Raw genomic sequence first — 70556 nt, 5'->3', positions numbered from 1 at the left:
CACAATACGTGACAACCATTTAATTTCTGAGTTTCCGTGGCTCAATGGTTAGCGCGTTCGGCTGTTAACCAATAGGTTGGTGGTTCGAACCCACCCGGGAGCGGTGTTGTAAGGTCTCTGATGTGACGTAAAAAGTCAAAGTTTTTCCACAATACCTGACGACCATATCATTTTTGGACTTCCGTGTGGCAATGGATAGCGCGCTCAGCTGTTATTCAAAAGGTTGGTGGTTCGAGCCCATCTGGGAGCGGTGTTGTGAGGTATCAGTTGTAACATAAAAAGTCAGAGTTTTTCCACAATACCTGACGAACATTTAATTTTTGGGCTTCCGTGGCGCAATGGTTTGCGCGTTCAGCTGTTAACCGAAAGGTTCGTGGTTCGAGCCCACCCGGGATAGGTGTTGTGGGGTCTCAGATCTACCGTGAAAAGTCATAACTTTTCCACAATACCTAACAACTATTTAATTTCTGAGCTTCCGTGGCTCAATGGTTGGCGCGTTCAGCTGTTAACCGAAAGGTTGGTGGTTCGAGCCCACACGGGAGAGATGTTGTGGGGTCTCAGATGTAGCGTGAAAACTCATAACTTTTCCACAATACCTGAAAAACATTTAATTTCTGAGTTTCCGTGGCTCAATGGTTAGCGCGTTCGGCTGTTAACCAATAGGTTGGTGTTTCGAACCCACCCGGGAGCGGTGTTGTGAGGTCTCTGATGTGACGTAAAAAGTCAAAGTTTTTCCAAAATACCTGACGACCATATCATTTTTGGGCTTCCGTGTGGCAATGGTTAGCGCGCTCAGCTGTTATTCAAAAGGTTGATGGTTCGAGCTCACCTGGGAGCGGTGTTGTGAGGTATCAGTTGTAACGTAAAAAGTCAGAGTTTTTCCACAATACCTGACGAACATTTAATATTTGGGCTTCCGTGGCGCAATGGTTAGCGCGTTCAGCTGTTAACCAAAAGGTTCGTGGTTCGAGCCCACCCGGGATAGGTGTTGTAGGGTCTCAGATGTACCGTGAAAAGTCATAACTTTTCCACAATACCTGACAACCATTTAATTTCTGAGCTTCCGTGGCTTAATGGTTAGCGCGTTCGGCTCTTAACCAACAGGTTGGTGGTTCGAGCCCACCCGGGAGAGGTGTTGTGGGGTCTCAGATGTAGCGTGAAAAGTCATAACATTTCCACAATACCTGACAACCATTTAATTTCTGAGCTTCCGTGGCTCAATGGTTAGCGCGTTCGGCTGTTAACCAATAGGTTGGTGGTTCGAGCCCACCCGGGAGAGGTGTTGTGGGGTCTCAGATGTAGCGTAAAAAGTCAAAACTTTTCCACAATACGTGACAACCATTTAATTTCTGAGTTTCCGTGGCTCAATGGTTAGCGCGTTCGGCTGTTAACTAATAGGTTGGTGGTTCGAACCCACCCGGGAGCGGTGTTGTGAGGTCTATGATGTGACGTAAAAAGTCAAAGTTTTTCCACAATACCTGACGACCATATCATTTTTGGACTTCCGTCTGGCAATGGTTAGCGCGCTCAGCTGTTATTCAAAAGGTTGGTGGTTCGAGCCCACCTGGGAGCGGTGTTGTGAGGTATCAGTTGTAACGTAAAAAGTCAGAGTCTTTCCACAATACCTGACGAACATTTAATTTTTGGGCTTCCGTGGCTCAATGGTTAGCGCGTTCGGCTTTTAACCAACAGGTTGGTGGTTCGAGCCCACCCGGGAGAGGTGTTGTGGGGTCTCAGATGTAGCGTGAAAAGTCATAACATTTCCACAATACCTGACAACCATTTAATTTCTGAGCTTCCGTGGCTCAATGGTTAGCGCATTCGGCTGTTAACCAATAGGTTGGTGGTTCGAGCCCACCCGGGAGAGGTGTTGTGGGGTCTCAGATGTAGCGTAAAAAGTCAAAACTTTTCCACAATACATGACAACCATTTAATTTCTGAGTTTCCGTGGCTCAATGGTTAGCGCGTTCGGCTGTTAACTAATAGGTTGGTGGTTCGAACCCACCCGGGAGCGGTGTTGTAAGGTCTCTGATGTGACGTAAAAAGTCAAAGTTTTTCCACAATACCTGACGACCATATCATTTTTGGACTTCCGTGTGGCAATGGATAGCGCGCTCAGCTGTTATTCAAAAGGTTGGTGGTTCGAACCCATCTGGGAGCGGTGTTGTGAGGTATCAGTTGTAACGTAAAAAGTCAGAGTTTTTCCACAATACCTGACGAACATTTAATTTTTGGGCTTCCGTGGCGCAATGGTTTGCGCGTTCAGCTGTTAACCGAAAGGTTCGTGGTTCGAGCCCACCCGGGATAGGTGTTGTGGGGTCTCAGATCTACCGTGAAAAGTCATAACTTTTCCACAATACCTAACAACTATTTAATTTCTGAGCTTCCGTGGCTCAATGGTTGGCGCGTTCAGCTGTTAACCGAAAGGTTGGTGGTTCGAGCCCACACGGGAGAGATGTTGTGGGGTCTCAGATGTAGCGTGAAAACTCATAACTTTTCCACAATACCTGAAAAACACATAATTTCTGAGTTTCCGTGGCTCAATGGTTAGCGCGTTCGGCTGTTAACCAATAGGTTGGTGTTTCGAACCCACCCGGGAGCGGTGTTGTGAGGTCTCTGATGTGACGTAAAAAGTCAAAGTTTTTCCAAAATACCTGACGACCATATCATTTTTGGGCTTCCGTGTGGCAATGGTTAGCGCGCTCAGCTGTTATTTAAAAGGTTGATGGTTCGAGCTCACCTGGGAGCGGTGTTGTGAGGTATCAGTTGTAACGTAAAAAGTCAGAGTTTTTCCACAATACCTGACGAACATTTAATTTTTGGGCTTCCGTGGCGCAATGGTTAGCGCGTTCAGCTGTTAACCAAAAGGTTCGTGGTTCGAGTCCACCCGGGATAGGTGTTGTAGGGTCTCAGATGTACCGTGAAAAGTCATAACTTTTCCACAATACCTGACAACCATTTAATTTCTGAGCTTCCGTGGCTCAATGGTTAGCGCGTTCGGCTCTTAACCAACAGGTTGGTGGTTCGAGCCCACCCGGGAGAGGTGTTGTGGGGTCTCAGATGTAGCGTGAAAATTCATAACATTTCCACAATACCTGACAACCATTTAATTTCTGAGCTTCCGTGGCTCAATGGTTAGCGCGTTCGGCTGTTAACCAATAGGTTGGTGGTTCGAGCCCACCCGGGAGAGGTGTTGTGGGGTGTCAGATGAAGCGTAAAAAGTCAAAACTTTCCCACAATACGTGACAACCATTTAATTTCTGAGTTTCCGTGGCTCAATGGTTAGCGCGATCGGCTGTTAACTAATAGGTTGGTGGTTCGAACCCACCCGGGAGCGGTGTTGTGAGGTCTCTGATGTGACGTAAAAAGTCAAAGTTTTTCCACAATACCTGACGACCATATCATTTTTGGACTTCCGTGTGGCAATGGTTAGCGCGCTCAGCTGTTATTCAAAAGGTTGGTGGTTCGAGCCCACCTGGGAGCGGTGTTGTGAGGTATCAGTTGTAACGTAAAAAGTCAGAGTCTTTCCACAATACCTGACGAACATTTAATTTTTGGGCTTCCGTGGCTCAATGGTTAGCGCGTTCGGCTGTTAACCAACAGGTTGGTGGTTCGAGACCACCCGGGAGAGGTGTTGTGGGGTCTCAGATGTAGCGTGAAAAGTCATAACATTTCAACAATACCTGACAACCATTTAATTTCTGAGCTTCCGTGGCTCAATGGTTAGCGCGTTCGGCTGTTAACCAATAGGTTGGTGGTTCGAGCCCACCCGGGAGAGGTGTTGTGGGGTCTCAGATGTTGCGTAAAAAGTCAAAACTTTTCCACAATACGTGACAACCATTTAATTTCTGAGTTTCCGTGGCTCAATGGTTAGCGCGTTCGGCTGTTAACCAATAGGTTGGTGGTTCGAACCCACCCGGGAGCGGTGTTGTAAGGTCTCTGATGTGACGTAAAAAGTCAAAGTTTTTCCACAATACCTGACGACCATATCATTTTTGGACTTCCGTGTGGCAATGGATAGCGCGCTCAGCTGTTATTCAAAAGGTTGGTGGTTCGAGCCCATCTGGGAGCGGTGTTGTGAGGTATCAGTTGTAACGTAAAAAGTCAGAGTTTTTCCACAATACCTGACGAACATTTAATTTTTGGGCTTCCGTGGCGCAATGGTTAGCGCGTTCGTCTGTTAACCAATTGGTTGGTGGTTCGAGCCCACTCGGGAGAGGTGTTGTGGGGTCTCAGATGTAGCGTGAAAAGTCATAGCTTTTCCACAATACCTGACAAATATTTAATTTCTGAGCTTCCGTGGCTCAATGGTAGGCGCGTTCGGCTGTTAACCAATAGGTTGGTGGTTCGAGCCCACCCGGGAGAGGTGTTGTGGGGTCTCAGATGTAGCGTGAAAAGTCATAACTTTTCCACAATACCTGAAAAACATTTCATTTCCGAGTTTCCGTGGCTCAATGGTTAGCGCGTTCGGCTGTAATCCAACAGGTTGGTGGTTCGAGCCCACCCGGGAGCGGTGTTTTGGGATCTCAAATGTAACGTAAAAAGGCAAAGTTTTTCCACAATACCTGTCGACCATTTAATTTTTGGGCTTCCTTGGCGCAATGGTTAGCTCGTTCGGCTGTTAACCGAAAGGTTGGTGGTACGAGCCCATCCGGGAGCGGTGTTGTGAGGTCTCTGATGTAACGTAAAAAGTCAGAGTTTTTCCACAATACCTGACGAACATTTAATTTTTGGGCTTCCGTGGCGCAATGGTTAGCGCGTTCAGCTGTTAACCGAAAGGTTGTTGGTTAGAGCCCACCCGGGATTGGTGTTGTAGGGTCTCAGATGTAGCGTGAAATGTCATCACTTTTCCACAATACCTGAAAAACCTTTAATTTCTGAGTTTCCGTGGCTCAATGGTTACCGCGTTCGGCTGTTAACCAATAGATTGGTGGTTCGATCATACCCGGGAGCGGTGTTGTGAGGTCTCTGATGTGACGTAAAAAGTCAGAGTTTTTCCACAATACCTGACGAACATTTAATTTTTGGGCTTCCGTGGCGCAATGGTTAGCGCGTTCAGCTGTAAACCGAAAGGTTGGTGGTTCGAACCCACCCGGGAGCGGTGTTGTGAGGTCTCTGATGTGGCGTGAAAAGTCAAAGTTTTTCCACAATACCTGACGACCATATCATTTTTGGGCATCCGTGTGGCAATGGTTAGCGCGCTCAGCTGTTATTCAAAAGGTTGGTGGTTCGAGCCCACCTGGGAGCGGTGTTGTTAGGTATCAGTTGTAACGTAAAAAGTCAGAGTTTTTCCACAATACCTGACGAACATTTAATTTTTGGGCTTCCGTGGCGCAATGGTTAGCTTGTTCAGCTGTTAACCGAAAGGTTCGTGGTTCGAGCCCACCCGGGATAGGTGTTGTGGGGTCTCAGATCTACCGTGAAAAGTCATAACTTTTCCACAATACCTGACAACCATTTAATTTCTGAGCTTCAGTGGCTCAATGGTTGGCGCGTTCGGCTGTTGGCCAATAGGTTGGTGGTTCGAGCCCACCCGGGAGAGGTGTTGTGGGGTCTCAGATGTAGCGTGAAAAGTCATAACTTTTCCACAATACCTGAAAAACATTTAATTTCTGAGTTTCCGTGGCTCAATGGTTAGCGCGTTCGTCTGTTAACCAATAGGTTGGTGGTTCGAGCCCGCCCGGGAGAGGTGTTGTGGGGTCTCAGATGTAGCGTGAAAAGTCATAACTTTTCCACAATACCTAACAACTATTTAATTTCTGAGCTTCCGTGGCTCAATGGTTGGCGCGTTCGGCTGTTGACCAATAGGTTGGTGGTTCGAGCCCACCCGGGAGAGGTGTTGTGGGGTCTCAGATGTAGCGTAGAAAGTCAAAACTTTTCCACAATACGTGACAACCATTTAATTTCTGAGCTTCCGTGGCGCACTGGTTAGCGCGTTCAGCTGTTAACCGAAAGGTTGGTGTTTCGAGTCCACCCTGGAGAGATGTTGTGCGGTCTCAGATGTAGCGTGAAAAGTCATCACTTTTCCACAATACCTAACAACTATTTAATTTCTGAGCTTCCGTGGCTCAATGGTTGGCGCGTTCGGCTGTTGACCAATAGGTTGGTGGTTCGAGCCCACCCGGGAGAGGTGTTGTGGGGTCTCAGATGTAGCGTAGAAAGTCAAAACTTTTCCACAATACGTAACAACCATTTAATTTCTGAGCTTCCTTGGCGCACTGGTTAGCGCGTTCAGCTGTTAACCGAAAGGTTGGTGTTTCGAGCCCACCCGGGAGAGATGTTGTGGGGTCTCAGATGTAGCGTGAAAAGTCATAACTTTTCCACAATACCTGAAAAACATTTCATTTCCGAGTTTCCGTGGCTCAATGGTTAGCGCGTTCGGCTGTAATCCAACAGGTTGGTGGTCCGAGCCCACCCGGGAGCGGTGTTTTGGGATCTCTGATGTGGCGTGAAAAGTCAAAGTTTTTCCACAATACCTGACGACCATATCATTTTTGGGCTTCCGTGTGGCAATGGTTAGCGCGCTCAGCTGTTATTCAAAAGGTTGGTGGTTCGAGCCCACCTGGGAGCGGTGTTGTGAGGTATCAGTTGTAACGTAAAAAGTCAGAGTTTTTCCACAATACCTGACGAACATTCAATTTTTGGGCTTCCGTGGCGCAATGGTTTGCGCGTTCAGCTGTTAACCGAAAGGTTCGTGGTTCGAGCCCACCCGGGATAGGTGTTGTGGGGTCTCAGATCTACCGTGAAAAGTCATAACTTTTACACAATACCTGACAACCATTTAATTTCTGAGCTTCAGTGGCTCAATGGTTGGCGCGTTCGGCTGTTGGTCAATAGGTTGGTGGTTCGAGCCCACCCGGGAGAGGTGTTGTGGGGTCTCAGATGTAGCGTGAAAAGTCATAACTTTTCCACAATACCTGAAAAAACATTTTATTTCTGAGTTTCCGTGGCTCAATGGTTAGCGCGTTCGTCTGTTAAATAAATAGGTTGGTGGTTCGAGCCCACCCGGGAGAGGTGTTGTAGGTTCTCAGATGTAGCGTGAAAAGTCATAACTTTTCCACAATACCTGAAAAAACATTTTATTTCTGAGTTTCCGTGGCTCAATGGTTAGCGCGTTCGTCTGTTAACCAATAGGTTGGTGGTTCGAGCCCACCCGGGAGAGGTGTTGTAGGTTCTCAGATGTAGCGTGAAAAGTCATAACTTTTCCACAATACCTGAAAAAACATTTTATTTCTGAGTTTCCGTGGCTCAATGGTTAGCGCGTTCGTCTGTTAACCAATTGGTTGGTGGTTCGAGCCCACTCGGGAGAGGTGTTGTGGGGTCTCAGATGTAGCGTGAAAAGTCATAACTTTTCCACAATACCTGAAAAACATTTCATTTCCGAGTTTCCGTGGCTCAATGGTTAGCGCGTTCGGCTGTTAACCAATAGGTTGGTGGTTCGAGCCCACCCGGGAGCGGTGTTTTGGGATCTCAAATGTAACGTAAAAAGGCAAAGTTTTTCCACAATACCTGTCGACCATTTAATTTTTGGGCTTCCGTGGCGCAATGGTTAGCTCGTTCGGCTGTTAACCGAAAGGTTGGTGGTACGAGCCCATCCGGGAGCGGTGTTGTGAGGTCTCTGATGTAACGTAAAAAGTCAGAGTTTTTCCACAATACCTGACAAACATTTAATTTTTGGGCTTCCGTGGCGCAATGGTTAGCGCGTTCAGCTGTTAACCAAAAGGTTCGTGGTTCGAGCCCACCCGGGATAGGTGTTGTAGGGTCTCAGATGTACCGTGAAAAGTCATAACTTTTCCACAATACCTGACAACCATTTAATTTCTGAGCTTCCGTGGCTCAATGGTTAGCGCGTTCGGCTCTTAACCAACAGGTTGGTGGTTCGAGCCCACCCGGGAGAGGTGTTGTGGGGTCTCAGATGTAGCGTGAAAAGTCATAACATTTCCACAATACCTGACAACCATTTAATTTCTGAGCTTCCGTGGCTCAATGGTTAGCGCGTTCGGCTGTTAACCAATAGGTTGGTGGTTCGAGCACACCCGGGAGAGGTGTTGTGGGGTCTCAGATGTAGCGTAAAAAGTCAAAACCTTTCCACAATACGTGACAACCATTTAATTTCTGAGTTTCCGTGGCTCAATGGTTAGCGCGTTCGTCTGTTAACCAATAGGTTGGTGGTTCGAGCCCACCCGGGAGAGGTGTTGTAGGTTCTCAGATGTAGCGTGAAAAGTCATAACTTTTCCACAATACCTGAAAAAACATTTTATTTCTGAGTTTCCGTGGCTCAATGGTTAGCGCGTTCGTCTGTTAACCAATTGGTTGGTGGTTCGAGCCCACTCGGGAGAGGTGTTGTGGGGTCTCAGATGTAGCGTGAAAAGTCATAGCTTTTCCACAATACCTGACAAATATTTAATTTCTGAGCTTCCGTGGCTCAATGGTAGGCGCGTTCGGCTGTTAACCAATAGGTTGGTGGTTCGAGCCCACCCGGGAGAGGTGTTGTGGGGTCTCAGATGTAGCGTGAAAAGTCATAACTTTTCCACAATACCTGAAAAACATTTCATTTCCGAGTTTCCGTGGCTCAATGGTTAGCGCGTTCGGCTGTAATCCAACAGGTTGGTGGTTCGAGCCCACCCGGGAGCGGTGTTTTGGGATCTCAAATGTAACGTAAAAAGGCAAAGTTTTTCCACAATACCTGTCGACCATTTAATTTTTGGGCTTCCGTGGCGCAATGGTTAGCTCGTTCGGCTGTTAAACGAAAGGTTGGTGGTACGAGCCCATCCGGGAGCGGTGTTGTGAGGTCTCTGATGTGGCGTGAAAAGTCAAAGTTTTTCCACAATACCTGACGACCATATCATTTTTGGGCATCCGTGTGGCAATGGTTAGCGCGCTCAGCTGTTATTCAAAAGGTTGGTGGTTCGAGCCCACCTGGGAGCGGTGTTGTTAGGTATCAGTTGTAACGTAAAAAGTCAGAGTTTTTCCACAATACCTGACGAACATTTAATTTTTGGGCTTCCGTGGCGCAATGGTTTGCGCGTTCAGCTGTTAACCGAAAGGTTCGTGGTTCGAGCCCACCCGGGATAGGTGTTGTGGGGTCTCAGATCTACCGTGAAAAGTCATAACTTTTCCACAATACCTGACAACCATTTAATTTCTGAGCTTCAGTGGCTCAATGGTTGGCGCGTTCGGCTGTTGGCCAATAGGTTGGTGGTTCGAGCCCACCCGGGAGAGGTGTTGTGGGGTCTCAGATGTAGCGTGAAAAGTCATAACTTTTCCACAATACCTGAAAAACATTTAATTTCTGAGTTTCCGTGGCTCAATGGTTAGCGCGTTCGTCTGTTAACCAATAGGTTGGTGGTTCGAGCCCGCCCGGGAGAGGTGTTGTGGGGTCTCAGATGTAGCGTGAAAAGTCATAACTTTTCCACAATACCTAACAACTATTTAATTTCTGAGCTTCCGTGGCTCAATGGTTGGCGCGTTCGGCTGTTGACCAATAGGTTGGTGGTTCGAGCCCACCCGGGAGAGGTGTTGTGGGGTCTCAGATGTAGCGTAGAAAGTCAAAACTTTTCCACAATACGTGACAACCATTTAATTTCTGAGCTTCCGTGGCGCACTGGTTAGCGCGTTCAGCTGTTAACCGAAAGTTTGGTGTTTCGAGCCCACCCTGGAGAGATGTTGTGCGGTCTCAGATGTAGCGTGAAAAGTCATCACTTTTCCACAATACCTAACAACTATTTAATTTCTGAGCTTCCGTGGCTCAATGGTTGGCGCGTTCGGCTGTTGACCAATAGGTTGGTGGTTCGAGCCCACCCGGGAGAGGTGTTGTGGGGTCTCAGATGTAGCGTAGAAAGTCAAAACTTTTCCACAATACGTGACAACCATTTAATTTCTGAGCTTCCTTGGCGCACTGGTTAGCGCGTTCAGTTGTTAACCGAAAGGTTGGTGTTTCGAGCCCACCCGGGAGAGATGTTGTGGGGTCTCAGATGTAGCGTGAAAAGTCATAACTTTTCCACAATACCTGAAAAACATTTCATTTCCGAGTTTCCGTGGCTCAATGGTTAGCGCGTTCGGCTGTAATCCAACAGGTTGGTGGTCCGAGCCCACCCGGGAGCGGTGTTTTGGGATCTCTGATGTGGCGTGAAAAGTCAAAGTTTTTCCACAATACCTGACGACCATATCATTTTTGGGCTTCCGTGTGGCAATGGTTAGCGCGCTCAGCTGTTATTCAAAAGGTTGGTGGTTCGAGCTAACCTGGGATAGGTGTTGTGGGGTATCAGTTGTAACGTAAAAAGTCAGAGTTTTTCCACAATACCTGACGAACATTCAATTTTTGGGCTTCCGTGGCGCAATGGTTTGCGCGTTCAGCTGTTAACCGAAAGGTTCGTGGTTCGAGCCCACCCGGGATAGGTGTTGTGGGGTCTCAGATCTACCGTGAAAAGTCATAACTTTTACACAATACCTGACAACCATTTAATTTCTGAGCTTCAGTGGCTCAATGGTTGGCGCGTTCGGCTGTTGGTCAATAGGTTGGTGGTTCGAGCCCACCCGGGAGAGGTGTTGTGGGGTCTCAGATGTAGCGTGAAAAGTCATAACTTTTCCACAATACCTGAAAAAACATTTTATTTCTGAGTTTCCGTGGCTCAATGGTTAGCGCGTTCGTCTGTTAACCAATAGGTTGGTGGTTCGAGCCCACCCGGGAGAGGTGTTGTAGGTTCTCAGATGTAGCGTGAAAAGTCATAACTTTTCCACAATACCTGAAAAAACATTTTATTTCTGAGTTTCCGTGGCTCAATGGTTAGCGCGTTCGTCTGTTAACCAATAGGTTGGTGGTTCGAGCCCACCCGGGAGAGGTGTTGTAGGTTCTCAGATGTAGCGTGAAAAGTCATAACTTTTCCACAATACCTGAAAAAACATTTTATTTCTGAGTTTCCGTGGCTCAATGGTTAGCGCGTTCGTCTGTTAACCAATTGGTTGGTGGTTCGAGCCCACTCGGGAGAGGTGTTGTGGGGTCTCAGATGTAGCGTGAAAAGTCATAACTTTTCCACAATACCTGAAAAACATTTCATTTCCGAGTTTCCGTGGCTCAATGGTTAGCGCGTTCGGCTGTTAACCAATAGGTTGGTGGTTCGAGCCCACCCGGGAGCGGTGTTTTGGGATCTCAAATGTAACGTAAAAAGGCAAAGTTTTTCCACAATACCTGTCGACCATTTAATTTTTGGGCTTCCGTGGCGCAATGGTTAGCTCGTTCGGCTGTTAACCGAAAGGTTGGTGGTACGAGCCCATCCGGGAGCGGTGTTGTGAGGTCTCTGATGTAACGTAAAAAGTCAGAGTTTTTCCACAATACCTGACGAACATTTAATTTTTGGGCTTCCGTGGCGCAATGGTTAGCGCGTTCAGCTGTTAACCGAAAGGTTGTTGGTTAGAGCCCACCCGGGATTGGTGTTGTAGGGTCTCAGATGTAGCGTGAAATGTCATCACGTTTCCACAATACCTGAAAAACCTTTAATTTCTGAGTTTCCGTGGCTCAATGGTTAGCGCGTTCGGCTGTTAACCAATAGATTGGTGGTTCGAGCATACCCGGGAGCGGTGTTGTGAGGTCTCTGATGTGACGTAAAAAGTCAGAGTTTTTCCACAATACCTGACGAACATTTAATTTTTGGGCTTCCGTGGCGCAATGGTTAGCGCGTTCAGCTGTAAACCGAAAGGTTGGTGGTTCGAACCCACCCGGGAGCGGTGTTGTGAGGTCTCTGATGTGGCGTGAAAAGTCAAAGTTTTTCCACAATACCTGTCGACCATTTAATTTTTGGGCTTCCGTGGCGCAATGGTTAGCTCGTTCGGCTGTTAACCGAAAGGTTGGTGGTACGAGCCCATCCGGGAGAGGTGTTGTGGGGTCTCAGATGTAGCGTGAAAAGTCATAACATTTCCACAATACCTGACAACCATTTAATTTCTGAGCTTCCGTGGCTCAATGGTTAGCGCGTTCGGCTGTTAACCAATAGGTTGGTGGTTCGAGCACACCCGGGAGAGGTGTTGTGGGGTCTCAGATGTAGCGTAAAAAGTCAAAACCTTTCCACAATACGTGACAACCATTTAATTTCTGAGTTTCCGTGGCTCAATGGTTAGCGCGTTCGTCTGTTAACCAATAGGTTGGTGGTTCGAGCCCACCCGGGAGAGGTGTTGTAGGTTCTCAGATGTAGCGTGAAAAGTCATAACTTTTCCACAATACCTGAAAAAACATTTTATTTCTGAGTTTCCGTGGCTCAATGGTTAGCGCGTTCGTCTGTTAACCAATTGGTTGGTGGTTCGAGCCCACTCGGGAGAGGTGTTGTGGGGTCTCACATGTAGCGTGAAAAGTCATAGCTTTTCCACAATACCTGACAAATATTTAATTTCTGAGCTTCCGTGGCTCAATGGTAGGCGCGTTCGGCTGTTAACCAATAGGTTGGTGGTTCGAGCCCACCCGGGAGAGGTGTTGTGGGGTCTCAGATGTAGCGTGAAAAGTCATAACTTTTCCACAATACCTGAAAAACATTTCATTTCCGAGTTTCCGTGGCTCAATGGTTAGCGCGTTCGGCTGTAATCCAACAGGTTGGTGGTTCGAGCCCACCCGGGAGCGGTGTTTTGGGATCTCAAATGTAACGTAAAAAGGCAAAGTTTTTCCACAATACCTGTCGACCATTTAATTTTTGGGCTTCCGTGGCGCAATGGTTAGCTCGTTCGGCTGTTAAACGAAAGGTTGGTGGTACGAGCCCATCCGGGAGCGGTGTTGTGAGGTCTCTGATGTGGCGTGAAAAGTCAAAGTTTTTCCACAATACCTGACGACCATATCATTTTTGGGCATCCGTGTGGCAATGGTTAGCGCGCTCAGCTGTTATTCAAAAGGTTGGTGGTTCGAGCCCACCTGGGAGCGGTGTTGTTAGGTATCAGTTGTAACGTAAAAAGTCAGAGTTTTTCCACAATACCTGACGAACATTTAATTTTTGGGCTTCCGTGGCGCAATGGTTTGCGCGTTCAGCTGTTAACCGAAAGGTTCGTGGTTCGAGCCCACCCGGGATAGGTGTTGTGGGGTCTCAGATCTACCGTGAAAAGTCATAACTTTTCCACAATACCTGACAACCATTTAATTTCTGAGCTTCAGTGGCTCAATGGTTGGCGCGTTCGGCTGTTGGCCAATAGGTTGGTGGTTCGAGCCCACCCGGGAGAGGTGTTGTGGGGTCTCAGATGTAGCGTGAAAAGTCATAACTTTTCCACAATACCTGAAAAACATTTAATTTCTGAGTTTCCGTGGCTCAATGGTTAGCGCGTTCGTCTGTTAACCAATAGGTTGGTGGTTCGAGCCCGCCCGGGAGAGGTGTTGTGGGGTCTCAGATGTAGCGTGAAAAGTCATAACTTTTCCACAATACCTAACAACTATTTAATTTCTGAGCTTCCGTGGCTCAATGGTTGGCGCGTTCGGCTGTTGACCAATAGGTTGGTGGTTCGAGCCCACCCGGGAGAGGTGTTGTGGGGTCTCAGATGTAGCGTAGAAAGTCAAAACTTTTCCACAATACGTGACAACCATTTAATTTCTGAGCTTCCGTGGCGCACTGGTTAGCGCGTTCAGCTGTTAACCGAAAGTTTGGTGTTTCGAGCCCACCCTGGAGAGATGTTGTGCGGTCTCAGATGTAGCGTGAAAAGTCATCACTTTTCCACAATACCTAACAACTATTTAATTTCTGAGCTTCCGTGGCTCAATGGTTGGCGCGTTCGGCTGTTGACCAATAGGTTGGTGGTTCGAGCCCACCCGGGAGAGGTGTTGTGGGGTCTCAGATGTAGCGTAGAAAGTCAAAACTTTTCCACAATACGTGACAACCATTTAATTTCTGAGCTTCCTTGGCGCACTGGTTAGCGCGTTCAGTTGTTAACCGAAAGGTTGGTGTTTCGAGCCCACCCGGGAGAGATGTTGTGGGGTCTCAGATGTAGCGTGAAAAGTCATAACTTTTCCACAATACCTGAAAAACATTTCATTTCCGAGTTTCCGTGGCTCAATGGTTAGCGCGTTCGGCTGTAATCCAACAGGTTGGTGGTCCGAGCCCACCCGGGAGCGGTGTTTTGGGATCTCTGATGTGGCGTGAAAAGTCAAAGTTTTTCCACAATACCTGACGACCATATCATTTTTGGGCTTCCGTGTGGCAATGGTTAGCGCGTTCGGCTGTTAACCGAAAGGTTGGTGGTACGAGCCCATCCGGGAGAGGTGTTGTGGGGTCTCAGATGTAGCGTGAAAAGTCATAACATTTCCACAATACCTGACAACCATTTAATTTCTGAGCTTCCGTGGCTCAATGGTTAGCGCGTTCGGCTGTTAACCAATAGGTTGGTGGTTCGAGCACACCCGGGAGAGGTGTTGTGGGGTCTCAGATGTAGCGTAAAAAGTCAAAACCTTTCCACAATACGTGACAACCATTTAATTTCTGAGTTTCCGTGGCTCAATGGTTAGCGCGTTCGTCTGTTAACCAATAGGTTGGTGGTTCGAGCCCACCCGGGAGAGGTGTTGTAGGTTCTCAGATGTAGCGTGAAAAGTCATAACTTTTCCACAATACCTGAAAAAACATTTTATTTCTGAGTTTCCGTGGCTCAATGGTTAGCGCGTTCGTCTGTTAACCAATTGGTTGGTGGTTCGAGCCCACTCGGGAGAGGTGTTGTGGGGTCTCAGATGTAGCGTGAAAAGTCATAGCTTTTCCACAATACCTGACAAATATTTAATTTCTGAGCTTCCGTGGCTCAATGGTAGGCGCGTTCGGCTGTTAACCAATAGGTTGGTGGTTCGAGCCCACCCGGGAGAGGTGTTGTGGGGTCTCAGATGTAGCGTGAAAAGTCATAACTTTTCCACAATACCTGAAAAACATTTCATTTCCGAGTTTCCGTGGCTCAATGGTTAGCGCGTTCGGCTGTAATCCAACAGGTTGGTGGTTCGAGCCCACCCGGGAGCGGTGTTTTGGGATCTCAAATGTAACGTAAAAAGGCAAAGTTTTTCCACAATACCTGTCGACCATTTAATTTTTGGGCTTCCGTGGCGCAATGGTTAGCTCGTTCGGCTGTTAAACGAAAGGTTGGTGGTACGAGCCCATCCGGGAGCGGTGTTGTGAGGTCTCTGATGTGGCGTGAAAAGTCAAAGTTTTTCCACAATACCTGACGACCATATCATTTTTGGGCATCCGTGTGGCAATGGTTAGCGCGCTCAGCTGTTATTCAAAAGGTTGGTGGTTCGAGCCCACCTGGGAGCGGTGTTGTTAGGTATCAGTTGTAACGTAAAAAGTCAGAGTTTTTCCACAATACCTGACGAACATTTAATTTTTGGGCTTCCGTGGCGCAATGGTTTGCGCGTTCAGCTGTTAACCGAAAGGTTCGTGGTTCGAGCCCACCCGGGATAGGTGTTGTGGGGTCTCAGATCTACCGTGAAAAGTCATAACTTTTCCACAATACCTGACAACCATTTAATTTCTGAGCTTCAGTGGCTCAATGGTTGGCGCGTTCGGCTGTTGGCCAATAGGTTGGTGGTTCGAGCCCACCCGGGAGAGGTGTTGTGGGGTCTCAGATGTAGCGTGAAAAGTCATAACTTTTCCACAATACCTGAAAAACATTTAATTTCTGAGTTTCCGTGGCTCAATGGTTAGCGCGTTCGTCTGTTAACCAATAGGTTGGTGGTTCGAGCCCGCCCGGGAGAGGTGTTGTGGGGTCTCAGATGTAGCGTGAAAAGTCATAACTTTTCCACAATACCTAACAACTATTTAATTTCTGAGCTTCCGTGGCTCAATGGTTGGCGCGTTCGGCTGTTGACCAATAGGTTGGTGGTTCGAGCCCACCCGGGAGAGGTGTTGTGGGGTCTCAGATGTAGCGTAGAAAGTCAAAACTTTTCCACAATACGTGACAACCATTTAATTTCTGAGCTTCCGTGGCGCACTGGTTAGCGCGTTCAGCTGTTAACCGAAAGTTTGGTGTTTCGAGCCCACCCTGGAGAGATGTTGTGCGGTCTCAGATGTAGCGTGAAAAGTCATCACTTTTCCACAATACCTAACAACTATTTAATTTCTGAGCTTCCGTGGCTCAATGGTTGGCGCGTTCGGCTGTTGACCAATAGGTTGGTGGTTCGAGCCCACCCGGGAGAGGTGTTGTGGGGTCTCAGATGTAGCGTAGAAAGTCAAAACTTTTCCACAATACGTGACAACCATTTAATTTCTGAGCTTCCTTGGCGCACTGGTTAGCGCGTTCAGTTGTTAACCGAAAGGTTGGTGTTTCGAGCCCACCCGGGAGAGATGTTGTGGGGTCTCAGATGTAGCGTGAAAAGTCATAACTTTTCCACAATACCTGAAAAACATTTCATTTCCGAGTTTCCGTGGCTCAATGGTTAGCGCGTTCGGCTGTAATCCAACAGGTTGGTGGTCCGAGCCCACCCGGGAGCGGTGTTTTGGGATCTCTGATGTGGCGTGAAAAGTCAAAGTTTTTCCACAATACCTGACGACCATATCATTTTTGGGCTTCCGTGTGGCAATGGTTAGCGCGCTCAGCTGTTATTCAAAAGGTTGGTGGTTCGAGCCCACCTGGGATAGGTGTTGTGGGGTATCAGTTGTAACGTAAAAAGTCAGAGTTTTTCCACAATACCTGACGAACATTCAATTTTTGGGCTTCCGTGGCGCAATGGTTTGCGCGTTCAGCTGTTAACCGAAAGGTTCGTGGTTCGAGCCCACCCGGGATAGGTGTTGTGGGGTCTCAGATCTACCGTGAAAAGTCATAACTTTTCCACAATACCTGACAACCATTTAATTTCTGAGCTTCAGTGGCTCAATGGTTGGCGCGTTCGGCTGTTGGCCAATAGGTTGGTGGTTCGAGCCCACCCGGGAGAGGTGTTGTGGGGTCTCAGATGTAGCGTGAAAAGTCATAACTTTTCCACAATACCTGAAAAACATTTAATTTCTGAGTTTCCGTGGCTCAATGGTTAGCGCGTTCGTCTGTTAACCAATAGGTTGGTGGTTCGAGCCCGCCCGGGAGAGGTGTTGTGGGGTCTCAGATGTAGCGTGAAAAGTCATAACTTTTCCACAATACCTAACAACTATTTAATTTCTGAGCTTCCGTGGCTCAATGGTTGGCGCGTTCGGCTGTTGACCAATAGGTTGGTGGTTCGAGCCCACCCGGGAGAGGTGTTGTGGGGTCTCAGATGTAGCGTAGAAAGTCAAAACTTTTCCACAATACGTGACAACCATTTAATTTCTGAGCTTCCGTGGCGCACTGGTTAGCGCGTTCAGCTGTTAACCGAAAGTTTGGTGTTTCGAGCCCACCCTGGAGAGATGTTGTGCGGTCTCAGATGTAGCGTGAAAAGTCATCACTTTTCCACAATACCTAACAACTATTTAATTTCTGAGCTTCCGTGGCTCAATGGTTGGCGCGTTCGGCTGTTGACCAATAGGTTGGTGGTTCGAGCCCACCCGGGAGAGGTGTTGTGGGGTCTCAGATGTAGCGTAGAAAGTCAAAACTTTTCCACAATACGTGACAACCATTTAATTTCTGAGCTTCCTTGGCGCACTGGTTAGCGCGTTCAGTTGTTAACCGAAAGGTTGGTGTTTCGAGCCCACCCGGGAGAGATGTTGTGGGGTCTCAGATGTAGCGTGAAAAGTCATAACTTTTCCACAATACCTGAAAAACATTTCATTTCCGAGTTTCCGTGGCTCAATGGTTAGCGCGTTCGGCTGTAATCCAACAGGTTGGTGGTCCGAGCCCACCCGGGAGCGGTGTTTTGGGATCTCTGATGTGGCGTGAAAAGTCAAAGTTTTTCCACAATACCTGACGACCATATCATTTTTGGGCTTCCGTGTGGCAATGGTTAGCGCGCTCAGCTGTTATTCAAAAGGTTGGTGGTTCGAGCCCACCTGGGATAGGTGTTGTGGGGTATCAGTTGTAACGTAAAAAGTCAGAGTTTTTCCACAATACCTGACGAACATTCAATTTTTGGGCTTCCGTGGCGCAATGGTTTGCGCGTTCAGCTGTTAACCGAAAGGTTCGTGGTTCGAGCCCACCCGGGATAGGTGTTGTGGGGTCTCAGATCTACCGTGAAAAGTCATAACTTTTACACAATACCTGACAACCATTTAATTTCTGAGCTTCAGTGGCTCAATGGTTGGCGCGTTCGGCTGTTGGTCAATAGGTTGGTGGTTCGAGCCCACCCGGGAGAGGTGTTGTGGGGTCTCAGATGTAGCGTGAAAAGTCATAACTTTTCCACAATACCTGAAAAAACATTTTATTTCTGAGTTTCCGTGGCTCAATGGTTAGCGCGTTCGTCTGTTAACCAATAGGTTGGTGGTTCGAGCCCACCCGGGAGAGGTGTTGTAGGTTCTCAGATGTAGCGTGAAAAGTCATAACTTTTCCACAATACCTGAAAAAACATTTTATTTCTGAGTTTCCGTGGCTCAATGGTTAGCGCGTTCGTCTGTTAACCAATAGGTTGGTGGTTCGAGCCCACCCGGGAGAGGTGTTGTAGGTTCTCAGATGTAGCGTGAAAAGTCATAACTTTTCCACAATACCTGAAAAAACATTTTATTTCTGAGTTTCCGTGGCTCAATGGTTAGCGCGTTCGTCTGTTAACCAATTGGTTGGTGGTTCGAGCCCACTCGGGAGAGGTGTTGTGGGGTCTCAGATGTAGCGTGAAAAGTCATAACTTTTCCACAATACCTGAAAAACATTTCATTTCCGAGTTTCCGTGGCTCAATGGTTAGCGCGTTCGGCTGTTAACCAATAGGTTGGTGGTTCGAGCCCACCCGGGAGCGGTGTTTTGGGATCTCAAATGTAACGTAAAAAGGCAAAGTTTTTCCACAATACCTGTCGACCATTTAATTTTTGGGCTTCCGTGGCGCAATGGTTAGCTCGTTCGGCTGTTAACCGAAAGGTTGGTGGTACGAGCCCATCCGGGAGCGGTGTTGTGAGGTCTCTGATGTAACGTAAAAAGTCAGAGTTTTTCCACAATACCTGACGAACATTTAATTTTTGGGCTTCCGTGGCGCAATGGTTAGCGCGTTCAGCTGTTAACCGAAAGGTTGTTGGTTAGAGCCCACCCGGGATTGGTGTTGTAGGGTCTCAGATGTAGCGTGAAATGTCATCACGTTTCCACAATACCTGAAAAACCTTTAATTTCTGAGTTTCCGTGGCTCAATGGTTAGCGCGTTCGGCTGTTAACCAATAGATTGGTGGTTCGAGCATACCCGGGAGCGGTGTTGTGAGGTCTCTGATGTGACGTAAAAAGTCAGAGTTTTTCCACAATACCTGACGAACATTTAATTTTTGGGCTTCCGTGGCGCAATGGTTAGCGCGTTCAGCTGTAAACCGAAAGGTTGGTGGTTCGAACCCACCCGGGAGCGGTGTTGTGAGGTCTCTGATGTGGCGTGAAAAGTCAAAGTTTTTCCACAATACCTGACAACCATTTAATTTCTGAGCTTCCGTGGCTCAATGGTTAGCGCGTTCGGCTGTTAACCAATAGGTTGGTGGTTCGAGCACACCCGGGAGAGGTGTTGTGGGGTCTCAGATGTAGCGTAAAAAGTCAAAACCTTTCCACAATACGTGACAACCATTTAATTTCTGAGTTTCCGTGGCTCAATGGTTAGCGCGTTCGTCTGTTAACCAATAGGTTGGTGGTTCGAGCCCACCCGGGAGAGGTGTTGTAGGTTCTCAGATGTAGCGTGAAAAGTCATAACTTTTCCACAATACCTGAAAAAACATTTTATTTCTGAGTTTCCGTGGCTCAATGGTTAGCGCGTTCGTCTGTTAACCAATTGGTTGGTGGTTCGAGCCCACTCGGGAGAGGTGTTGTGGGGTCTCAGATGTAGCGTGAAAAGTCATAGCTTTTCCACAATACCTGACAAATATTTAATTTCTGAGCTTCCGTGGCTCAATGGTAGGCGCGTTCGGCTGTTAACCAATAGGTTGGTGGTTCGAGCCCACCCGGGAGAGGTGTTGTGGGGTCTCAGATGTAGCGTGAAAAGTCATAACTTTTCCACAATACCTGAAAAACATTTCATTTCCGAGTTTCCGTGGCTCAATGGTTAGCGCGTTCGGCTGTAATCCAACAGGTTGGTGGTTCGAGCCCACCCGGGAGCGGTGTTTTGGGATCTCAAATGTAACGTAAAAAGGCAAAGTTTTTCCACAATACCTGTCGACCATTTAATTTTTGGGCTTCCGTGGCGCAATGGTTAGCTCGTTCGGCTGTTAAACGAAAGGTTGGTGGTACGAGCCCATCCGGGAGCGGTGTTGTGAGGTCTCTGATGTGGCGTGAAAAGTCAAAGTTTTTCCACAATACCTGACGACCATATCATTTTTGGGCATCCGTGTGGCAATGGTTAGCGCGCTCAGCTGTTATTCAAAAGGTTGGTGGTTCGAGCCCACCTGGGAGCGGTGTTGTTAGGTATCAGTTGTAACGTAAAAAGTCAGAGTTTTTCCACAATACCTGACGAACATTTAATTTTTGGGCTTCCGTGGCGCAATGGTTTGCGCGTTCAGCTGTTAACCGAAAGGTTCGTGGTTCGAGCCCACCCGGGATAGGTGTTGTGGGGTCTCAGATCTACCGTGAAAAGTCATAACTTTTCCACAATACCTGACAACCATTTAATTTCTGAGCTTCAGTGGCTCAATGGTTGGCGCGTTCGGCTGTTGGCCAATAGGTTGGTGGTTCGAGCCCACCCGGGAGAGGTGTTGTGGGGTCTCAGATGTAGCGTGAAAAGTCATAACTTTTCCACAATACCTGAAAAACATTTAATTTCTGAGTTTCCGTGGCTCAATGGTTAGCGCGTTCGTCTGTTAACCAATAGGTTGGTGGTTCGAGCCCGCCCGGGAGAGGTGTTGTGGGGTCTCAGATGTAGCGTGAAAAGTCATAACTTTTCCACAATACCTAACAACTATTTAATTTCTGAGCTTCCGTGGCTCAATGGTTGGCGCGTTCGGCTGTTGACCAATAGGTTGGTGGTTCGAGCCCACCCGGGAGAGGTGTTGTGGGGTCTCAGATGTAGCGTAGAAAGTCAAAACTTTTCCACAATACGTGACAACCATTTAATTTCTGAGCTTCCGTGGCGCACTGGTTAGCGCGTTCAGCTGTTAACCGAAAGTTTGGTGTTTCGAGCCCACCCTGGAGAGATGTTGTGCGGTCTCAGATGTAGCGTGAAAAGTCATCACTTTTCCACAATACCTAACAACTATTTAATTTCTGAGCTTCCGTGGCTCAATGGTTGGCGCGTTCGGCTGTTGACCAATAGGTTGGTGGTTCGAGCCCACCCGGGAGAGGTGTTGTGGGGTCTCAGATGTAGCGTAGAAAGTCAAAACTTTTCCACAATACGTGACAACCATTTAATTTCTGAGCTTCCTTGGCGCACTGGTTAGCGCGTTCAGTTGTTAACCGAAAGGTTGGTGTTTCGAGCCCACCCGGGAGAGATGTTGTGGGGTCTCAGATGTAGCGTGAAAAGTCATAACTTTTCCACAATACCTGAAAAACATTTCATTTCCGAGTTTCCGTGGCTCAATGGTTAGCGCGTTCGGCTGTAATCCAACAGGTTGGTGGTCCGAGCCCACCCGGGAGCGGTGTTTTGGGATCTCTGATGTGGCGTGAAAAGTCAAAGTTTTTCCACAATACCTGACGACCATATCATTTTTGGGCTTCCGTGTGGCAATGGTTAGCGCGCTCAGCTGTTATTCAAAAGGTTGGTGGTTCGAGCCCACCTGGGATAGGTGTTGTGGGGTATCAGTTGTAACGTAAAAAGTCAGAGTTTTTCCACAATACCTGACGAACATTCAATTTTTGGGCTTCCGTGGCGCAATGGTTTGCGCGTTCAGCTGTTAACCGAAAGGTTCGTGGTTCGAGCCCACCCGGGATAGGTGTTGTGGGGTCTCAGATCTACCGTGAAAAGTCATAACTTTTACACAATACCTGACAACCATTTAATTTCTGAGCTTCAGTGGCTCAATGGTTGGCGCGTTCGGCTGTTGGTCAATAGGTTGGTGGTTCGAGCCCACCCGGGAGAGGTGTTGTGGGGTCTCAGATGTAGCGTGAAAAGTCATAACTTTTCCACAATACCTGAAAAAACATTTTATTTCTGAGTTTCCGTGGCTCAATGGTTAGCGCGTTCGTCTGTTAACCAATAGGTTGGTGGTTCGAGCCCACCCGGGAGAGGTGTTGTAGGTTCTCAGATGTAGCGTGAAAAGTCATAACTTTTCCACAATACCTGAAAAAACATTTTATTTCTGAGTTTCCGTGGCTCAATGGTTAGCGCGTTCGTCTGTTAACCAATAGGTTGGTGGTTCGAGCCCACCCGGGAGAGGTGTTGTAGGTTCTCAGATGTAGCGTGAAAAGTCATAACTTTTCCACAATACCTGAAAAAACATTTTATTTCTGAGTTTCCGTGGCTCAATGGTTAGCGCGTTCGTCTGTTAACCAATTGGTTGGTGGTTCGAGCCCACTCGGGAGAGGTGTTGTGGGGTCTCAGATGTAGCGTGAAAAGTCATAACTTTTCCACAATACCTGAAAAACATTTCATTTCCGAGTTTCCGTGGCTCAATGGTTAGCGCGTTCGGCTGTTAACCAATAGGTTGGTGGTTCGAGCCCACCCGGGAGCGGTGTTTTGGGATCTCAAATGTAACGTAAAAAGGCAAAGTTTTTCCACAATACCTGTCGACCATTTAATTTTTGGGCTTCCGTGGCGCAATGGTTAGCTCGTTCGGCTGTTAACCGAAAGGTTGGTGGTACGAGCCCATCCGGGAGCGGTGTTGTGAGGTCTCTGATGTAACGTAAAAAGTCAGAGTTTTTCCACAATACCTGACGAACATTTAATTTTTGGGCTTCCGTGGTGCAATGGTTAGCGCGTTCAGCTGTTAACCGAAAGGTTGTTGGTTAGAGCCCACCCGGGATAGGTGTTGTAGGGTCTCAGATGTACCGTGAAAAGTCATAACTTTTCCACAATACCTGACAACCATTTAATTTCTGAGCTTCCGTGGCTCAATGGTTAGCGCGTTCGGCTCTTAACCAACAGGTTGGTGGTTCGAGCCCACCCGGGAGAGGTGTTGTGGGGTCTCAGATGTAGCGTGAAAAGTCATAGAATTTCCACAATACCTGACAACCATTTAATTTCTGAGCTTCCGTGGCTCAATGGTTAGCGCGTTCGGCTGTTAACCAATAGGTTTGTGGTTCGAGCCCAACCGGGAGAGGTGTTGTGGGGTCTCAGATGTAGCGTAAAAAGTCAAAACTTTTCCACAATACGTGACAACTATTTAATTTCTGAGTTTCCGTGGCTCAATGGTTAGCGCGTTCGGCTGTTAACCAATAGGTTGGTGGTTCGAACCCACTTGGGAGCGGTGTTGTGAGGTCTCTGATGTGACGTAAAAAGTCAAAGTTTTTCCACAATACCTGACGACCATTTAATTTTTGGGCTTCCGTGGCACAATGGTTTGCGCGTTCAGCTGTTAACCGAAAGGTTCGTGGTTCGAGCCCACCCGGGATAGGTGTTGTGGGGTCTCAGATCTACCGTGAAAAGTCATAACTTTTCCATAATACCTAACAACTATTTAATTTCTAAGCTTCCGTGGCTCAATGGTTGGCGCGTTCAGCTGTTAACCGAAAGGTTGGTGGTTCGAGCCCACACGGGAGAGATGTTGTGGGGTCTCAGATGTAGCGTGAAAAGTCATAACGTTTCCACAATACCTGAAAAACATTTAATTTCTGAGTTTCCGTGGCTCAATGGTTAGCGCGTTCGGCTGTTAACCAATAGGTTGGTGGTTCGAACCCACCCGGGAGCGGTGTTGTGAGGTCTCTGATGTGACGTAAAAAGTCAAAGTTTTTCCAAAATACCTGACGACCATATCATTTCTGAGCTTCCGTGGCGCAATGGTTAGCGCGTTCGTCTGTTAACCAATAGGTTGGTGGTTCGAGCCCAGCCGGGAGAGGTGTTGTGGGGTCTCAGATGTAGCGTGAAAAGTCATAACTTTTCCACAATACCTAACAACTATTTAATTTCTGAGCTTCCGTGGCTCAATGGTTGGCGCGTTCGGCTGTTGACCAATAGGTTGGTGGTTCGAGCCCACCCGGGAGAGGTGTTGTGGGGTCTCAGATGTAGCGTAGAAAGTCAAAACGTTTCCACAATACGTGACAACCATTTAATTTCTGAGCTTCCTTGGCGCACTGGTTAGCGCGTTCAGCTGTTAACCGAAAGGTTGGTGTTTCGAGCCCACCCGGGAGAGATGTTGTGGGGTCTCAGATGTAGCGTGAAAAGTCATAACTTTTCCACAATACCTGAAAAACATTTCATTTCCGAGTTTCCGTGGCTCAATGGTTAGCGCGTTCGGCTGTAATCCAACAGGTTGGTGGTTCGAGCCCACCCGGGAGCGGTGTTTTGGGATCTCAAATGTAACGTAAAAAGGCAAAGTTTTTCCACAATACCTGTCGACCATTTAATTTTTGGGCTTCCGTGGCGCAATGGTTAGCTCGTTCGGCTGTTAACCGAAAGGTTGGTGGTACGAGCCCATCCGGGAGCGGTGTTGTGAGGTCTCTGATGTAACGTAAAAAGTCAGAGTTTTTCCACAATACCTGACGAACATTTAATTTTTGGGCTTCCGTGGTGCAATGGTTAGCGCGTTCAGCTGTTAACCGAAAGGTTGTTGGTTAGAGCCCACCCGGGATAGGTGTTGTAGGGTCTCAGATGTACCGTGAAAAGTCATAACTTTTCCACAATACCTGACAACCATTTAATTTCTGAGCTTCCGTGGCTCAATGGTTAGCGCGTTCGGCTGTTAACCAATAGGTTGGTGGTTCGAGCCCACCCGGGAGAGGTGTTGTGGGGTCTCAGATGTAGCGTAAAAATTCAAAACTTTTCCACAATACGTGACAACCATTTAATTTCTGAGTTTCCGTGGCTCAATGGTTAGCGCGTTCGGCTGTTAACCAATAGGTTGGTGGTTCGAACCCACCCGGGAGCGGTGTTGTAAGGTCTCTGATGTGACGTAAAAAGTCAAAGTTTTTCCACAATACCTGACGACCATATCATTTTTGGACTTCCGTGTGGCAATGGTTAGCGCGCTCAGCTGTTATTCAAAAGGTTGGTGGTTCGAGCCCATCTGGGAGCGGTGTTGTGAGGTATCAGTTGTAACGTAAAAAGTCAGAGTTTTTCCACAATACCTGACGAACATTTAATTTTTGGGCTTCCGTGGCGCAATGGTTTGCGGGTTCAGCTGTTAACCGAAAGGTTCGTGGTTCGAGCCCACCCGGGATAGGTGTTGTGGGGTCTCAGATCTACCGTGAAAAGTCATAACTTTTCCACAATACCTAACAACTATTTAATTTCTGAGCTTCCGTGGCTCAATGGTTGGCGCGTTCAGCTGTTAACCGAAAGGTTGGTGGTTCGAGCCCACACGGGAGAGATGTTGTGGGGTCTCAGATGTAGCGTGAAAAGTCATAACTTTTCCACAATACCTGAAAAACATTTAATTTCTGAGTTTCCGTGGCTCAATGGTTAGCGCGTTCGGCTGTTAACCAATAGGTTGGTGGTTCGAACCCACCCGGGAGCGGTGTTGTGAGGTCTCTGATGTGACGTAAAAAGTCAAAGTTTTTCCAAAATACCTGACGACCATATCATTTTTGGGCTTCCGTGTGGCAATGGTTAGCGCGCTCAGCTGTTATTCAAAAGGTTGGTGGTTCGAGCCCACCTGGGAGCGGTGTTGTGAGGTATCAGTTGTAACGTAAAAAGTCAGAGTCTTTCCACAATACCTGACGAACTTTTAATTTTTGGGCTTCCGTGGCTCAATGGTTAGCGCGTTCGGCTGTTAACCAATAGGTTGGTGGTTCGAGCCCACCCGGGAGAGGTGTTGTGGGGTCTCAGATGTAGCGTAAAAAGTCAAAACTTTTCCACAATACGTGACAACCATTTGATTTCTGAGTTTCCGTGGCTCAATGGTTAGCGCGTTCGGCTGTTAACCAATAGGTTGGTGGTTCGAACCCACCCGGGAGCGGTGTTGTGAGGTCTCTGATGTGACGTAAAAAGTCGAAGTTTTTCCACAATACCTGACGACCATATCATTTTTGGACTTCCGTGTGGCCATGGTTAGCGCGCTCAGCTGTTATTCAAAAGGTTGGTGGTTCGAGCCCATCTGGGAGCGGTGTTGTGAGGTATCAGTTGTAACGTAAAAAGTCAGAGTTTTTCCACAATACCTGACGAACATTTAAATTTTGGGCTTCCGTGGCGCAATGGTTTGCGCGTTCAGCTGTTAACCGAAAGGTTCGTGGTTCGAGCCCACCCGGGATAGGTGTTGTGGGGTCTCAGATCTACCGTGAAAAGTCATAACTTTTCCACAATACCTAACAACTATTTAATTTCTGAGCTTCCGTGGCTCAATGGTTGGCGCGTTCAGCTGTTAACCGAAAGGTTGGTGGTTCGAGCCCACACGGCAGAGATGTTGTGGGGTCTCAGATGTAGCGTGAAAAGTCATAACTTTTCCACAATACCTGAAAAACATTAAATTTCTGAGTTTCCGTGGCTCAATGGTTAGCGCGTTCGGCTGTTAACCAATAGGTTGGTGGTTCGAACCCACCCGGGAGCGGTGTTGTGAGGTCTCTGATGTGACGTAAAAAGTCAAAGTTTTTCCACAATACCTGACGACCATATCATTTTTGGACTTCCGTGTGGCAATGGTTAGCGCGCTCAGCTGTTATTCAAAAGGTTGGTGGTTCGAGCCCACCTGGGAGCGGTGTTGTGAGGTATCAGTTGTAACGTAAAAAGTCAGAGTTTTTCCACAATACCTGACGAACATTTAATTTTTGGGCTTCCGTGGCGCAATGGTTAGCGCGTTCAGCTGTTAACCAAAAGGTTCGTGGTTCGAGCCCACCCGGGATAGGTTTTGTAGGGTCTCAGATCTACCGTGAAAAGTCATAACTTTTCCACAATACCTGACAACCACTTAATTTCTGAGCTTCCGTGGCGCAATGGTTAGCGCGTTCGTCTGTTAACCAATAGGTTGGTGGTTCGAGCCCACCCGGGAGAGGTGTTGTGGGGTCTCAGATGTAGCGTGAAAAGTCATAACTTTTCCACAATACCTGAAAAACATTTAATTTCTGAGCTTCCGTGGCTCAATGGTTGGCGCGTTCGGCTGTTGACCAATAGGTTGGTGGTTCGAGCCCACCCGGGAGAGGTGTTGTGGGGTCTCAGATGTAGCGTAGAAAGTCAAAACATTTCCACAATACGTGACAACCATTTAATTTCTGAGCTTCCGTGGCGCACTGGTTAGCGCGTTCAGCTGTTAACCGAAAGGTTGGTGTTTCGAGCCCACCCGGGAGAGATGTTGTGGGGTCTCAGATGTAGCGTGAAAAGTCATCACTTTTCCACAATACCTGAAAAACCTTTAATTTCTGAGTTTCCGTGGCTCAATGGTTAGCGCGTTCGGCTGTTAACCAATAGATTGGTGGTTCGAGCATACCCGAGAGCGGTGTTGTGAGGTCTCTGATGTGACGTAAAAAGTCAGAGTTTTTCCACAATACCTGTCGACCATTTAATTTTTGGGCTTCCGTGGCGCAATGGTTAGCTCGTTCGGCTGTTAACCGAAAGGTTGGTGGTACGAGCCCATCCGGGAGCGGTGTTGTGAGGTCTCTGATGTAACGTAAAAAGTCAGAGTTTTTCCACAATACCTGACGAACATTTAATTTTTGGGCTTCCGTGGCGCAATGGTTAGCGCGTTCAGCTGTTAACCGAAAGGTTGTTGGTTAGAGCCCACCCGGGATTGGTGTTGTAGGGTCTCAGATGTAGCGTGAAATGTCATCACTTTTCCACAATACCTGAAAAACCTTTAATTTCTGAATTTCCGTGGCTCAATGGTTAGCGCGTTCGGCTGTTAACCAATAGATTGGTGGTTCGATCATACCCGGGAGCGGTGTTGTGAGGTCTCTGATGTGACGTAAAAAGTCAGAGTTTTTCCACAATACCTGACGAACATTTAATTTTTGGGCTTCCGTGGCGCAATGGTTAGCGCGTTAAGCTGTAAACCGAAAGGTTGGTGGTTCGAACCCACCCGGGAGCGGTGTTGTGAGGTCTCTGATGTGGCGTGAAAAGTCAAAGTTTTTCCACAATACCTGACGACCATATCATTTTTGGGCATCCGTGTGGCAATGGTTAGCGCGCTCAGCTGTTATTCAAAAGGTTGGTGGTTCGAGCCCACCTGGGAGCGGTGTTGTTAGGTATCAGTTGTAACGTAAAAAGTCAGAGTTTTTCCACAATACCTGACGAACATTTAATTTTTGGGCTTCCGTGGCGCAATGGTTTGCGCGTTCAGCTGTTAACCGAAAGGTTCGTGGTTCGAGCCCACCCGGGATAGGTGTTGTGGGGTCTCAGATCTACCGTGAAAAGTCATAACTTTTCCACAATACCTGACAACCATTTAATTTCTGAGCTTCAGTGGCTCAATGGTTGGCGCGTTCGGCTGCTGGCCAATAGGTTGGTGGTTCGAACCCACCCGGGAGAGGTGTTGTGGGGTCTCAGATGTAGCGTGAAAAGTCATAACTTTTCCAAAATACCTGAAAAACATTTAATTTCTGAGTTTCCGTGGCTCAATGGTTAGCGCGTTCGTCTGTTAACCAATAGGTTGGTGGTTCGAGCCCGCCCGGGAGAGGTGTTGTGGGGTCTCAGATGTAGCGTGAAAAGTCATAACTTTTCCACAATACCTAACAACTATTTAATTTCTGAGCTTCCGTGGCTCAATGGTTGGCGCGTTCGGCTGTTGACCAATAGGTTGGTGGTTCAAGCCCACCCGGGAGAGGTGTTGTGGGGTCTCAGATGTAGCGTAGAAAGTCAAAACTTTTCCACAATACGTGACAACCATTTAATTTCTGAGCTTCCGTGGCGCACTGGTTAGCGCGTTCAGCTGTTAACCGAAAGGTTGGTGTTTCGAGCCCACCCTGGAGAGATGTTGTGCGGTCTCAGATGTAGCGTGAAAAGTCATCACTTTTCCACAATACCTAACAACTATTTAATTTCTGAGCTTCCGTGGCTCAATGGTTGGCGCGTTCGGCTGTTGACCAATAGGTTGGTGGTTCGAGCCCACCCGGGAGAGGTGTTGTGGGGTCTCAGATGTAGCGTGAAAAGTCATCACTTTTCCACAATACCTGAAAAACCTTTAATTTCTGAGTTTCCGTGGCTCAATGGTTAGCGCGTTCGGCTGTTAACCAATAGATTGGTGGTTCGAGCATACCCGAGAGCGGTGTTGTGAGGTCTCTGATGTGACGTAAAAAGTCAGAGTTTTTCCACAATACCTGACGAACATTTAATTTTTGGGCTTCCGTGGCTCAATGGTTAGCGCGTTCAGCTGTTAACCGAAGGGTTGGTGGATCGAGCCCACCCGGGATAGGTGTTGTGGGGTCTCAGATCGACCGTGAAAAGTCATAACTTTTCCACAATGCCTGAAAAACATTTAATTTCTGAGTTTCCGTGGCTCAATGGTTAGCGCGTTCAGCTGTAAACCGAAAGGTTGGTGGTTCGAACCCACCCGGGAGCGGTGTTGTGAGGTCTCTAATGTGGCGTGAAAAGTCAAAGTTTTTCCACAATACCTGACGACCATATCATTTTTGGGCTTCCGTGTGGCAATGGTTAGCGCGCTCAGCTGTTATTCAAAAGGTTGGTGGTTCGAGCCCACCTGGGAGCGGTGTTGTGAGGTATCAGTTGTAACGTAAAAAGTCAGAGTTTTTCCACAATACCTGACGAACATTCAATTTTTGGGCTTCCGTGGCGCAATGGTTTGCGCGTTCAGCTGTCAACCGAAAGGTTCGTGGTTCGAGCCCACCCGGGATAGGTGTTGTGGGGTCTCAGATCTACCGTGAAAAGTCATAACTTTTACACAATACCTGACAACCATTTAATTTCTGAGCTTCAGTGGCTCAATGGTTGGCGCGTTCGGCTGTTGGCCAATAGGTTGGTGGTTCGAGCCCACCCGGGAGAGGTGTTGTGGGGTCTCAGATGTAGCGTGAAAAGTCATAACTTTTCCACAATACCTGAAAAACTTTTAATTTCTGAGTTTCCGTGGCTCAATGGTTAGCGCGTTCGTCTGTTAACCAATAGGTTGGTGGTTCGAGCCCACCCGGGAGAGGTGTTGTAGGTTCTCAGATGTAGCGTGAAAAGTCATAACTTTTCCACAATACCTGAAAAAACATTTTATTTCTGAGTTTCCGTGGCTCAATGGTTAGCGCGTTCGTCTGTTAACCAATTGGTTGGTGGTTCGAGCCCACTCGGGAGAGGTGTTGTGGGGTCTCAGATGTAGCGTGAAAAGTCATAGCTTTTCCACAATACCTGACAAATATTTAATTTCTGAGCTTCCGTGGCTCAATGGTAGGCGCGTTCGGCTGTTAACCAATAGGTTGGTGGTTCGAGCCCACCCGGGAGAGGTGTTGTGGGGTCTCAGATGTAGCGTGAAAAGTCATAACTTTTCCACAATACCTGAAAAACATTTCATTTCCGAGTTTCCGTGGCTCAATGGTTAGCGCGTTCGGCTGTAATCCAACAGGTTGGTGGTTCGAGCCCACCCGGGAGCGGTGTTTTGGGATCTCAAATGTAACGTAAAAAGGCAAAGTTTTTCCACAATACCTGTCGACCATTTAATTTTTGGGCTTCCGTGGCGCAATGGTTAGCTCGTTCGGCTGTTAACCGAAAGGTTGTTTGTTAGAGCCCACCCGGGATTGGTGTTGTAGGGTCTCAGATGTAGCGTGAAATGTCATCACTTTTCCACAATACCTGAAAAACCTTTAATTTCTGAGTTTCCGTGGCTCAATGGTTAGCGCGTTCGGCTGTTAACCAATAGATTGGTGGTTCGATCATACCCGGGAGCGGTGTTGTGAGGTCTCTGATGTGACGTAAAAAGTCAGAGTTTTTCCACAATACCTGACGAACATTTAATTTTTGGGCTTCCGTGGCGCAATGGTTAGCGCGTTCAGCTGTAAACCGAAAGGTTGGTGGTTCGAACCCACCCGGGAGCGGTGTTGTGAGGTCTCTGATGTGGCGTGAAAAGTCAAAGTTTTTCCACAATACCTGACGACCATATCATTTTTGGGCATCCGTGTGGCAATGGTTAGCGCGCTCAGCTGTTATTCAAAAGGTTGGTGGTTCGAGCCCACCTGGGAGCGGTGTTGTTAGGTATCAGTTGTAACGTAAAAAGTCAGAGTTTTTCCACAATACCTGACGAACATTTAATTTTTGGGCTTCCGTGGCGCAATGGTTTGCGCGTTCAGCTGTTAACCGAAAGGTTCGTGGTTCGAGCCCACCCGGGATAGGTGTTGTGGGGTCTCAGATCTACCGTGAAAAGTCATAACTTTTCCACAATACCTGACAACCATTTAATTTCTGAGCTTCAGTGGCTCAATGGTTGGCGCGTTCGGCTGTTGGCCAATAGGTTGGTGGTTCGAGCCCACCCGGGAGAGGTGTTGTGGGGTCTCAGATGTAGCGTGAAAAGTCATAACTTTTCCACAATACCTGAAAAACATTTAATTTCTGAGTTTCCGTGGCTCAATGGTTAGCGCGTTCGTCTGTTAACCAATAGGTTGGTGGTTCGAGCCCGCCCGGGAGAGGTGTTGTGGGGTCTCAGATGTAGCGTGAAAAGTCATAACTTTTCCACAATACCTAACAACTATTTAATTTCTGAGCTTCCGTGGCTCAATGGTTGGCGCGTTCGGCTGTTGACCAATAGGTTGGTGGTTCGAGCCCACCCGGGAGAGGTGTTGTGGGGTCTCAGATGTAGCGTAGAAAGTCAAAACTTTTCCACAATACGTGACAACCATTTAATTTCTGAGCTTCCGTGGCGCACTGGTTAGCGCGTTCAGCTGTTAACCGAAAGGTTGGTGTTTCGAGCCCACCCTGGAGAGATGTTGTGCGGTCTCAGATGTAGCGTGAAAAGTCATCACTTTTCCACAATACCTAACAACTATTTAATTTCTGAGCTTCCGTGGCTCAATAGTTGGCGCGTTCGGCTGTTGACCAATAGGTTGGTGGTTCGAGCCCACCCGGGAGAGGTGTTGTGGGGTCTCAGATGTAGCGTAGAAAGTCAAAACTTTTCCACAATACGTGACAACCATTTAATTTCTGAGCTTCCTTGGCGCACTGGTTAGCGCGTTCAGCTGTTAACCGAAAGGTTGGTGTTTCGAGCCCACCCGGGAGAGATGTTGTGGGGTCTCAGATGTAGCGTGAAAAGTCATAACTTTTCCACAATACCTGAAAAACATTTCATTTCCGAGTTTCCGTGGCTCAATGGTTAGCGCGTTCGGCTGTAATCCAACAGGTTGGTGGTTCGAGCCCACCCGGGAGCGGTGTTTTGGGATCTCTGATGTGGCGTGAAAAGTCAAAGTTTTTCCACAATACCTGACGACCATATCATTTTTGGGCTTCCGTGTGGCAATGGTTAGCGCGCTCAGCTGCTATTCAAAAGGTTGGTGGTTCGAGCCCACCTGGGAGCGGTGTTGTGAGGTATCAGTTGTAACGTAAAAAGTCAGAGTTTTTCCACAATACCTGACGAACATTCAATTTTTGGGCTTCCGTGGCGCAATGGTTTGCGTGTTCAGCTGTTAACCGAAAGGTTCGTGGTTCGAGCCCACCCGGGATAGGTGTTGTGGGGTCTCAGATCTACCGTGAAAAGTCATAACTTTTACACAATACCTGACAACCATTTAATTTCTGAGCTTCAGTGGCTCAATGGTTGGCGCGTTCGGCTGTTGGCCAATAGGTTGGTGGTTCGAGCCCACCCGGGAGAGGTGTTGTGAGGTCTCTGATGTGACGTAAAAAGTCAGAGTTTTTCCACAATACCTGACGAACATTTAATTTTTGGGCTTCCGTGGCGCAATGGTTAGCGCGTTCAGCTGTAAACCGAAAGGTTGGTGGTTCGAACCCACCCGGGAGCGGTGTTGTGAGGTCTCTGATGTGGCGTGAAAAGTCAAAGTTTTTCCACAATACCTGTCGACCATTTAATTTTTGGGCTTCCGTGGCGCAATGGTTAGCTCGTTCGGCTGTTAACCAATAGGTTTGTGGTTCGAGCCCACCCGGGAGAGGTGTTGTGGGGTCTCAGATGTAGCGTGAAAAGTCATAGCATTTCCACAATACCTGACAACCATTTAATTTCTGAGCTTCCGTGGCTCAATGGTTAGCGCGTTCGGCTGTTAACCAATAGGTTTGTGGTTCGAGCCCAACCGGGAGAGGAGTTGTGGGGTCTCAGATGTAGCGTAAAAAGTCAAAGTTTTTCCACAATACCTGACGACCATTTAATTTTTGGGCTTCCGTGGCACAATGGTTTGCGCGTTCAGCTGTTAACCGAAAGGTTCGTGGTTCGAGCCCACCCGGGATAGGTGTTGTGGGGTCTCAGATCTACCGTGAAAAGTCATAACTTTTCCACAATACCTAACAACTATTTAATTTCTGAGCTTCCGTGGCTCAATGGTTGGCGCGTTCAGCTGTTAACCGAAAGGTTGGTGGTTCGAGCCCACACGGGAGAGATGTTGTGGGGTCTCAGATGTAGCGTGAAAAGTCATAACGTTTCCACAATACCTGAAAAACATTTAATTTCTGAGTTTCCGTGGCTCAATGGTCAGCGCGTTCGGCTGTTAACCAATAGGTTGGTGGTTCGAACCCACCCGGGAGCGGTGTTGTGAGGTCTCTGATGTGACGTAAAAAGTCAAAGTTTTTCCAAAATACCTGACGACCATATCATTTCTGAGCTTCCGTGGCACAATGGTTAGCGCGTTCGTCTGTTAACCAATAGGGTGGTGGTTCGAGCCCACCCGGGAGAGGTGTTGTGGGGTCTCAGATGTAGCGTGAAAAGTCATAACTTTTCCACAATACCTGAAAAACATTTCATTTCCGAGTTTCCTTGGCTCAATGGTTAGCGCGTTCGGCTGTTAACCAATAGGTTGGTGGTTCGAGCCCACCCGGGAGCGGTGTTTTGGGATCTCAAATGTAACGTAAAAAGGCAAAGTTTTTCCACAATACCTGTCGACCATTTAATTTTTGGGCTTCCGTGGCGCAATGGTTAGCTCGTTCGGCTGTTAACCGAAAGGTTGGTGGTACGAGCCCATCCGGGAGCGGTGTTGTGAGGTCTCTGATGTAACGTGAAAAGTCAGAGTTTTTCCACAATACCTGACGAACATTTAATTTTTGGGCTTCCGTGGTGCAATGGTTAGCGCGTTCAGCTGTTAACCGAAAGGTTGTTGGTTAGAGCCCACCCGGGATAGGTGTTGTAGGGTCTCAGATGTACCGTGAAAAGTCATAACTTTTCCACAATACCTGACAACCATTTAATTTCTGAGCTTCCGTGGCTCAATGGTTAGCGCGTTCGGCTGTTAACCAATAGGTTGGTGGTTCGAGCCCACCCGGGAGCGGTGTTTTGGGATCTCAAATGTAACGTAAAAAGGCAAAGTTTTTCCACAATACCTGTCGACCATTTAATTTTTGGGCTTCCGTGGCGCAATGGTTAGCTCGTTCGGCTGTTAACCGAAAGGTTGGTGGTTCGAGCCCACCCGGGAGCGGTGTTTTAGGATCTCAAATGTAACGTAAAAAGTCAAAGTTTTTCCACAATACCTGACGAACATTTAATTTTTGGGCTTCCGTGGCGCAATGGTTAGTGCGTTCAGCTGTAAACCGAAAGGTTGGTGGTTCGAACCCACCCGGGAGCGGTGTTGTGAGGTCTCTGATGTGGCGTGAAAAGTCAAAGTTTTTCCACAATAAATGACGACCATATCATTTTTGGGCTTCCGTGTGGCAATGGTTAGCGCGCTCAGCTGTTATTCAAAAGGTTGGTGGTTCGAGCCCACCTGGGAGCGGTGTTGTTAGGTATCAGTTGTAACGTAAAAAGTCAGAGTTTTTCCACAATACCTGACGAACATTTATTTTTTGGGCTTCCGTGGCGCAATGGTTAGCTCGTTCGGCTGTTAACCGAAAGGTTGGTGGTACGAGCCCATCCGGGAGCGGTGTTGTGAGGTCTCTGATGTAACGTGAAAAGTCAGAGTTTTTCCACAATACCTGACGAACATTTAATTTTTGGGCTTCCGTGGTGCAATGGTTAGCGCGTTCAGCTGTTAACCGAAAGGTTGTTGGTTAGAGCCCACCCGGGATAGGTGTTGTAGGGTCTCAGATGTACCGTGAAAAGTCATAACTTTTCCACAATACCTGACAACCATTTAATTTCTGAGCTTCCGTGGCTCAATGGTTAGCGCGTTCGGCTCTTAACCAACAGGTTGGTGGTTCGAGCCCACCCGGGAGAGGTGTTGTGGGGTCTCAGATGTAGCGTGAAAAGTCATAGCATTTCCACAATACCTGACAACCATTTAATTTCTGAGCTTCCGTGGCTCAATGGTTAGCGCGTTCGGCTGTTAACCAATAGGTTTGTGGTTCGAGCCCAACCGGGAGAGGTGTTGTGGGGTCTCAGATGTAGCGTAAAAAGTCAAAACTTTTCCACAATACGTGACAACTATTTAATTTCTGAGTTTCCGTGGCTCAATGGTTAGCGCGTTCGGCTGTTAACCAATAGGTTGGTGGTTCGAACCCACCCGGGAGCGGTGTTGTGAGGTCTCTGATGTGACGTAAAAAGTCAAAGTTTTTCCACAATACCTGACGACCATTTAATTTTTGGGCTTCCGTGGCACAATGGTTTGCGCGTTCAGCTGTTAACCGAAAGGTTCGTGGTTCGAGCCCACCCGGGATAGGTGTTGTGGGGTCTCAGATCTACCGTGAAAAGTCATAACTTTTCCACAATACCTAACAACTATTTAATTTCTGAGCTTCCGTGGCTCAATGGTTGGCGCGTTCAGCTGTTAACCGAAAGGTTGGTGGTTCGAGCCCACACGGGAGAGATGTTGTGGGGTCTCAGATGTAGCGTGAAAAGTCATAACGTTTCCACAATACCTGAAAAACATTTAATTTCTGAGTTTCCGTGGCTCAATGGTTAGCGCGTTCGGCTGTTAACCAATATGTTGGTGGTTCGAACCCACCCGGGAGCGGTGTTGTGAGGTCTCTGATGTGACGTAAAAAGTCAAAGTTTTTCCAAAATACCTGACGACCATATCATTTCTGAGCTTCCGTGGCGCAATGGTTAGCGCGTTCGTCTGTTAACCAATAGGTTGGTGGTTCGAGCCCACCCGGGAGAGGTGTTGTGGGGTCTCAGATGTAGCGTGAAAAGTCATAACTTTTCCACAATACCTGAAAAAACATTTTATTTCTGAGTTTCCGTGGCTCAATGGTTAGCGCGTTCGTCTGTTAACCAATTGGTTGGTGGTTCGAGCCCACTCGGGAGAGGTGTTGTGGGGTCTCAGATGTAGCGTGAAAAGTCATAACTTTTCCACAATACCTGAAAAACATTTCATTTCCGAGTTTCCGTGGCTCAATGGTTAGCGCGTTCGGCTGTTAACCAATAGGTTGGTGGTTCGAGCCCACCCGGGAGCGGTGTTTTGGGATCTCAAATGTAACGTAAAAAGGCAAAGTTTTTCCACAATACCTGTCGACCATTTAATTTTTGGGCTTCCGTGGCGCAATGGTTAGCTCGTTCGGCTGTTAACCGAAAGGTTGGTGGTACGAGCCCATCCGGGAGCGTTGTTGTGAGGTCTCTGATGTAACGTAAAAAGTCAGAGTTTTTCCACAATACCTGACGAACATTTAATTTTTGGGCTTCCGTGGCGCAATGGTTAGCGCGTTCAGCTGTTAACCGAAAGGTTGTTGGTTAGAGCCCACCCGGGATTGGTGTTGTAGGGTCTCAGATGTAGCGTGAAATGTCATCACTTTTCCACAATACCTGAAAAACCTTTAATTTCTGAGTTTCCGTGGCTCAATGGTTAGCGCGTTCGGCTGTTAACCAATAGATTGGTGGTTCGAGCATACCCGGGAGCGGTGTTGTGAGGTCTCTGATGTGACGTAAAAAGTCAGAGTTTTTCCACAATACCTGACGAACATTTAATTTTTGGGCTTCCGTGGCGCAATGGTTAGCGCGTTCAGCTGTAAACCGAAAGGTTGGTGGTTCGAACCCACCCGGGAGCGGTGTTGTGAGGTCTCTGATGTGGCGTGAAAAGTCAAAGTTTTTCCACAATACCTGACGACCATATCATTTTTGGGCTTCCGTGTGGCAATGGTTAGCGCGCTCAGCTGTTATTCAAAAGGTTGGTGGTTCGACCCCACCCGGGAGAGGTGTTGTGGGGTCTCAGATGTAGCGTGAAAAGTCATAACTTTTCCACAATACCTGAAAAACATTTAATTTCTGAGTTTCCGGGGCTCAATGGTTAGCGCGTTCGTCTGTTAACCAATAGGTTGGTGGTTCGAGCCCGCCCGGGAGAGGTGTTGTGGGGTCTCAGATGTAGCGTGAAAAGTCATAACTTTTCCACAAAACCTAACAACTATTTAATTTCTGAGCTTCCGTGGCTCAATGGTTGGCGCGTTCGGCTGTTGACCAATAGGTTGGTGGTTCGAGCCCACCCGGGAGAGGTGTTGTGGGGTCTCAGATGTAGCGTAGAAAGTCAAAACGTTTCCACAATACGTGACAACCATTTAATTTCTGAGCTTCCTTGGCGCACTGGTTAGCGCGTTCAGCTGTTAACCGAAAGGTTGGTGTTTCGAGCCCACCCGGGAGAGATGTTGTGGGGTCTCAGATGTAGCGTGAAAAGTCATAACTTTTCCACAATACCTGAAAAACATTTCATTTCCGAGTTTCCGTGGCTCAATGGTTAGCGCGTTCGGCTGTAATCCAACAGGTTGGTGGTTCGAGCCCACCCGGGAGCGGTGTTTTGGGATCTCAAATGTAACGTAAAAAGGCAAAGTTTTTCCACAATACCTGTCGACCATTTAATTTTTGGGCTTCCGTGGCGCAATGGTTAGCTCGTGCGGCTGTTAACCGAAAGGTTGGTGGTACGAGCCCACCCGGGATAGGTGTTGTAGGGTCTCAGATGTACCGTGAAAAGTCATAACTTTTCCACAATACCTGACAACCATTTAATTTCTGAGCTTCCGTGGCTCAATGGTTAGTGCGTTCGCCTCTTAACCAACAGGTTGGTGGTTCGAGCCCACCCGGGAGAGGTGTTGTGGGGTCTCAGATGTAGCGTGAAAAGTCATAGCATTTCCACAATACCTGAAAAACATTTCATTTCCGAGTTTCCGTGGCTCAATGGTTAGCGCGTTCGGCTGTTAACCAATAGGTTGGTGGTTCGAGCCCACCCGGGAGCGGTGTTTTGGGATCTCAAATGTAACGTAAAAAGGCAAAGTTTTTCCACAATACCTGTCGACCATTTAATTTTTGGGCTTCCGTGGCGCAATGGTTAGTGCGTTCAGCTGTAAACCGAAAGGTTGGTGGTTCGAACCCACCCGGGAGCGGTGTTGTGAGGTCTCTGATGTGGCGTGAAAAGTCAAAGTTTTTCCACAATACCTGTCGACCATTTAATTTTTGGGCTTCCGTGGCGCAATGGTTAGCTCGTTCGGCTGTTAACCAATAGGTTTGTGGTTCGAGCCCACCCGGGAGAGGTGTTGTGGGGTCTCAGATGTAGCGTGAAAAGTCATAGCATTTCCACAATACCTGACAACCATTTAATTTCTGAGCTTCCGTGGCTCAATGGTTAGCGCGTTCCTCTGTTAACCAATAGGTTTGTGGTTCGAGCCCAACCGGGAGAGGTGTTGTGGGGTCTCAGATGTAGCGTAAAAAGTCAAAACTTTTCCACAATACGTGACAACTATTTAATTTCTGAGTTTCCGTGGCTCAATGGTTAGCGCGTTCGGCTGTTAACCAATAGGTTGGTGGTTCGAACCCACCCGGGAGCGGTGTTGTGAGGTCTCTGATGTGACGTAAAAAGGCAAAGTTTTTCCACAATACCTGTCGACCATTTAATTTTTGGGCTTCCGTGGCGCAATGGTTAGCTCGTGCGGCTGTTAACCGAAAGGTTGGTGGTACGAGCCCACCCGGGATAGGTGTTGTAGGGTCTCAGATGTACCGTGAAAAGTCATAACTTTTCCACAATACCTGACAACCATTTAATTTCTGAGCTTCCGTGGCTCAATGGTTAGCGCGTTCGCCTCTTAACCAACAGGTTGGTGGTTCGAGCCCACCCGGGAGAGGTGTTGTGGGGTCTCAGATGTAGCGTGAAAAGTCATAGCATTTCCACAATACCTGACAACCATTTAATTTCTGAGCTTCCGTGGCTCAATGGTTAGCGCGTTCGGCTGTTAACCAATAAGTTTGTGGTTCGAGCCCAACCGGGAGAGGTGTTGTGGGGTCTCAGATGTAGCGTAAAAAGTCAAAACTTTTCCACAATACGTGACAACTATTTAATTTCTGAGTTTCCGTGGCTCAATGGTTAGCGCGTTCGGCTGTTAACCAATAGGTTGGTGGTTCGAACCCACCCGGGAGCGGTGTTGTGAGGTCTTTGATGTGACGTAAAAAGTCAAAGTTTTTCCAAAATACCTGACGACCATATCATTTCTGAGCTTCCGTGGCGCAATGGTTAGCGCGTTCGTCTGTTAACCAATAGGGTGGTGGTTCGAGCCCACCCGGGAGAGGTGTTGTGGGGTCTCAGATGTAGCGTGAAAAGTCATAACTTTTCCACAATACCTGAAAAACATTTCATTTCCGAGTTTCCGTGGCTCAATGGTTAGCGCGTTCGGCTGTTAACCAATAGGTTGGTGGTTCGAGCCCACCCGGGAGCGGTGTTTTGGGATCTCAAATGTAACGTAAAAAGGCAAAATTTTTCCACAATACCTGTCGACCATTTAATTTTTGGGCTTCCGTGGCGCAATGGTTAGTGCGTTCAGCTGTAAACCGAAAGGTTGGTGGTTCGAACCCACCCGGGAGCGGTGTTGTGAGGTCTCTGATGTGGCGTGAAAAGTCAAAGTTTTTCCACAATACCTGACGACCATATCATTTTTGGGCTTCCGTGTGGCAATGGTTAGCGCGCTCAGCTGTTATTCAAAAGGTTGGTGGTTCGAGCCCACCCGGGATAGGTGTTGTAGGGTCTCAGATGTACCGTGAAAAGTCATAACTTTCCACAATACCTGACAACCATTTAATTTCTGAGCTTCCGTGGCTCAATGGTTAGCGCGTTCGGCTCTTAACCAACAGGTTGGTGGTTCGAGCCCACCCGGGAGAGGCGTTGTGGGGTCTCAGATGTAGCGTGAAAAGTCATAGCATTTCCACAATACCTGACAACCATTTAATTTCTGAGCTTCCGTGGCTCAATGGTTAGCGCGTTCGGCTGTTAACCAATAGGTTTGTGGTTCGAGCCCAACCGGGAGAGGTGTTGTGGGGTCTCAGATGTAGCGTAAAAAGTCAAAACTTTTCCACAATACGTGACAACTATTTAATTTCTGAGTTTCCGTGGCTCAATGGTTAGCGCGTTCGGCTGTTAACCAATAGGTTGGTGGTTCGAACCCACCCGGGAGCGGTGTTGTGAGGTCTCTGATGTGACGTAAAAAGTCAAAGTTTTTCCACAATACCTGACGACCATTTAATTTTTGGGCTTCCGTGGCACAATGGTTTGCGCGTTCAGCTGTTAACCGAAAGGTTCGTGGTTCGAGCCCACCCGGGATAGGTGTTGTGGGGTCTCAGATCTACCGTGAAAAGTCATAACTTTTCCACAATACCTAACAACTATTTAATTTCTGAGCTTCCGTGGCTCAATGGTTGGCGCGTTCGGCTGTTAACCGAAAGGTTGGTGGTTCGAGCCCACACGGGAGAGATGTTGTGGGGTCTCAGATGTAGCGTGAAAAGTCATAACGTTTCCACAATACCTGAAAAACATTTAATTTCTGAGTTTCCGTGGCTCAATGGTTAGCGCGTTCGGCTGTTAACCAATATGTTGGTGGTTCGAACCCACCCGGGAGCGGTGTTGTGAGGTCTCTGATGTGACGTAAAAAGTCAGTTTTTCCAAAATACCTGACGACCATATCATTTCTGAGCTTCCGTGGCGCAATGGTTAGCGCGTTCGTCTGTTAACCAATAGGTTGGTGGTTCGAGCCCACCCGGGAGAGGTGTTGTGGGGTCTCAGATGTAGCGTGAAAAGTCATAACTTTTCCACAATACCTGAAAAAACATTTTATTTCTGAGTTTCCGTGGCTCAATGGTTAGCGCGTTCGTCTGTTAACCAATTGGTTGGTGGTTCGTGCCCACTCGGGAGAGGTGTTGTGGGGTCTCAGATGTAGCGTGAAAAGTCATAACTTTTCCACAATACCTGAAAAACATTTCATTTCCGAGTTTCCGTGGCTCAATGGTTAGCGCGTTCGGCTGTTAACCAATAGGTTGGTGGTTCGAGCCCACCCGGGAGCGGTGTTTTGGGATCTCAAATGTAACGTAAAAAGGCAAAGTTTTTCCACAATACCTGTCGACCATTTAATTTTTGGGCTTCCGTGGCGCAATGGTTAGCTCGTTCGGCTGTTAACCGAAAGGTTGGTGGTACGAGCCCATCCGGGAGCGGTGTTGTGAGGTCTCTGATGTGGCGTGAAAAGTCAAAGTTTTTCCACAATACCTGACGACCATATCATTTTTGGGCTTCCGTGTGGCAATGGTTAGCGCGCTCAGCTGTTATTCAAAAGGTTGGTGGTTCGAGCCCACCTTAGAGCGGTGTTGTTAGGTATCAGTTGTAACGTAAAAAGTCAGAGTTTTTCCACAATACCTGACGAACATTTAATTTTTGGGCTTCCGTGGCGCAATGGTTTGCGCGTTCAGCTGTTAACCGAAAGGTTCGTGGTTCGAGCCCACCCGGGATAGGTGTTGTGGGGTCTCAGATCTACCGTGAAAAGTCATAACTTTTCCACAATACCTGACAACCATTTAATTTCTGAGCTTCAGTGGCTCAATGGTTGGCGCGTTCGGCTGTTGGCCAATAGGTTGGTGGTTCGAGCCCACCAAGGGAGAGGTGTTGTGGGGTCTCAGATGTAGCGTGAAAAGTCATAACTTTTCCACAATACCTGAAAAACATTTAATTTCTGAGTTTCCGGGGCTCAATGGTTAGCGCGTTCGTCTGTTAACCAATAGGTTGGTGGTTCGAGCCCGCCCGGGAGAGGTGTTGTGGGGTCTCAGATGTAGCGTGAAAAGTCATAACTTTTCCACAAAACCTAACAACTATTTAATTTCTGAGCTTCCGTGGCTCAATGGTTGGCGCGTTCGGCTGTTGACCAATAGGTTGGTGGTTCGAGCCCACCCGGGAGAGGTGTTGTGGGGTCTCAGATGTAGCGTAGAAAGTCAAAACGTTTCCACAATACGTGACAACCATTTAATTTCTGAGCTTCCTTGGCGCACTGGTTAGCGCGTTCAGCTGTTAACCGAAAGGTTGGTGTTTCGAGCCCACCCGGGAGAGATGTTGTGGGGTCTCAGATGTAGCGTGAAAAGTCATAACTTTTCAACAAAACCTGAAAAACATTTCATTTCCGAGTTTCCGTGGCTCAATGGTTAGCGCGTTCGGCTGTAATCCAACAGGTTGAGGTTCGAGCCCACCCGGGAGCGGTGTTTTGGGATCTCAAATGTAACGTAAAAAGGCAAAGTTTTTCCACAATACCTGTCGACCATTTAATTCTTGGGCTTCCGTGGCGCAATGGTTAGCTCGTGCGGCTGTTAACCGAAAGGTTGGTGGTACGAGCCCATCCGGGAGCGGTGTTGTGAGGTCTCTGATGTAACGTAAAAAGTCAGAGTTTTTCCACAATACCTGACGAACATTTAATTTTTGGGCTTCCGTGGTGCAATGGTTAGCGCGTTCAGCTGTTAACCGAAAGAGTGTTGGTTAGAGCCCACCCGGGATAGGTGTTGTAGGGTCTCAGATGTACCGTGAAAAGTCATAACTTTTCCACAATACCTGACAACCATTTAATTTCTGAGCTTCCGTGGCTCAATGGTTAGCGCGTTCGCCTCTTAACCAACAGGTTGGTGGTTCGAGCCCACCCGGGAGAGGTGTTGTGGGGTCTCAGATGTAGCGTGAAAAGTCATAGCATTTCCACAATACCTGACAACCATTTAATTTCTGAGCTTCCGTGGCTCAATGGTTAGCGCGTTCGGCTGTTAACCAATAGGTTTGTGGTTCGAGCCCAACCGGGAGAGGTGTTGTGGGGTCTCAGATGTAGCGTAAAAAGTCAAAACTTTTCCACAATACGTGACAACTATTTAATTTCTGAGTTTCCGTGGCTCAATGGTTAGCGCGTTCGGCTGTTAACCAATAGGTTGGTGGTTCGAACCCACCCGGGAGCGGTGTTGTGAGGTCTCTGATGTGACGTAAAAAGTCAAAGTTTTTCCACAATACCTGACGACCATTTAATTTTTGGGCTTCCGTGGCACAATGGTTTGCGCGTTCAGCTGTTAACCGAAAGGTTCGTGGTTCGAGCCCACCCGGGATAGGTGTTGTGGGGTCTCAGATCTACCGTGAAAAGTCATAACTTTTCCACAATACCTAACAACTATTTAATTTCTGAGCTTCCGTGGCTCAATGGTTGGCGCGTTCAGCTGTTAACCGAAAGGTTGGTGGTTCGAGCCCACACGGGAGAGATGTTGTGGGGTCTCAGATGTAGCGTGAAAAGTCATAACGTTTCCACAATACCTGAAAAACATTTAATTTCTGAGTTTCCGTGGCTCAATGGTTAGCGCGTTCGGCTGTTAACCAATAGGTTGGTGGTTCGAACCCACCCGGGAGCGGTGTTGTGAGGTCTCTGATGTGACGTAAAAAGTCAAAGTTTTTCCAAAATACCTGACGACCATATCATTTCTGAGCTTCCGTGGCGCAATGGTTAGCGCGTTCGTCTGTTAACCAATAGGTTGGTGGTTCGAGCCCACCCGGGAGAGGTGTTGTGGGGTCTCAGATGTAGCGTGAAAAGTCATAACTTTTCCACAATACCTAACAACTATTTAATTTCTGAGCTTCCGTGGCTCAATGGTTGGCGCGTTCGGCTGTTGACCAATAGGTTGGTGGTTCGAGCCCACCCGGGAGAGGTGTTGTGGGGTCTCAGATGTAGCGTAGAAAGTCAAAACTTTTCCACAATACGTGACAACCATTTAATTTCTGAGCTTCCGTGGCGCACTGGTTAGCGCGTTCAGCTGTTAACCGAAAGGTTGGTGTTTCGAGCCCACCCGGGAGAGATGTTGTGGGGTCTCAGATGTAGCGTGAAATGTCATCACTTTTCCACAATACCTGAAAAACCTTTAATTTCTGAGTTTCCGTGGCTCAATGGTTAGCGCGTTCGGCTGTTAACCAATAGATTGGTGGTTCGAGCATACCCGGGAGCGGTGTTGTGAGGTCTCTGATGTGACGTAAAAAGTCAGAGTTTTTCCACAATACCTGACGAACATTTAATTTTTGGGCTTCCGTGGCTCAATGGTTAGCGCGTTCAGCTGTAAACCGAAAGGTTGGTGGTTCGAACCCACCCGGGAGCGGTGTTGTGGGTCTCAGATCTACCGTGAAAAGTCATAACTTTTCCACAATACCTGACAACCATTTTATTTCTGAGCTTCAGTGGCTCAATGGTTGGCGCGTTCGGCTGTTGGCCAATAGGTTGGTGGTTCGAGCCCACCCGGGAGAGGTGTTGTGGGGTCTCAGATGTAGCGTGAAAAGTCATAACTTTTCCACAATACCTGAAAAACATTTAATTTCTGAGTTTCCGTGGCTCAATGGTTAGCGCGTTCGTCTGTTAACCAATAGGTTGGTGGTTCGAGCCCGCCCGGGAGAGGTGTTGTGGGGTCTCAGATGTAGCGTGAAAAGTCATAACTTTTCCACAATACCTAACAACTATTTAATTTCTGAGCTTCCGTGGCTCAATGGATGGCGCGTTCGGCTGTTGACCAATAGGTTTGTGGTTCGAGCCCACCCGGGAGAGGTGTTGTGGGGTCTCAGATGTAGCGTAGAAAGACAAAACGTTTCCACAATACGTGACAACCATTTAATTTCTGAGCTTCCGTGGCGCACTGGTTAGCGCGTTCAGCTGTTAACCGAAAGGTTGGTGTTTCGAGCCCACCCGGGAGAGATGTTGTGGGGTCTCAGATGTAGCGTGAAAAGTCATCACTTTTCCACAATACCTAACAACTATTTAATTTCAGAGCTTCCGTGGCTCAATGGTTGGCGCGTTCAGCTGTTAACCGAAAGGTTGGTGGTTCGAGCCCACCCGGGAGAGATGTTGTGGGATCTCAGATGTTGTGGGATCTCAGATGTAGCGTGAAAAGTCATAACTTTTCCACAATACCTGAAAAACATTTAATTTCTGAGTTCCCGTGGCTCAATGGTTAGCGCGTTCGGCTGTTAACCAATAGGTTGGTGGTTCGAACCCACCCGGGTGCGGTGTTGTGAGGTCTCTGATGTGACGTAAAAAGTCAAAGTTTTTCCAAAATACCTGACGACCATATCATTTTTGGGCTTCCGTGTGGCAATGGTTAGCGCGCTCAGCTGTTATTCAAAAGGTTGGTGGTTCGAGCCCACCTTGGAGCGGTGTTGTGAGGTATCAGTTGTAACGTAAAAAGTCAGAGTTTTTCCACAATACCTGACGAACATTTAATTTTTGGGCTTCCGTGGCGCAATGGTTAGCGCGTTCAGCTGTTAACCAAAAGGTTCGTGGTTCGAGCCCACCCGGGATAGGTGTTGTGGGGTCTCAGATCTACCGTGAAAAGTCATAACTTTTCCACAATACCTGACAACCATTTAATTTCTGAGCTTCCGTGGCGCAATGGTTAGCGCGATTGTCTGTTAACCAATAGGTTGGTGGTTTGAGCCCACCTGGGAGAGGTGTTGTGGGGTCTCAGATGTAGCGTGAAAAGTCATAACTTTTCCACAAATTATATAAAAAAGACTTGGTTTGCCCAAGCCTTAAAAACAAAACGATAAGAGTTTTTCCAGTTGACTGAAGCGCGGATATTATTTTTCTCTATTGAATTTTAAAGACAATCCGTATTTTACTACTCTTTAGAATTTAATTCAATCACCTGATTTTACTGCTAATGGATTAGTTTCCTATAAATTAATTGAAATAAAAAACTACTTATCTCAGATTTTTCAACAACAATTCCAATTTCCTGAAACATTTTATCATGCATTTATTATTTTGAGTGATATCGTGTAAATTTAATCAAACTGACACTATCTTTTTTAATTTCCGTGAATTTTCTTTTCAAAAGGTTTTAAACACATCAAGTTTTCATAATGTAGTCAACTAAACAGCAACTCAACCAACACTCCTTAAATCTTCCCCACTAGTACTGATATGCACAGTACAATAATTGTGACTGTGCTAAAAGAAACGAACCCCTTTATAAAATATAAGAAAGGTTATAACAGCCCCCTTTTGCATTCAAAAAGAACGCATATAATCATGATATAATATATTATTACTGAGAGTATTATTTGAAAATTAAAGTACGTTCTCCCTTGAAAAGAAAAAAATTCATGATAAAATGTTTGAGGAAAATGGAATTGTTCTTGAAAAATCTGAGATAAGTAGTTTTTTATTTCAATTAATTTATAGGAAACTAATCCATTAGCAGTAAAATCAGGTGATTGAATTAAATTCTAAAGAGTAGTAAAATACGGATTGTCTTTAAAATTCAATAGAGAAAAATAATATCCGCGCTTCAGTCAACTGGAAAAACTCTTATCGTTTTGTTTTTAAGGCTTGGGCAAACCAAGTCTTTTTTATATAATATCTGTTCCTTCAGCCTTAATTTGTATTAATCTACTATAAAAATAATAATATGCTTGTCAAACGTCATTAATTCGACGTTCCAGTAAGATGTTCGTGAGCATATTGGCTCACTCCGAGTGCCTCTCATTATTTTATGGGAAAGATTAAAATTTTAAATCATTTGGCAGGGGAGTGGTAAATTAATTCACAATTGGTAGGCGGGTGGTAAACTAGTTCACCATAGATAGGCGGGTGGTAACTTATTTCATGAAAAAAAGGCGGTTGGTAACTCAATTAAGTTTAGCTGACCTTTTTGTATAGATTTAAAAAAAAGGTTGTTTCTAAACCACGCGCCAGCACGCGCACATTTCATTGAAAGTTTGTTATTTAAGAATTTTGCCTTCTATATACTAAGATTCTTCATCAAAAATAGACAACGAGCTTTCCAAGACTCGAACCTGCGATGTTTTGCCTCGAATGCAAACGCGTTATCCATTACGCCACATGCCCGTACTTCGTAACAAAAAAAAATATCCAAACATTGTGTTTATAGGATTATTTCATTTATGTTGAATAAAAGATCTGTAAAAATAAACACCGAGCTTGCCAGGACTCGAACCTGCAATCTTCTGCTCCGTAGGCAGACGCGTTATCCTATGCGCCACAAACCCGATGGAGGCTAAACATAATGTTATGCAAACAGTGTAATATATGTAACGGTTTTACCATGATTTATAAATTAATTAAAATAAAATACTTAGACTTAATTGTTCTTAATCAAACTTCAGAAGTTCAACATTCAATAGTTGCTTGATAATTCAAAAGTGTTCCGAACCTTAACTTCGCAGTAGTTTCTGAGTTATTCGATGGAGTGGACCACCAAAAATCCCATGCTTTTTCTATGGGACGCTAAGCCTAAAATCTGTGAATTATTTCTTTAACATTACGGGAGAGTGTGGGTTCTTATCTAGAAGGGCCTACCGGCCCTCTAGAATACCTGAAAAACATTTAATTTCTGAGTTTCCGGGTCTCAATGGTTAGCGCGTTCGTCTGTTAACCAATAGGTTGGTGGTTCGAGCCCGCCCGGGAGAGGTGTTGTGGGGTCTCAGATGTAGCGTGAAAAGTCATAACTTTTCCACAAAACCTAACAACTATTTAATTTCTGAGCTTCCGTGGCTCAATGGTTGGCGCGTTCGGCTGTTGACCAATAGGTTGGTGGTTCGAGCCCACCCGGGAGAGGTGTTGTGGGGTCTCAGATGTAGCGTAGAAAGTCAAAACGTTTCCACAATACGTGACAACCATTTAATTTCTGAGCTTCCTTGGCGCACTGGTTAGCGCGTTCAGCTGTTAACCGAAAGGTTGGTGTTTCGAGCCCACGCGGGAGAGATGTTGTGGGGTCTCAGATGTAGCGTGAAAAGTCATAACTTTTCAACAAAACCTGAAAAACATTTCATTTCCGAGTTTCCGTGGCTCAATGGTTAGCGCGTTCGGCTGTTAACCAATAGGTTTGTGGTTCGAGCCCAACCGGGAGAGGTGTTGTGGGGTCTCAGATGTAGCGTAAAAAGTCAAAACTTTTCCACAATACGTGACAACTATTTAATTTCTGAGTTTCCGTGGCTCAATGGTTAGCGCGTTCGGCTGTTAACCAATAGGTTGGTGGTTCGAACCCACCCGGGAGCGGTGTTGTGAGGTCTCTGATGTGACGTAAAAAGTCAAAGTTTTTCCACAATACCTGACGACCATTTAATTTTTGGGCTTCCGTGGCACAATGGTTTGCGCGTTCAGCTGTTAACCGAAAGGTTCGTGGTTCGAGCCCACCCGGGATAGGTGTTGTGGGGTCTCAGATCTACCGTGAAAAGTCATAACTTTTCCACAATACCTAACAACTATTTAATTTCTGAGCTTCCGTGGCTCAATGGTTGGCGCGTTCAGCTGTTAACCGAAAGGTTGGTGGTTCGAGCCCACACGGGAGAGATGTTGTGGGGTCTCAGATGTAGCGTGAAAAGTCATAACGTTTCCACAATACCTGAAAAACATTTAATTTCTGAGTTTCCGTGGCTCAATGGTTAGCGCGTTCGGCTGTTAACCAATAGGTTGGTGGTTCGAACCCACCCGGGAGCGGTGTTGTGAGGTCTCTGATGTGACGTAAAAAGTCAAAGTTTTTCCAAAATACCTGACGACCATATCATTTCTGAGCTTCCGTGGCGCAATGGTTAGCGCGTTCGTCTGTTAACCAATAGGTTGGTGGTTCGAGCCCACCCGGGAGAGGTGTTGTGGGGTCTCAGATGTAGCGTGAAAAGTCATAACTTTTCCACAATACCTAACAACTATTTAATTTCTGAGCTTCCGTGGCTCAATGGTTGGCGCGTTCGGCTGTTGACCAATAGGTTGGTGGTTCGAGCCCACCCGGGAGAGGTGTTGTGGGGTCTCAGATGTAGCGTAGAAAGTCAAAACTTTTCCACAATACGTGACAACCATTTAATTTCTGAGCTTCCGTGGCGCACTGGTTAGCGCGTTCAGCTGTTAACCGAAAGGTTGGTGTTTCGAGCCCACCCGGGAGAGATGTTGTGGGGTCTCAGATGTAGCGTGAAATGTCATCACTTTTCCACAATACCTGAAAAACCTTTAATTTCTGAGTTTCCGTGGCTCAATGGTTAGCGCGTTCGGCTGTTAACCAATAGATTGGTGGTTCGAGCATACCCGGGAGCGGTGTTGTGAGGTCTCTGATGTGACGTAAAAAGTCAGAGTTTTTCCACAATACCTGACGAACATTTAATTTTTGGGCTTCCGTGGCTCAATGGTTAGCGCGTTCAGCTGTAAACCGAAAGTTTGGTGGTTCGAACCCACCCGGGAGCGGTGTTGTGGGTCTCAGATCTACCGTGAAAAGTCATAACTTTTCCACAATACCTGACAACCATTTTATTTCTGAGCTTCAGTGGCTCAATGGTTGGCGCGTTCGGCTGTTGGCCAATAGGTTGGTGGTTCGAGCCCACCCGGGAGAGGTGTTGTGGGGTCTCAGATGTAGCGTGAAAAGTCATAACTTTTCCACAATACCTGAAAAACATTTAATTTCTGAGTTTCCGTGGCTCAATGGTTAGCGCGTTCGTCTGTTAACCAATAGGTTGGTGGTTCGAGCCCGCCCGGGAGAGGTGTTGTGGGGTCTCAGATGTAGCGTGAAAAGTCATAACTTTTCCACAATACCTAACAACTATTTAATTTCTGAGCTTCCGTGGCTCAATGGTTGGCGCGTTCGGCTGTTGACCAATAGGTTTGTGGTTCGAGCCCACCCGGGAGAGGTGTTGTGGGGTCTCAGATGTAGCGTAGAAAGTCAAAACTTTTCCACAATACGTGACAACCATTTAATTTCTGAGCTTCCGTGGCGCACTGGTTAGCGCGTTCAGCTGTTAACCGAAAGGTTGGTGTTTCGAGCCCACCCGGGAGAGATGTTGTGGGGTCTCAGATGTAGCGTGAAAAGTCATCACTTTTCCACAATACCTAACAACTATTTAATTTCTGAGCTTCCGTGGCTCAATGGTTGGCGCGTTCAGCTGTTAACCGAAAGGTTGGTGGTTCGAGCCCACCCGGGAGAGATGTTGTGGGATCTCAGATGTAGCGTGAAAAGTCATAACTTTTCCACAATACCTGAAAAACATTTAATTTCTGAGTTCCCGTGGCTCAATGGTTAGCGCGTTCGGCTGTTAACCAATAGGTTGGTGGTTCGAACCCACCCGGGTGCGGTGTTGTGAGGTCTCTGATGTGACGTAAAAAGTCAAAGTTTTTCCAAAATACCTGACGACCATATCATTTTTGGGCTTCCGTGTGGCAATGGTTAGCGCGCTCAGCTGTTATTCAAAAGGTTGGTGGTTCGAGCCCACCTTGGAGCGGTGTTGTGAGGTATCAGTTGTAACGTAAAAAGTCAGAGTTTTTCCACAATACCTGACGAACATTTAATTTTTGGGCTTCCGTGGCGCAATGGTTAGCGCGTTCAGCTGTTAACCAAAAGGTTCGTGGTTCGAGCCCACCCGGGATAGGTGTTGTGGGGTCTCAGATCTACCGTGAAAAGTCATAACTTTTCCACAATACCTGACAACCATTTAATTTCTGAGCTTCCGTGGCGCAATGGTTAGCGCGTTTGTCTGTTAACCAATAGGTTGGTGGTTTGAGCCCACCTGGGAGAGGTGTTGTGGGGTCTCAGATGTAGCGTGAAAAGTCATAACTTTTCCACAATACCTAACAACAATTTAATTTCTGAGCTTCCGTGGCTCAATGGTTGCCGCGTTCGGCTGTTAACCGAAAGGTTGGTGTTTCGAGCCCACCCGGGAGAGATGTTGTGGGGTCTCAGATGTAGCGTGAACAGTCATAACTTTTCCACAATACCTGACAACCATTTAATTTCTGAGCTTCCGTAGCTCAATGGTTAGCGCGTTCGGCTGTTATCCAATAGGTTGGTGGTTCGAGCCCACGCGCTAACCATTGCGCCACGGAAGCCCAAAAATTAAATGTTCGTCAGGTATTGTGGAAAAACTCTGACTTTTTACGTTACATCTGAGACCTCACAACACCGCTCCCAGGTGGGCTCGAACCACCAACCTTTTGAATAACAGCTGAGCGCGCTAACCATTGCCACACGGAAGCCCAAAAATGATATGGTCGTCAGGTATTGTGGAAAAACTTTGACTTTTTACGTCACATCAGAGACCTCACAACACCGCTCCCGGGCGGGTTCGAACCACCAACCTATTGGTTAACAGCCGAACGCGCTAACCATTGAGCCACGGAAACTCAGAAATTAAATGGTTGTCACGTATTGTGGAAAAGTTTTGACTTTTTACGCTACATCTGAGACCCCTCAACACCTCTCCCGGGTGGGCTCGAACCACCAACCTATTGGTTGACAGCCGAACGCGCTACCATTGAGCCACGGAAGCTCAGAAATTAAATGGTTGTCAGGTATTGTGGAAATGTTATGACTTTTCACGCTACATCTGAGACCCCACAACACCTCTCCCGGGTGGGCTCGAACCACCAACCTATTGGTTAACAGCCGAACGCGCCTACCATTGAGCCACGGAAGCTCAGAAATTAAATTGTTGTTAGGTATTGTGGAAAAGTTATGACTTTTCACGCTACATCTGAGACCACACAACACCTCTCCCAGGTGGGCTCAAACCACCAACCTATTGGTCAACAGGATATGTTATAGTCCAAATTGTCCTTCATCTAACCATACTAAAATCTTTGGGCTACGACAAACAGGGGCCGAGTACTTAAGCAAAACGTAAAGAAACACCCCTCCATAGGAAATGCATTAGACTATACTTTGCAGGCTCGTATTTCTGTTTCTACTGGAGATACGGGGATGTCCTTTGAGTATGTTATAGTCCAATTTGTCCCCCATCTAACCATACTACAAATATTGAGCTACGACAAACAGGGGCCGAGTAATTAGGCTAAACGTAAACAAACAACCCGTCCATAGGAAATGCATTAGACTATACTTTGCAGGCCCATAACTCTGTGTCTACTAGAGATACGGGGATGTCCTTAGGATGTGATATAGTCCAAATTGTCCCCCATCTAACCATACTAAAAACATTGAGCTACGACAAACAGGGGCCGAGATATTAAGCAAAATGTTCGTCAACTTTGGTATCGTCTCACTTATTTTTATTATGTTACTTATGATTTTTGCACTAAACTTTGGAGGCTCATAACTCTTGTTCTACAAGAGATACTGGGATCTCCTTTGGATATGTTATAGTACTCTTTGCTCCCCATACAAGGATACTTTAAACTTGAGGCTACCGCAATATCGTCGTCAAATTACTTTTTGTCTCACTTATTGTTAGAATGTTACTTTTGATTTTTGAAAATAAACTTTGCAGGCTCGTAACTCTGTTTCTACTGGAGATACGGGGATGTCCTTTGAGTATGTTATAGACCAATTTGTCATCCATCTAGCCATACTAAGAATTAGGGCTACGACACACAGTAGTCGAGTAATTAAGCTAATCGTAAACAAACAAACCCCTCCATAGGAAATACATTAGACTAAATTCTGGAGGCTCGTAACTCTGGTTCTACCAGAGATACGGGGATGTAAATAATGTGACCTTGACACAAATGATCGGATAATTATAAAAAAAACTTCGCGGTTTCGAACCTGTGGCCTTCCGGGAGTGAGGCGGATGCGATAACCGCTACACTAAAGATATGTTATTATTTTTAATCGAAAGAACTGGGTCAAGTAATTAAGCAATACGTGAACAAACAAACCCCTCCATAGAAAATGCATTAGACTATACTTTTCAGGCTCGTAACTCTATTTCTACTGGAGATACGGGGATGTCCTTTGAGTATGTTATAGTCCAATTTGTTCCCCATCTAACCATACTAAAAACATTGAGCTACGACAAACAGTAGTCGAGTAATTAAGCTAATCGTAAACAAACAAACCCCTCCATAGGAAATACATTAGACTAAATTCTGGAGGCTCGTAACTCTGGTTCTACCAGAGATACGGGGATGTAAATAATGTTACCTTGACACAAATGATCGGATAATTATAAAAAAAAACTTCGCGGTTTCGAACCTGTGGCCTTCCGTGAGTGAGGCGGATGCGATAACCGCTACACTAAAGATATGTTATTATTTTTAATCGAAAGAACAGGGTCAAGTAATTAAGCAATACGTGAACAAACATACCCCTCCATAGGAAATGAGTTAGACTATACTTTGCAGGCTCGTAACTCTGTTTCTACTGGAGATACGGGGATGTCCTTTGAGTATGTTATAGTCCAATTTGTCCCCCATCTAACCATACTAAAAACATTGAGCTACGACAAACAGGGGCCGAGTAATTAAGCTAAACGTAAACAGACATCCCGTCCATAGGAAATGCATTAGACTATATTTTGCAGGCCCATAACTCTGTGTCTGCTAGAGATACGGGGATGTCCTTAGGGAATGTTATAGTCCAAATTGTCCCCCATCTAACCATACTAAAAACATTGAGCTACGACAAACAGGGGCCGAGATATTAAGCAAAATGTTCGTCAACTTTGGTATCGTCTCACTTATTTTTATTATGTTACTTATGATTTTTGCACTAAACTTTGGAGGCTCATAACTCTTGTTCTACAAGAGATACTGGGATCTCCTTTGGATATGTTATAGTACTCTTTGCTCTTCATACAAGGATACTTTAAACTTGAGGCTACCGCAATATCGTCGTCTAATTACTTTTTGTCTCACTTATTGTTAGAAGGTTACTTTTGATTTTTGAAAATAAACTTTGCAGGCTCGTAACTCTGTTTCTACTGGAGATACGGGGATGTCCTTTGAGTATGTTTTAGACCAATTTGTCCCCCATCTAGCCATACTAAGAATTAGGGCTACGACACACAGTAGTCGAGTAATTAAGCAAATCGTAAACAAACAAACCCCTCTAAATTCTGGAGGCTCGTAACTCTGGTTCTACCAGAGATACGGGGATGTAAATAATGTGACCTTGACACAAATGATCGGATAATTATAAAAAAAACTTCGCGGTTTCGAACCTGTGGCCTTCCGGGAGTGAGGCGGATGCGATAACCGCTACACTAAAGATATGTTATTATTTTTAATCGAAAGAACAGGGTCAAGTAATTTAGCAATACGTGAACAAACAAACCCCTCCATAGAAAATGCATTAGACTATACTTTGCAGACTCGTAACTCTATTTCTACTGGAGATACGGGGATGTCCTTTGAGTATGTTATAGTCCAATTTGTTCCCCATCTAACCATTTTAAAAACATTGAGCTACGACAAACAGTAGTCGAGTAATTAAGCTAATCGTAAACAAACAAACCCCTCCATAGGAAATACATTAGACTAAATTCTGGAGGCTCGTAACTCGGGTTCTACCAGAGATACGGGGATGTAAATAATGTGACCTTGACACAAATGATCGGATAATTATAAAAAAAAACTTCGCGGTTTCGAACCTGTGGCCTTCCGGTAGTGGGCGGATGCGATAACCGCTACACTAAAGATATGTTATTATTTTTAATCGAAAGAACAGGGTCAAGTAATTAAGCAATACGTGAACAAACAAACCCCTCCATTGAAAATGCATTAGACTATACTTTGCAGGCTCGTAACTCTATTTCTACTGGAGATACGGGGATGTCCTTTGAGTATGTTATAGTCCAATTTGTTCCCCATCTAACCATACTAAAAACATTGAGCTACGACAAACAGTAGTCGAGTAAATAAGCTAATCGTAAACAAACAAACCCCTCCATAGGAAATACATTAGACTAAATTCTGGAGGCTCGTAACTCTGGTTCTACCAGAGAAACGGGGATGTAAATAATGTGACCTTGACACAAATGATCGGATAATTATAAAAAAAAACTTCGCGGTTTCGAACCTGTGGCCTTCCGGGAGTGAGGCGGATGCGATAACCGCTACACTAAAGATATGTTATTATTTTTAATCGAAAGAAAAGGGTCAAGTAATTAAGCAATACGTGAACAAAAAACCCCTCCATAGGAAATGAGTTAGACTATACTTTGCAGGCTCGTAACTCCGTTTCTACTGGAGATACGGCGATGTCCTTTGAGTATGTTATAGTCCAATTTGTCCCCCATCTAACCATTCTAAAAACATTGAGCTACGACAAACATCGGCCGAGTAATTAAGCTAAACGTAAACAAACAACCCGTCCATAGCAAATGCATTACACTATACTTTGCAGGCCCATAACTCTGTGTCTACTAGAGATACGGGGATGTTCTTAGGATTTTTTATAGTCCAAATTGTCCCCCATCTAACCATACTAAAAACATTGAGCTAGGACAAACAGGGTCCGAGATATTAAGCAAAATGTTCGTCAACTTTGGTATCGTCTCACTTATTTTTATTATGTTACTTATGATTTTTGCACTAAACTTTGGAGGCTCATAACTCTTGTTCTACAAGAGATACTGGGATCTCCTTTGGATATGTTATAGTACTCTTTGCTCCCCATACAAGGATACTTTAAACTTGAGGCTACCTCAATATCGTCGTCAACTTATTTTTTGTCTCACTTATTGTTAGAAGGTTATTTTGATTTTTGAAAATAAACTTTGCAGGCTCGTAACTCTGTTTCTACTGGAGATACGGGGATGTCCTTTGAGTATGTTATAGACCAATTTGTCCCCCATCTAGCCATACTAAGAATTAGGGCTACGACAAACAGTAGTCGAGAAATTAAGCTAATCGTAAACAAACAAACCCCTCCATAGGAAATATATTAGACTAAATTCTGGAGGCTCGTAACTCAGGTTCTACCAGAGATACGGGGATGTAAATAATGTGACCTTGACACAAATGTTCGGATAATTATAAAGGTCTTTGCATGTTCCAAGCAAAAAAAAACTTCGCGGTTTCGAACCTGTGGCCTTCCGGGAGTGAGGCGGATGCGATAACCGCTACACTAAATATATGTTATTATTTTTAATCGAAAGAACAGGGTCAAGTAATTAAGCAATACGTGAACAAACAAACCCCTCCATAGAAAATGCATTAGACTATACTTTGCAGGCTCGTAACTCTATTTCTACTGGAGATACGGGGATGTCCTTTGAGTATGTTATAGTCCAATTTGTTCCCCATCTAACCATACTAAAAACATTGAGCTACGACAAACAATAGTCGAGTAATTAAGCTAATCGTAAACAAACAAACCCCTCCATAGGAAATACATTAGACTAAATTCTGGAGGCTCGTAACCCTGGTTCTACCAGAGATACGGGGATGTAAATAATGTGACCTTGACACAAATGATCGGATAATTATAAAAGAAACTTTGCGGTTTCGAACCTGTGGCCTTCCGGGAGTGAGGCGGATGCGATAACCGCTACACTAAAGATATGTTATTATTTTTAATCGAAAGAACAGGGTCAAGTAATTAAGCAATACGTGAACAAACAAACCCCTCCATAGAAAATGCATTAGACTATACTTTGCAGGCTCGTAACTCTGTTTCTACTGGAGATTTGGGGATGTCCTTTGAGTATGTTATAGTCCAATTTGTCCCCCATCTAACCATTCTAAAAACATTGAGCTACGACAAACAGGGGCCGAGTAATTAAGCTAAACGTAAACAAACAACCCGTCCATAGGAAATGCATTAGACTATATTTTGCAGGCCCATAACTCTGTGTCTACTAGAGATACGGGGATGTCCTAAGGAAATGTTATAGTCCAAATTGTCCCCCATCTAACCATACTAAAAACATTGAGCTACGACAAACAGGGGCCGAGATATTAAGCAAAATGTTCGTCAACTTTGGTATCGTCTCACTTATTTTTATTATGTTACTTATGATTTTTGCACTTAACTTTGGAGGCTCATAACTCTTGTTCTACAAGAGATACTGGGATCTCCTTTGGATATGTTATAGTACTCTTTGCTCCCCATACAAGGATACTTTAAACTTGAGGCTACCGCAATATCGTCGTCAACTTACTTTTTGTCTCACTTATTGTTAGAAGGTTACTTTTGATTTTTGAAAATAAACTTTGCAGGCTCGTAACTCTGTTTCTACTGGAGATACGGGGATGTCCTTTGAGTATGTTATAGACCAATTTGTCCCCCATCTAGCCATACTAAGAATTAGGGCTACGACAAACAGTAGTCGAGTAATTAAGCTAATCGTAAACAAACAAACCCCTCCATAGGAAATACATTAGACTAAATTCTGGAGGCTCGTAACTCTGGTTCTACCAGAGATACGGGGATGTAAATAATGTGACCTTGACCCAAATGTTCGGATAGTTATAAAGGTCTTTGCATGATCCAAGCAAAAAAAAAAAACTTCGCGGTTCCGAACCTGTGGCCTTCCGGGAGTGAGGCGGATGCGATAACCGCTACACTAAAGCTATGTTATTATTTTTAATCGAAAGAACAGGGTCAAGTGATTAAGCAATACGTGAACAAACAAACACCTCCATAGAAAATGCATTAGACTATACTTTGCAGGCCCATAACTCCGTGTCTACTAGAGATGCCGGGATGTCCTTAGGATATGTTATTGTCCAATTTGTAATTCATGTAACCATACTAAAAACTTTGGGCTATGACAAACAGGGGCCGAGTACTTAAGCAAAACGTAAAGAAACAAACCCCCTCCATAGGAAATGAGTTAGACTATACTTTGCAGGCTCGGAACTCTGTTTCTACCAGAGATACGGGGATGTAAATAATGTGACCTTGACACAAATGATCGGATAATTATAAAAAAAAACTTCGCGGTTTCGAACCTGTGGCGTTCCGGGAGTGAGGCGGATGCGATAACCGCTACACTAAAGATATGTTATTATTTTTAATCGAAAGAACAGGGTCAAGTAATTAAGCAATACGTGAACAAACAAACCCCTCCATAGAAAATGCATTAGACTATACTTTGCAGGCTCGTAACTCTGTTTCTACTGGAGATTTGGGGATGTCCTTTAAGTATGTTATAGTCCAATTTGTCCCCCATCTAACCATTCTAAAAACATTGAGCTACGACAAACAGGGGCCGAGTACTTAAGCAAAACGTAACGAAACAAACCCCCTCCATAGGAAATGCATTAGACTATACTTTGCAGGCTCGTAACTCTGTTTCTACTGGAGATACGGGGATGTCCTTTGATTATGTTTTAGTCCAATTTGTCCCCCATCTAACCATACTAAAAACATTGAGCTACGACAAACAGGGGCCGAGATATTAAGCAAAATGTTCGTCAACTTTGGTATCGTCTCACTTATTTTTATTATGTTACTTATGATTTTTGCACTAAACTTTGGAGGCTCATAACTCTTGTTCTACAAGAGATACTGGGATCTCCTTTGGATATGTTATAGTACTCTTTGCTCCCTATACAAGGATACTTTAAACTTGAGGCTACCTCAATACCGTCGTCAACTTATTTTTTTTCTCACTTATTGTTAGAAGGTTATTTTGATTTTTGAAAATAAACTTTGCAGGCTCGTAACTCTGTTTCTACTGGAGATACGGGGATGTCCTTTGAGTATGTTATAGACCAATTTGTCCCCCATCTAGCCATACTAAGAATTAGGGCTACGACAAACAGTAGTCGAGAAATTAAGCTAATCGTAAACAAACAAACCCCTCCATAGGAAATATATTAGACTAAATTCTGGAGGCTCGTAACTCTGGTTCTACCAGAGATACGGGGATGTAAATAATGTGACCTTGACACAAATGTTCGGATAATTATAAAGGTCTTTGCATGTTCCAAGCAAAAAAAAACTTCGCGGTTTCGAACCTGTGGCCTTCCGGGAGTGAGGCGGATGCGATAACCGCTACACTAAATATATGTTATTATTTTTAATCGAAAGAACAGGGTCAAGTAATTAAGCAATACGTGAACAAACAAACCCCTCCATAGAAAATGCATTAGACTATACTTTGCAGGCTCGTAACTCTATTTCTACTGGAGATACGGGGATGTCCTTTGAGTATGTTATAGTCCAATTTGTTCCCCATCTAACCATACTAAAAACATTGAGCTACGACAAACAATAGTCGAGTAATTAAGCTAATCGTAAACAAACAAACCCCTCCATAGGAAATACATTAGACTAAATTCTGGAGGCTCGTAACCCTGGTTCTACCAGAGATACGGGGATGTAAATAATGTGACCTTGACACAAATGATCGGATAATTATAAAAGAAACTTTGCGGTTTCGAACCTGTGGCCTTCCGGGAGTGAGGCGGATGCGATAACCGCTACACTAAAGATATGTTATTATTTTTAATCGAAAGAACAGGGTCAAGTAATTAAGCAATACGTGAACAAACAAACCCCTCCATAGAAAATGCATTAGACTATACTTTGCAGGCTCGTAACTCTGTTTCTACTGGAGATTTGGGGATGTCCTTTGAGTATGTTATAGTCCAATTTGTCCCCCATCTAACCATTCTAAAAACATTGAGCTACGACAAACAGGGGCCGAGTAATTAAGCTAAACGTAAACAAACAACCCGTCCATAGGAAATGCATTAGACTATATTTTGCAGGCCCATAACTCTGTGTCTACTAGAGATACGGGGATGTCCTAAGGAAATGTTATAGTCCAAATTGTCCCCCATCTAACCATACTAAAAACATTGAGCTACGACAAACAGGGGCCGAGATATTAAGCAAAATGTTCGTCAACTTTGGTATCGTCTCACTTATTTTTATTATGTTACTTATGATTTTTGCACTTAACTTTGGAGGCTCATAACTCTTGTTCTACAAGAGATACTGGGATCTCCTTTGGATATGTTATAGTACTCTTTGCTCCCCATACAAGGATACTTTAAACTTGAGGCTACCGCAATATCGTCGTCAACTTACTTTTTGTCTCACTTATTGTTAGAAGGTTACTTTTGATTTTTGAAAATAAACTTTGCAGGCTCGTAACTCTGTTTCTACTGGAGATACGGGGATGTCCTTTGAGTATGTTATAGACCAATTTGTCCCCCATCTAGCCATACTAAGAATTAGGGCTACGACAAACAGTAGTCGAGTAATTAAGCTAATCGTAAACAAACAAACCCCTCCATAGGAAATACATTAGACTAAATTCTGGAGGCTCGTAACTCTGGTTCTACCAGAGATACGGGGATGTAAATAATGTGACCTTGACCCAAATGTTCGGATAGTTATAAAGGTCTTTGCATGATCCAAGCAAAAAAAAAAAACTTCGCGGTTCCGAACCTGTGGCCTTCCGGGAGTGAGGCGGATGCGATAACCGCTACACTAAAGCTATGTTATTATTTTTAATCGAAAGAACAGGGTCAAGTAATTAAGCAATACGTGAACAAACAAACCCCTCCATAGAAAATGCATTAGACTATACTTTGCAGGCTCGTAACTCTATTTCTACTGGAGATACGGGGATGTCCTTTGAGTATGTTATAGTCCAATTTGTTCCCCATCTAACCATACTAAAAACATTGAGCTACGACAAACAATAGTCGAGTAATTAAGCTAATCGTAAACAAACAAACCCCTCCATAGGAAATACATTAGACTAAATTCTGGAGGCTCGTAACCCTGGTTCTACCAGAGATACGGGGATGTAAATAATGTGACCTTGACACAAATGATCGGATAATTATAAAAGAAACTTTGCGGTTTCGAACCTGTGGCCTTCCGGGAGTGAGGCGGATGCGATAACCGCTACACTAAAGATATGTTATTATTTTTAATCGAAAGAACAGGGTCAAGTAATTAAGCAATACGTGAACAAACAAACCCCTCCATAGAAAATGCATTAGACTATACTTTGCAGGCTCGTAACTCTGTTTCTACTGGAGATTTGGGGATGTCCTTTGAGTATGTTATAGTCCAATTTGTCCCCCATCTAACCATTCTAAAAACATTGAGCTACGACAAACAGGGGCCGAGTAATTAAGCTAAACGTAAACAAACAACCCGTCCATAGGAAATGCATTAGACTATATTTTGCAGGCCCATAACTCTGTGTCTACTAGAGATACGGGGATGTCCTAAGGAAATGTTATAGTCCAAATTGTCCCCCATCTAACCATACTAAAAACATTGAGCTACGACAAACAGGGGCCGAGATATTAAGCAAAATGTTCGTCAACTTTGGTATCGTCTCACTTATTTTTATTATGTTACTTATGATTTTTGCACTTAACTTTGGAGGCTCATAACTCTTGTTCTACAAGAGATACTGGGATCTCCTTTGGATATGTTATAGTACTCTTTGCTCCCCATACAAGGATACTTTAAACTTGAGGCTACCGCAATATCGTCGTCAACTTACTTTTTGTCTCACTTATTGTTAGAAGGTTACTTTTGATTTTTGAAAATAAACTTTGCAGGCTCGTAACTCTGTTTCTACTGGAGATACGGGGATGTCCTTTGAGTATGTTATAGACCAATTTGTCCCCCATCTAGCCATACTAAGAATTAGGGCTACGACAAACAGTAGTCGAGTAATTAAGCTAATCGTAAACAAACAAACCCCTCCATAGGAAATACATTAGACTAAATTCTGGAGGCTCGTAACTCTGGTTCTACCAGAGATACGGGGATGTAAATAATGTGACCTTGACCCAAATGTTCGGATAGTTATAAAGGTCTTTGCATGATCCAAGCAAAAAAAAAAAACTTCGCGGTTCCGAACCTGTGGCCTTCCGGGAGTGAGGCGGATGCGATAACCGCTACACTAAAGCTATGTTATTATTTTTAATCGAAAGAACAGGGTCAAGTGATTAAGCAATACGTGAACAAACAAACACCTCCATAGAAAATGCATTAGACTATACTTTGCAGGCCCATAACTCCGTGTCTACTAGAGATGCCGGGATGTCCTTAGGATATGTTATTGTCCAATTTGTCCTTCATGTAACCATACTAAAAACTTTGGGCTATGACAAACAGGGGCCGAGTACTTAAGCAAAACGTAAAGAAACAAACCCCCTCCATAGGAAATGAGTTAGACTATACTTTGCAGGCTCGGAACTCTGTTTCTACCAGAGATACGGGGATGTAAATAATGTGACCTTGACACAAATGATCGGATAATTATAAAAAAAAACTTCGCGGTTTCGAACCTGTGGCGTTCCGGGAGTGAGGCGGATGCGATAACCGCTACACTAAAGATATGTTATTATTTTTAATCGAAAGAACAGGGTCAAGTAATTAAGCAATACGTGAACAAACAAACCCCTCCATAGAAAATGCATTAGACTATACTTTGCAGGCTCGTAACTCTGTTTCTACTGGAGATTTGGGGATGTCCTTTAAGTATGTTATAGTCCAATTTGTCCCCCATCTAACCATTCTAAAAACATTGAGCTACGACAAACAGGGGCCGAGTACTTAAGCAAAACGTAACGAAACAAACCCCCTCCATAGGAAATGCATTAGACTATACTTTGCAGGCTCGTAACTCTGTTTCTACTGGAGATACGGGGATGTCCTTTGATTATGTTTTAGTCCAATTTGTCCCCCATCTAACCATACTAAAAACATTGAGCTACGACAAACAGGGGCCGAGATATTAAGCAAAATGTTCGTCAACTTTGGTATCGTCTCACTTATTTTTATTATGTTACTTATGATTTTTGCACTAGACTTTGGAGGCTCATAACTCTTGTTCTGCAAGAGATACTGGGATCTCCTTTGGATATGTTATAGTACTCTTTGCTCCCCATACAAGGATACTTTAAACTTGAGGCTACCTCAATATCGTCGTCAACTTACTTTTTGTCTCACTTATTGTTAGAAGGTTACTTTTAATTTTTGAAAATATACTTTGCAGGCTCGTAACTCTGTTTCTACTGGAGATACGGGGATGTCCTTTGAGTATGTTATAGACCAATTTGTCCCCCATCTAGCCATACTAAGAATTAGGGCTACGACAAACTGTAGTCGAGTAATTAAGCTAATCGTAAACAAACAAACCCCTCCATAGGAAATACATTAGACTAAATTCTGGAGGCTCGTAACTCTGGTTCTACCAGAGATACGGGGATGTAAATAATGTGACCTTGACACAAATGTTCGGATAATTATAAAAAAAAACTTCGCGGTTTCGAACCTGTGGCCTTCCGGGAGAGAGGCGGATGCGATAACCGCTACACTAAAGATATGTTATTATTTTTAATCGAAAGAACACGGTCAAGTAATTAAGCAATACGTGAACAAAACAAACCCCTCCATAGAAAATGCATTAGACTATACTTTGCAGGCTCGTAACTCTGTTTCTACTGGAGATACGGGGATGTCCTTTTAGTATGTTGTAGTCCAATTTGTCCCCCATCTAACCATACTAAAAACATTGAGCTACGACAAACAGGGGCCGAGTAATTAAGCTAAACGTAAACAAACAACGCGTCCATAGGAAATGCATTAGACTATACTTTGCAGGCCCATAACTCTGTGTCTACTAGAGATACCGGGATGTCCTTAGGATATGTTATAGTCCAATTTGTCCTTCATCTAACCATACTAAAAACAATGAGCTACGACAAACAGGGGCCGAGTAATTAAGCTAAACGTAAACAAACAACCCGTCCATAGGAAATGCATTAGACTATACTTTGCAGGCCCATAACTCTGTGTCTACTAGAGATACGGGAATGTCCTTAGGATGTGATATAGTCCAAATTGTCCCCCATCTAACCATACTAAAAACATTGAGCTACGACAAACAGGGGCCGAGATATTAAGCAAAATGTTCGTCAACTTTGGTATCGTCTCACTTATTTTTATTATGTTACTTATGATTTTTGCACTAGACTTTGGAGGCTCATAACTCTTGTTCTACAAGAGATACTGGGATCTCCTTTGGATATGTTATAGTACTCTTTGCTCCCCATACAAGGATACTTTAAACTTGAGGCTACCTCAATATCGTCGTCAACTTACTTTTTGTCTCACTTATTGTTAGAAAGTTACTTTTGATTTTTGAAAATATACTTTCCAGGCTCGTAACTCTGTTTCTACTGGAGATACGGGGATGTCCTTTGAGTATGTTATAGACCAATTTGTCCCCCATCTAGCCATACTAAGAATTAGGGCTACGACAAACTGTAGTCGAGTAATTAAGCTAATCGTAAACAAACAAACCCCTCCATAGGAAATACATTAGACTAAATTCTGGAGGCTCGTAACTCTGGTTCTACCAGAGATACGGGGATGTAAATAATGTGACCTTGACACAAATGTTCGGATAATTATAAAAAAAACTTCGCGGTTTCGAACCTGTGGCCTTCCGGGAGTGAGGCGGATGCGATAACCGCTACACTAAAGATATGTTATTATTTTTAATCGAAAGAACACGGTCAAGTAATTAAGCTAAACGTAAACAAACAACCCGTCCAAAGGAAATGCATTAGACTATGCTTTGCAGGCCCATAACTCTGTGTCTACTAGAGATACGGGAATGTCCTTAGGATGTGATATAGTCCAAATTGTCCCCCATCTAACCATACTAAAAACATTGAGCTACGACAAACAGGGGCCGAGATATTAAGCAAAATGTTCGTCAACTTTGGTATCGTCTCACTTATTTTTATTATGTTACTTATGATTTTTGCACTAGACTTTGGAGGCTCATAACTCTTGTTCTACAAGAGATACTGGGATCTCCTTTGGATATGTTATAGTACTCTTTGCTCCCCATACAAGGATACTTTAAACTTGAGGCTACCTCAATATCGTCGTCAACTTACTTTTTGTCTCACTTATTGTTAGAAGGTTACTTTTGATTTTTGAAAATATACTTTGCAGGCTCGTAACTCTGTTTCTACTGGAGATACGGGGATGTCCTTTGAGTATGTTATAGACCAATTTGTCCCCCATCTAGCCATACTAAGAATTAGGGCTACGACAAACTGTAGTCGAGTAATTAAGCTAATCGTAAACAAACAAACCCCTCCATAGGAAATACATTAGACTAAATTCTGGAGGCTCGTAACTCTGGTTCTACCAGAGATACGGGGATGTAAATAATGTGACCTTGCACAAATGTTCGGATAATTATAAAAAAAAACTTCGCGGTTTCGAACCTGTGGCCTTCCGGGAGTGCGGCGGATGCGATAACCGCTACACTAAAGATATGTTATTATTTTTAATCGAAAGATCACGGTCAAGTAATTAAGCAATACGTGAACAAACAAACCCCTCCATAGAAAATGCATTAGACTATACTTTGCAGGCTCGTAACTCTGTTTCTACTGGAGATACGGGGATGTCCTTTTAGTATGTTGTAGTCCAATTTGTCCCCCATCTAACCATACTAAAAACATTGAGCTACGACAAACAGGGGCCGAGTAATTAAGCTAAACGTAAACAAACAACCCGTCCATAGGAAATGCATTAGACTATACTTTGCAGGCCCATAACTCTGTGTCTACTAGAGATACCGGGATGTCCTTAGGATATGTTATAGTCCAATTTGTCCTTCATCTAACCATACTAAAAACAATGAGCTACGACAAACAGGGGCCGAGTAATTAAGCTAAACGTAAACAAACAACCCGTCCATAGGAAATGCATTAGACTATACTTTGCAGGCCCATAACTCTGTGTCTACTAGAGATACGGGAATGTCCTTAGGATGTGATATAGTCCAAATTGTCCCCCATCTAACCATACTAAAAACATTGAGCTACGACAAACAGGGGCCGAGATATTAAGCAAAATGTTCGTCAACTTTGGTATCGTCTCACTTATTTTTATAATGTTACTTATGATTTTTGCACTAGACTTTGGAGGCTCATAACTCTTGTTCTACAAGAGATACTGGGATCTCCTTTGGATATGTTATAGTACTCTTTGCTCCCCATACAAGGATACTTTAAACTTGAGGCTACCTCAATATCGTCGTCAACTTACTTTTTGTCTCACTTATTGTTAGAAGGTTACTTTTGATTTTTGAAAATATACTTTGCAGGCTCGTAACTCTGTTTCTACTGGAGATACGGGGATGTCCTTTGAGTATGTTATAGACCAATTTGTCCCCCATCTAGCCATACTAAGAATTAGGGCTACGACAAACTGTAGTCGAGTAATTAAGCTAATCGTAAACAAACAAACCCCTCCATAGGAAATACATTAGACTAAATTCTGGAGGCTCGTAACTCTGGTTCTACCAGAGATACGGGGATGTAAATAATGTGACCTTGCACAAATGTTCGGATAATTATAAAAAAAAACTTCGCGGTTTCGAACCTGTGGCCTTCCGGGAGTGCGGCGGATGCGATAACCGCTACACTAAAGATATGTTATTATTTTTAATCGAAAGAACACGGTCAAGTAATTAAGCAATACGTGAACAAACAAACCCCTCCATAGAAAATGCATTAGACTATACTTTGCAGGCTCGTAACTCTGTTTCTACTGGAGATACGGGGATGTCCTTTTAGTATGTTGTAGTCCAATTTGTCCCCCATCTAACCATACTAAAAACATTGAGCTACGACAAACAGGGGCCGAGTAATTAAGCTAAACGTAAACAAACAACCCGTCCATAGGAAATGCATTAGACTATACTTTGCAGGCCCATAACTCTGTGTCTACTAGAGATACGGGAATGTCCTTAGGATGTGATATAGTCCAAATTGTCCCCCATCTAACCATACTAAAAACATTGAGCTACGACAAACAGGGGCCGAGATATTAAGCTAAACGTAAACAAACAACCCCTCCGTAGGAAATGCATTAGACTATATTTTGCAGGCTCGTAACTCTGTTTCTACTGGAGATAGGGGATGTCCTTTGAGTATGTTTTAGTCCAATTTGTCCCCCATCTAACCATACTAAAAATATTGAGCTACGACAAACAGGGGCCGAGTAATTAAGCTAAACGTAAACAAACAATCCGTCCATAGGAAATGCATTAGACTATAATTTGCAGGCCCATAACTCTGTGTCTACTAGAGATACCGGGATGTCCTTAGGATATGTTATAGTCCAATTTGTCCTTCATGTAACCATACTAAAAACATTGAGCTACGACAAACAGGGGCCGAGTAATTAAGCTAAACGTAAAATAACAACCCGTCCATAGGAAATGCATTAGACTATACTTTGCAGGCTCGTAACTCTGTTTCTACTGGAGATACGAGGATGTCCTTAGGATATGTTATAGTCCAAATTGTCCCCCATCTAACCATACTAAAAACTTTGGGCTACGACAAACAGGGGCCGAGTAATTAAGCTAAACGTAAACAAACAACCCCTCCGTAGGAAATGCATTAGACTATATTTTGCAGGCTCGTAACTCTGTTTCTACTGGAGATAGGGGATGTCCTTTGAGTATGTTTTAGTCCAAATTGTCCCCCATCTAAATATACTAAAAACTTTGGGCTACGACAAACAGGGGCCGAGTACTTAAGCAAAACGTAACGAAACAAACCCCCTCCGTAGGAAATGCATTAGACTATATTTTGCAGGCTCGTAACTCTGTTTCTACTGGAGATAGGGGATGTCCTTTGAGTATGTTTTAGTCCAAATTGTCCCCCATCTAACCATACTAAAAACATTGAGCTACGACAAACAGGGGCCGAGTAATTAAGCTAAACGTAAAATAACAACCCGTCCATAGGAAATGCATTAGACTATACTTTGCAGGCCCATTACTCTGTGTCTACTAGAGATACGGGGATGTCCTTAGGATGTGATATAGTCCAAATTGTCCCCCATCTAAACATACTAAAAACATTGAGCTACGACAAACAGGGGCCGAGATATTAAGCAAAATGTTCGTCAACTTTGGTATCGTCTCACTTATTTTTATTATGTTACTTATGATTTTTGCACTAAACTTTCGAGGCTCATATCTCTTGTTCTACAAGAGGTACTGGGATCTCCTTTGGATATGTTATAGTACTCTTTGCTCCCCATACAAGTATACTTTAAACTTGAGGCTACCTCAATATCGTCGTCAACTTACTTTTTGTCTCACTTATTGTTAGAAGGTTACTTTTGATTTTTGAAAATATACTTTGCAGGCTCGTAACTCTGTTTCTACTGGAGATACGGGGATGTCCTTTGAGTATGTTATAGACCAATTTGTCCCCCATCTAGCCATACTAAGAATTAGGGCTACGACAAACAGTAGTCGAGTAATTAAGCTAATCGTAAACAAACAAACCCCTCCATAGGAAATACATTAGACTAAATTCTGAAGGCTCGTAACTCTGGTTCTACCAGAGATACGGGGATGTAAATAATGTGACCTTGACACAAATGTTCGGATAATTATAAAAAAAAACTTCGCGGTTTCGAACCTGTGGCCTTCCGTGAGTGAGGCGGATGCGATAACCGCTACACTAAAGATATGTTATTATTTTTAATCGAAAGAACAAGGTCAAGTAATTAAGCAATACGTGAACAAACAAACCCCCTCCATAGGAAATGAGTTAGACTATATTTTGCAGGCTCGTAACTCTGTTTCCACTGAAGATACGGGGATGTCCTTTGAGTATGTTATAGTCCAATTTGTCCCCCATCTAACCATACTAAAAACATTGAGCTACGACAAACAGGGGCCGAGTAATTAAGCTAAACGTAAACAAACAACCCGTTTATAGGAAATGCATTAGACTATACTTTGCAGGCCCATAACTCTGTGTCTACTAGAGATACGGGGATGTCCTTAGGATGTGATATAGTCCAAATTGTCCCCCATCTAACGATACTAAAAACATTGAGCTACGACAAACAGGGGCCGAGATATTAAGCAAATTGTTCGTCAACTTTGGTATCGTCTCACTTATTTTTATTATGTTACTTATGATTTTTGAACTAAACTTTGGAGGCTCATAACTCTTGTTCTACAAGAGATACTGGGATCTCCTTTGGATATGTTATAGTACTCTTTGCTCCCCATACAAGGATACTTTAAACTTGAGGCTACCTCAATATCGTCGTCAACTTACTTTTTGTCTCACTTATTGTTAGATGGTTACTTTTGATTTTTGAAAATATACTTTGCAGGCTCGTAACTCTGTTTCTACTGGAGATACGGGGATGTCCTTTGAGTATGTTATAGACCAATTTGTCCCCCATCTAGCCATACAAAGAATTAGGGCTACGACAAACTGTAGTCGAGTAATTAAGCTAATCGTAAACAAACAAACCCCTCCATAGGAAATACATTAGACTAAATTCTGGAGGCTCGTAACTCTGGTTCTACCAGAGGTACGGGGATGTAAATAATGTGACCTTGACACAAATGTTCGGATAATTATAAAAAAAAACTTCGCGGTTTCGAACCTGTGGCCTTCCGGGAGTGAGGCGGATGCGATAACCGCTACACTAAAGATATGTTATTATTTTTAATCGAAAGAACAGGGTCAAGTAATTAAGCAATACGTGAACAAACAAACCCCTCCATAGAAAATGCATTAGACTATACTTTGCAGGCTCGTAACTCTGTTTCTACTGGAGATACGGGGATGTCCTTTTAGTATGTGTTAGTCCAATTTGTCCTTCATTTAACCATACTAAAAACATTGAGCTACGACAAACAGGGGCCGAGTAATTAAGCTAAACGTAAACAAACAACCCGTCCAAAGGAAATGCATTAGACTATGCTTTGCAGGCCCATAACTCTGTGTCTACTAGAGATACGGGGATGTCCTTAGGATATGTTATAGTCTAAATTGTCCTTCATCTAACTATACTAAAAACATTGGGCTACGACAAACAGGGGCCGAGTACTTAAGCAAAACGTAAAGAAACAAACCCCCTCCATAGGAAATGAGTTAGACTATATTTTGCAGGCTCGTAACTCTGTTTCCTCTGGAGATAAGGGGATGTCCTTTGAGTATGTTATAGTCCAATTTGTCCCCCATCTAACCATACTAAAAACATTGAGCTACGACAAACAGGGGCCGAGTTATTAAGCTAAACGTAAACAAACAACCCGTCTATAGGAAATGCATTAGACTATACTTTGCAGGCCCATAACTCTGTGTCTACTAGAGATACCGGGATGTCCTTACGATATATTATAGTCCAATTTGTCCTTCATCTAACCATACTAAAAACATTGAGCTACGACAAACAGGGGCCGAGTAGTTAAGCTAAACGTAAACAAACAGCCCGTCCATAGGAAATGCATTAGACTATACTTTGCAGGCCCATAACTCTGTGTCTACTAGAGATACGGGGATGTCCTTAGGATGTGATATAGTCCAAATTGTCCCCCATCTAACCATACTAAAAACATTGAGCTACGACAAACAGGGGCCAATTAAGTAAACTAAACGTAAACAAACAACCCGTCCAAAGGAAATGCATTAGACTATGTTTTGCAGGCCCATAACTCTGTGTCTACTAGAGATACGGGGATGTCCTTAGGATACGTTATAGTCCAAATTGTCCTTCATCTAACCATACTAAAAACTTTGGGCTACGACAAACAGGGGCCGAGTACT

The 70556-nt window shown here is 45.1% G+C and overlaps 13 non-coding genes across 13 annotated transcripts; all 13 read left to right on the top strand.

Moving 5' to 3' along the window:
- The first annotated feature begins 5028 nt into the window (after positions 1-5028).
- Positions 5029-5101, top strand: TRNAY-GUA (transfer RNA tyrosine (anticodon GUA)). The gene has a single exon. It is a non-coding gene; the product is annotated as a tRNA-Tyr (tRNA).
- A 6550-nt stretch (positions 5102-11651) lies between these two features.
- TRNAY-GUA (transfer RNA tyrosine (anticodon GUA)) lies at positions 11652-11724 on the top strand. Its single transcript has one exon. It is a non-coding gene; the product is annotated as a tRNA-Tyr (tRNA).
- Positions 11725-19300: 7576 nt separating this feature from the next.
- On the top strand, positions 19301-19373 carry TRNAY-GUA (transfer RNA tyrosine (anticodon GUA)). The gene has a single exon. It is a non-coding gene; the product is annotated as a tRNA-Tyr (tRNA).
- Positions 19374-27977: 8604 nt separating this feature from the next.
- Positions 27978-28050, top strand: TRNAY-GUA (transfer RNA tyrosine (anticodon GUA)). The gene has a single exon. It is a non-coding gene; the product is annotated as a tRNA-Tyr (tRNA).
- A 1397-nt stretch (positions 28051-29447) lies between these two features.
- On the top strand, positions 29448-29520 carry TRNAY-GUA (transfer RNA tyrosine (anticodon GUA)). Its single transcript has one exon. It is a non-coding gene; the product is annotated as a tRNA-Tyr (tRNA).
- Positions 29521-30918: 1398 nt separating this feature from the next.
- Positions 30919-30991, top strand: TRNAY-GUA (transfer RNA tyrosine (anticodon GUA)). The gene has a single exon. It is a non-coding gene; the product is annotated as a tRNA-Tyr (tRNA).
- A 1838-nt stretch (positions 30992-32829) lies between these two features.
- Positions 32830-32902, top strand: TRNAY-GUA (transfer RNA tyrosine (anticodon GUA)). The gene has a single exon. It is a non-coding gene; the product is annotated as a tRNA-Tyr (tRNA).
- Positions 32903-34593: 1691 nt separating this feature from the next.
- On the top strand, positions 34594-34666 carry TRNAY-GUA (transfer RNA tyrosine (anticodon GUA)). Its single transcript has one exon. It is a non-coding gene; the product is annotated as a tRNA-Tyr (tRNA).
- Positions 34667-36946: 2280 nt separating this feature from the next.
- Positions 36947-37019, top strand: TRNAY-GUA (transfer RNA tyrosine (anticodon GUA)). Its single transcript has one exon. It is a non-coding gene; the product is annotated as a tRNA-Tyr (tRNA).
- Positions 37020-38269: 1250 nt separating this feature from the next.
- Positions 38270-38342, top strand: TRNAY-GUA (transfer RNA tyrosine (anticodon GUA)). Its single transcript has one exon. It is a non-coding gene; the product is annotated as a tRNA-Tyr (tRNA).
- A 1397-nt stretch (positions 38343-39739) lies between these two features.
- On the top strand, positions 39740-39812 carry TRNAY-GUA (transfer RNA tyrosine (anticodon GUA)). The gene has a single exon. It is a non-coding gene; the product is annotated as a tRNA-Tyr (tRNA).
- A 4482-nt stretch (positions 39813-44294) lies between these two features.
- On the top strand, positions 44295-44367 carry TRNAY-GUA (transfer RNA tyrosine (anticodon GUA)). The gene has a single exon. It is a non-coding gene; the product is annotated as a tRNA-Tyr (tRNA).
- A 5014-nt stretch (positions 44368-49381) lies between these two features.
- TRNAY-GUA (transfer RNA tyrosine (anticodon GUA)) lies at positions 49382-49454 on the top strand. The gene has a single exon. It is a non-coding gene; the product is annotated as a tRNA-Tyr (tRNA).
- Positions 49455-70556: the final 21102 nt, after the last annotated feature.

The sequence above is a fragment of the Phalangium opilio genome, unplaced genomic scaffold (genome assembly GCF_054372755.1).
Source record: "Phalangium opilio isolate 3A_F unplaced genomic scaffold, DU_Popi_V2 ptg000019l_1, whole genome shotgun sequence".
NCBI lineage: Eukaryota > Metazoa > Arthropoda > Arachnida > Opiliones > Phalangiidae > Phalangium > Phalangium opilio.
The sequence above is the reverse complement of the archived record's forward strand: the minus strand, read 5'-3'. Positions and strand labels throughout refer to the sequence as shown.